This window comes from Plectrocnemia conspersa, unplaced genomic scaffold, assembly GCF_051122295.1.
Source record: "Plectrocnemia conspersa isolate PC_06_02 unplaced genomic scaffold, ASM5112229v1 ptg000010l, whole genome shotgun sequence".
Taxonomy (NCBI): Eukaryota; Metazoa; Arthropoda; class Insecta; order Trichoptera; family Polycentropodidae; genus Plectrocnemia; species Plectrocnemia conspersa.
The window spans coordinates 3,773,412-3,845,500 of NW_028277174.1; the positions used below are offsets into that span (position 1 = coordinate 3,773,412).

The 72,089-nt window shown below is 28.8% G+C and overlaps 1 protein-coding gene across 1 annotated transcript; it reads left to right on the forward strand.

Moving 5' to 3' along the window:
* The first annotated feature begins 23,957 nt into the window (after positions 1–23,957).
* LOC148230360 (uncharacterized) lies at positions 23,958–25,324 on the forward strand. Its single transcript, XM_088195532.1, has 2 exons — positions 23,958–24,684; positions 24,757–25,324. Exons 1-2 carry the CDS (start codon positions 24,077–24,079, stop codon positions 25,322–25,324), a joined length of 1,176 nt encoding a protein of 391 aa, XP_088051658.1. The 5' UTR covers positions 23,958–24,076.
* The last annotated feature ends 46,765 nt before the right edge of the window (positions 25,325–72,089 follow it).

Sequence of the window (72,089 nt, forward strand, 5' to 3'; positions counted from 1 at the left end):
AATATCGACGGATCCGTGTGCTAAATCTCACTTTCACCACGCCGGGTAAGTGAGATAAATTATCGTGGCGTAATTATCGCAATCTATGATTGTGCATTATTATGGTGTATTTTTTGTGTTCTTTAGCACGTAAGCATATCATTGATCTTCGGTAAGTGATTTTAAAGTCTCGGCTGATCGATCAAAGGTACCATTATGTTAGAACGTGAACGCGTAATCATGGGACAATGGAACATTTATCAAGAGATCATCCGAAAGAAATTGTATGTATGTAATGGTAGTGCAAGATAAGATCTAGATTTTTTTATGAATGCGTTTTGTAGATCATGTGCTTGTAATGTATATTGCGAAATGTGTCAGATTTATTTAATGTATATTTAATTCTATAAATATATGTATGTGCAATTTGTATTCAAACAATGCCATCATGTCTGTATTGTGGACCTCGAATTTTAGAAATGCTTTTATGTATGAATTTAATACATATTATATATAATTATTTAAGTAACAAAATAAGCATATAGATCGCTACTAAATACTTTTTTTTTATATAACATTTCAGTCTTGAAATGTGTTAAAGTGGTATAATAAACCCATAAAATATTTTATTGGATTACTTATTTTAAGGTAAACATTTAACCTTAATAAATAAGAACATAATAACAGCCATATAAGCGATAAAAACCTGTACATTTCTATCTAGAAGTGATTAGCGTCTGTTTAAAAATTTCGTCTCCACCCTTGATGGACTACAAATTTCCATTTTACGACACAATAAAAGCCTCTAGATTGATGGCCGAATAAAATCTGCATACGTGCAATATTTTCCCTCTTCTGGTCCATTATTTCTTGACTGTGCACATACCGAATCACGATTCATCTCTCTCGCTCTTCTTGAAGAATTTTATTACTCAACGATTCGCAATAATTGTTGTGTAGCTTTTTTCGACGCGCGACATTTCGAGGTTCGCTTATCAGCCAATTTACGACGACGCCGACGTAATTATCTCGTTTTGCGTCGCCGAAAGAATAACGACGACTATATTTAATATACGTGTTGCGAAAACGACCAGTTAATTTGACACAGAGAATGCAAATCTTGAAGGTTTGATTGACAATTAACCAAAAAACATCATAAAATAGTTACTAAGTAATCTTTATTATGTTGAATATTTAATATATTTAAGTTACTTAAATATATTAAATATTCAACATAATAAAAATATATATTTAAAGAGCCATTTGTATACAATAATAGCTAAACCACAATGCTATCAACCACTGAAAGTAACTCAAAATAAAGCATACTATACTATGTAAAAAAAAGATCAGTATCATTACGATAATAACAATTTTTTTTATAATAAAATTTATTATAAATATTTTTTTTATTTATCATCGTGATCTAGAAGATTATCCCAAAACATCGCGATGGTCAAAAAATAAGATATTACGACAAATTATAAGAACAAAGAGAAAAAAATTATAAAATAAAAATACAATAATGCACTGGGCCAGCTCCTCACAGCTGACATTAAACACATATCACTATGCAATATCAACGCATCAAGGACCCAAATAATGGCCCTGTGAAAATAATGATTCCGAGCCTCATGACAAAAATGACATTTTATGTATTATTTAACATCGTAATATAATTTCTTTAATAAATAATAATAGGTATGGGTAAACCCTTTCTATGCTACAGATAATATATAAAAAAAACCATTGCGACATATTTTATGCAAAATATTTTAATTAGGTATTCAAAATTATTAAAAATATCTGATAATTATTCCTGTTTTCTTTGCTGCTCAGTGTTGTCATATAGTGAATTTCCGATCTAGGGCAGTATCAAGTGTTTATATTAAAAAAATTATAACCGAAACCGAATTTTGCCTATTATAATAGGAGAGCGCAAAAACAAATTAACCCTTCTCAGAAGGCAAAAATCTTCGCCAAAAGCAATAAAATCATGCCGTCGCCATCGCTTCATAGACGTCATTTCAGATTTTTCCAGGGGGGGGGGGGCAAAATTTGGCCAGTTCGTGGCCTTTTTTTATTTTTATTAAATGCATGCGTTTTCTGACCAAATTCAAAGTCCACGTCAAAGCAATAAAATCGTGCCGTCGCACATTTATAACAATATTACGACTTACAATAAGTTAGAATTGAATAAAGCACATCTAAAACAAATTTTGAGCAATAGGAGAGCGTAAAAAACAATTATCCCTTCTCAGAAGGCAAAAATCCACGTCAAAAGCAATATGCAAAATATTTTAAATAGGCATTAAAAATATGCGAATTATGCGAAATATTTTAATTGGGCATTAAAAATTATTAAAAATATCTATTCATAGTATTTACTTGATAATAAGTCGTGTTTTTATGCGGCTCAGTGTTGCCATATAGTGAATTTCCAGTCCAGGTTTTAAATCACGCATATATTAAAACTTTTTATAACAATAATACGAGTGAAAATCGAATAAAGTACATCTTAACTAAATTTTTCCTAATAGAAGAGCGCAAAAACTATTATTTCTTCTCAGAAGTCAAAAATTTACGTCAAAAGCAATAAAATCGTGCCGTCGCGGTCGCAGTGGCAACGCTCGTTATTTATTTAATTTCAAAAATATCATAATAATAATGCTAATTTAAGAGATTCTAAAAGTTATAGAAAAACTTCCTTGAAATAAATTTAAAAAAATATATTTTGTGTTACTTCTATATTAATACGAGCAGCAAGTATCATAAATTCAAAATAAGGGTAATTGTGTTTAAAATACAGATTAATAAAAAAAAATATTTTTTGACTCCCATTGACAAAAAATAATGAAATTTCAAATGTGATTCAAACTTGTCAATCGAAAATAATCTTTTTACCAGAATATCCATTAGAAAATAATCTGAGCGATTTAGTTGCGGTTGAATTTTTCTCGAGAATGGACGTAAAAATCGGGCTCGCCGCCGGGGCTCTGCCTTTGTCCGATCATATTTATTGATCACATCTCCCAGATACAACATTATCAGAGAGCATGCGTCAATCAATGTTTTTAAATTTTATTAGGTATTTTAAATTTTTCAAACTACAATAAATATAATATGTTAGGCTTGTAAGGCGTGAACGCCAAAAACATAAGAAATGGATAAAAAAACATGGATTATTAAAAAAAACTAATTATATAGTACACTATATAATATGATAAACTACTTTACAAGTGCGTAAGAATTTAACCACGTGTCTTACTTGACTAAAATAGTATGTAAACGACAATAGCAAAAAAATGCATATTACAACAGAAAAAGCATTTTCGCTTTTAAGAGTTAAAATTAAATTTTTTCTACTGATTTAAAATCATGTAAAATATTATAAATAACCTTAAGAATACAGTTAAAATGCTTTTTATATATTTTTAATAAATAAATAATAATTTTATCTATTCGTTATAAAAATGTAATGAATTATCTATCGCATAAGTATAAATACTGCATCTAATTATTAACGTTTTCCAATTGCAACTTTCATCAGATTGATGATTCAATCTGCCATGATTCTGCACGAGACCTCATTTAATCGTACAATTAAACATTACTATAAAAACATATAGAGAAGCGTATTATTGCTAATAAATTGTTTAATTAATGCTTGTTAATAAATTTAGATCTATAATATCTAACATTTATATATATACTTAAAATCAAATATTGTAAAAGTTGTATTATATCATCTTCAACTATTTTTAACCATTATTTATGTACATACAAAGACAAATCCTATTACGAAATCTGCATAACGCAATAAATCGTCTCAAGTGTCTGATATCTGCTCGAAAAAACGCATACATTATATCACGAAATATAATAATAATAAAAAAAACTATTGAACGGTTCTCCATCGATCGAAACACAATCGCTTATTTTATTTCTTTGATTTCTTTTCTAAGAACCTGTGTGCGTTTTGTTTGAACTCATAATTCATTACACGCTCTTCAAGCATTTAGCTGTCATCGTCTCTGGGATGTCTCATTGCGTTTTCGCCATCATCGTGAAGACACCATGAACTTTGCCATAGGCAAATGTTAGCCGTACTAGCCACGGGGGTCCGACAGATTCGGCGTCGGATTCAAAGCCGACGATATGAAAGTGGCTGGGGATGAAAGATGGTCTTAGCAATGGAAATAAATGAGGATATGGGTGAGATTGTTATATAATGTTGGGAAAAATTGGCGGGCATGATTATGTTTTGAACTGCGGGTTAAAAGGCGTTTGGCAATAGTTCGCGTGCAAACACATTATGTGGAACAAACAATGTAGTTAACATTAAACGCTGCATAAACTTTATAAATAATTAAATATTACAGTAAAAATCTAAATAAAAAATAAATGTAAATAATACAGCTTTCAATCTGCCTTTGTTTAAAATTATTTATTTTATCAAATTACCATAGAAAGTGATGATAATTTAATGCATGATGAAAATAACATTTCAATAACAATTACTAGATTATCATATTTTGTTATGTGACACTTTTTTGCATTTTCTCTTTGAATTATAAGTTATTGCTGAAATGTAAATTTTTAGTGACAATTTTGTAAAACAAAGTTTGATTGATTTTGACCAGTGAAAGTTTATTTTTTTATTCATAAAATGTATAAAAAATATGTGTCAATCAGATAGCGGATTAGAATTATACAGAATGGTTAATAAATCTTTCTGCAACTATTAATTTAATTTATTAAACGTAACAGACGTTTTTCATTTGAGATTTATACTTAAAATATTATTTATAATATAGTAATAAATTATACATTCGACGTTTGAGATCTTAAAAATTGATTTTTAAATCAAATTAAATTTTATGGTATTATTATTAAATACTCAATATTACAAAATATTTAAATAACATTACAAAGTATATTTTTAATAATAAATATAATAAATAATATAATTTAAATTGATTTATAGCTAAAATTTTTCATTAACAAAATTAAAACAATTTTTTAGGGTTACGTGTGACGCGTATCTATTATTTTTTTTAAATATATAAAAAACGGTGATTATAATAAAATTTATTTAACTGAATAAATCGACTATTTCAGAAATATTGCATGTTGTAAAAATTGATTCATTATTAGCGAATAATTTAAAATAAAATTGGCTTTTACATCAAAATCTACACACACCCTAAAAACATATTAACAGATTTGATATCAGCGCATTTTTAAAATATAAGAATGTTATTGAATATGTAACAAGGGTAAGAAAAATTAATAAAAAATATTTAATGACTATAACAAAAAAACTTTACATGATAAAAAAAAATAATAAAATAGATACATAATTTTATATATATTTATATTATTAAATCTGCTTAAAAAAATCGAATTTATTAAAAAAAAAATATGCTGGTATTAAAATTATAAAATCGCCTATTAAAAAAAACTATACATGCCAAACAAAATTATTAAAATAATTGATACCAGCACATAATTTTATAAATTATCTTACTGTTATAGAAAAATATATTTTCAAAATTAAAAATTGCAATAATGAAATTGATAAAATCTGCTGAATTTAAAAACTAAATAAAATATTTGACTGTTCACATCATTTTAATTAGAAAAAATTCAATTTGGTATTATTATTTAAATATTTTTTGCATACAATAAAAAGTCAGTTATTTTTTTTGACAATTACTATCGATTTATTAAGGTTAAAAATAATTTATAAAAAATTAAGTTTAATTATAGTAGTAATGTTGCTTTTTAATATGCTAAAAAATCCATATTGTTTTTTTAACCGATTATTGCTAATAATATCTTCAGTTTTATTGATTTTACGTGCTTTATTTATAAATTAAATTGTACATATAATAAAAAATAGCAACTGTATATTATTACCAAGAGTGTTCCATTATTCACTGAGTTCATCCGTTTAATTATATATTTTTGCTTATCGATAATAAATAAAAATTGATTTTTTTTGCTTTAGTTGTAAAAACTAGCGATAAAGTAAACTAAATTATAATAATTTTCTAATATATCACAAACGTAAAATGCATGGATTCATATCATATTTCAACGTAGAACATAAATCAACTATGAATTTTATTCATATTTAATATATGCGAGCTCACAAGGAAAAAAAATGCAGCTCGTTCACGACATTGCTTTCATGTTAAGAGGATAAATTTTGCAAAACGCGCTAAAATGAAAGTTGTCAACACGACCAGATTGATATCCGACGGCAGATTTCTTGGTCCACGTTATTATGTATGGATAATATGGAAATCAGCTTTGCTGAAATTCATCCGCGTTAGATTATTGCGGATAGTATGAATAAGCACGTCACGAATCATTTTGTAACTGTGCACACCCATAACAAAACCTCTGTAGGTTTTATTTGCTTTGAAACAATATTTTTAGCATAAACATATTCATGATAAAAACATGCAACGTTTCCTTGAAGCTCGTATGTAGAAGATGCGTTTGAAATCTGTTATTTATAGGGCATTGTTTTTAGACAAAAGGATATATAGTGTATAACAATCTGATGATTTGCGGAGACCCGGATACGAAACCGGCAATTGAAACTCAGATAAGAGCCTCAGGAGTGCTTCATTACGTTTTATAATTCCATTGTCTTGCATTGAGAAAAATTATATAATTTCTTGCTATCTATCTATCACCTGTACGAAGCACGTACCGATTCAAGAAGTACTAATCTCAGGAGAGCTCAACTTGAACGTTTAAATAAATCTAAAATAGTTGAGGATTATATTAATATATTTATTATATTATACCAAGCAATAAATCATTGAAAAATAAAACTAAAGATATATCATATTACGAAAAGTTAAAATTTGTGTCAAACATTATTTCTCTAATTATATTTTTTTGCTTAAATTTCACTGTGTTTTAATTAATTAAAACTTAATAGTAAAACAGTATTTTTCTGACCTTTAAAACACAGTTTATTTAATTCAAGTAATATTTTATTAAATTTGAGCAAGACTGATTGAATAGCTCTTCTAGATTCAAGCAATGGGAGCGCAATATAACTTACTCTTGGTTATATGTATCTATTACCTATCAATTGTGTTATTGAAATGTGGGCGTGTTATAGAATAGAGAAATGAATAGAAAACAGCAATGTTCAGATAGTGTACAACTTATTTCGTTATATTGTGTATCGATCATAATAATGTTCTATAGATTGTACTTATTTAAAACATTATAAATAGATCTTATGAGTGATTTTAATATTATATAATACTTGAACATTTGAAATATTAATTTACAATCTAGATTAAAAAATATTCACATGAGTGAGACAGTTTTTTAATACAGTTATCGTTTGATACTCAACAAATATTATTAATTAATTAAACTTTTAGACAACATGTATAGTACTAGTACTAAATGTAACCACAAGCGTTTTGTAGCAGAATCGTGCCCAAAGCGGATGCCTCTTATACAAAGCAAAACAGATAAGACTTTCGTTTCAGAGGTTGGGCGTTTTAAATCGCTTTCATCACCACGAAGCTCGAAGTTGTACTTCCCTACACACATAACAAAATATACTACAGGGTGTGTCAATATATGTAAAAATATTGCCACTTAGTGAACCTTTTAGAATAGTGACTTCTCTGAACTATTTCAGAAATTGTGCTGCACTGTAAATTGCGTTTTATTTCTGCGTTGTAAAAAAATCGTTGCAATACGACAAGTATGTGTTATAATGGTATCAACACAATTAACAATTATTAAGTAAGTAGTAAGACACCTGACTGAATTCAAAATCTGTAAATCAAAAGTCAAAGGATTTGGAAAATCTATAAAAACCGAATCTGTGATGATCGATTAGAATTATATTTAATTAATAGTCACTAATTATGATCTCCCAGATACGATAGAAATTAAAAATGGTAGTGCCTTATATGACTGATCTATAGTATTAATTATTTGATAATGTGAAAAATAAATTGCTTTCATTATTAAAAATATACACATAAGGTTTGTTGTGAAAATCTGATAATATGCAAATTATTATAGTTTTTAAGTACGATTATGGTTCGACTTATTGTAGAATATCTGAAAATAGTAATTTGAGTCAAGTATTTTTTAAGGGTAAATCTAAATCAAAATTTACATTAATTTAATTTTAAATTAAATAAAAAAGTACAGCTTAAAATGATTATAAGGTTAAAGTATAAAATTGTATGTATTTTCAAATGGTTTTAAATAATTAGGCAAAGGTTTAAATGTATACCTTCTTATTCTTATTTTAAAAATTCAGAATATAGTTAGGGTGAAAGTGGAGCAATAAAAGTTTATAAATTGGAGTGTGACGCAAAAAACTAAAGTAAAAAAGGAGTACAATTTTAATTGTTTTTTAAATAAAGTATGTAAATTTAGATATTTTATAAACATAAATAGTCACGAGTAAAATAATAAATATAGAGTCTGATAAATTAATTTAAAGTTGCTATTTTTAATTTTATGAAATACAACAATATTATTATTACTGTTGATTTATTATTTTTTATATAAAAAAATAACTGTATTTACAAAATATATAATAATGTTGTTATAAAATGCAGTTTATAAATATATGTAGGATGGTTTGTCAGTTATTTTAAAAAGAAAACATTTTTGGATAAATTTGTAAAAAAAATTGAAAACTAGTTTAATTTACTATAAATAAAATGATAAAATCAATATATTTTAATCATATTCAGAAGATTTAAAACATTTACTACATTTAACTAATATATAACTATTTTTAACAAATTAATTAAAGCAATTTTTCGTTAAAATTTAAACCTACTGAGTTACGAGTGTTTAAGTTTTTAGACTTGTCGCCATTTTGCAAAAAATTAATACATTGACACACAACATATACAGGGTGCTCAAAAAGGATATTCTGTCACCTTATGAGCGTATGTATGGTGGGTCGATCGACTCATAACACTAAACGTGTTTGGGAAAAAAAAACTTTTTTTTTTAATTTTTTTTTTTTACCGGTATCGTGAGTATATTCGAAAACTCTATTTCGTATAAAAAGTCTATATCTTCAAAAGGAACCAAATACAAGCGTTAACTATATGCCAAGTCGCATAAAAGCTCGTTCGGGGGCTCGGTCAATATACCGTAATACTCGTTTTTTATTAAAAAAAAAAAATTAAATTGTTTTTAAATGCAAATTAAGCTTCTAAACACTTTTTACATACTAAATTTTTCAGTGAGATTTCATTTTGCAAAGTTATGACACTTTTAATTTTTACGTTGGCCGCCATTTGTAAAAAAAAATTATATATTTTTTTCATACGGGGTGCTCGGTAGTTCTAAACGATACTAAAAATTTAATTTGTAATCTTTAAAACCAAGCAGTTAAGAGCGTTAACTCTTCTGAAAGTCTCAAAATGGCTCGTATGGGGGTCCGATCGAACTGATACATCGCTTGTTTTGAAGCAAAAAACTATTTTTTTTTATATTTTATTTGGATGTAGTTTAGGCTTTTAAACGTTTCATCTATAGCTATTTTTTCGTTTAAATTTAAACCTACTGAGTTACGAGTGTTTTAAGTTTTTAGATTTATCGCCATTTTTTTTCATTAATTAAACATGTCTAAATTTATTTTAATTTATTTTGGACTTTTATAGGAGAGATATTAAAAATTGTAATCTCTAACGAAACGTTTCCTTTTGGAAAGAAAAATACTTGTATAATAGCCTTACGTCATAGTTTATTTAATAATTTTTGGATGTTTACTAATACTAAAGTCTATTTTTCTTAAAATGGATACAAATTATTTGATGAAAAAAAAACAGTATTATTATATTAGGAAAAGCCTTATTTTTAATAATATTTAAATTTTATTTTTAATATTTCAGGCAACCTATACAATTAATTAATTACTGTAAAACAATACAGTTTAATAATTTAAACGGTTAATAATGTAAAAGAGTATTTTATATTTCACATAATGTTACATCCAAATTAAAATGTATAGTGCCTACTTGATGATTTTTTAATAATACTTTATAAAGGGTAATAGAAAATTTATTAAAAAAATATATTTTATAATAATTTTAGTATATTTGAGTATATATTTAATATTAGAAATAGATCATTTTTAATTTATAAAAAATTAAAGTCCTACTCTTTTAAAGCTAATCAAGTAAAGTGTAAATAAATTAGTTTTTTTATTAGAAATAAAAAACAAGGTATTTTAAATTTAAAGATAATATAATTCTTTATGTATTTTTAGCTTACTAGATAGTTATAATACGTATATTTTTCATAAATTTAAAGATAGCTTTGTTCTACATTTTTAAGACTGATAATATTATTGTCCAAGGTTTTTATTTTTTCATACTGTACTTGATAAGAGTAGATTTTAGTAGTAAATAAGTAAAGGGTCTATTTTATTTCACGCACCTAGTCAAAAAAAATTTAACATAAATACATTTTTTAAAAGCTGCGCCCTAAAGTTTTTCACAGAAGCATGTGATTTTGCCTCCTTTCAGTTTCATTAAGACACAAGCCACGAGCAAATGAAGACAAAAATTAAGGGCTAGTAACATATTAAATGAGCGGCCCCAGGGATGGCCTTTATCAGCAGCCAGATGCAGATGACTACCGAGTGAAGATCAACAGGGTGCAGCAGAGTTTATACACACCGCCTAGAGACGCAGCCCTAGCATCAGTTCAAGCCGACGGCAGGAGGCTCGAACCCTTGTGTCAATACAAGGACCTGCGGTATTTTCTGAACTCCGTGCAGTTTTCTGACGGACAATAAGCCGTCAAGCAAAATAACATTATTTTTTTATTTAAATTTATATAAAATAAAAATAAAATAATTTATAACATTTATAGATTTTAAATAATAATTTAATAGGTAACTTTAAGACTAATTATAATAGAATCAACAATATGAATTACGCTTTATTAGCAAATTTCAATTACGGCTATATTAATTACTATGGTTCCGCCTCTCAGTTCACACCAACAGCCATCACGGCGTTCTAATTTTTCATCATTCCATAAATTAACCGGTAATGGGCTGAGCTGAGCTAGGGTCAACCACGGGGATCATTTAGAAAGTGAAATCGAAGTCTCACGCCGATCATGAGCGATCCCCTGATTAGGACTCCCATAACCGACTGCACCGAATCCCATACGAATTGCCTGCACTTGCAACTGCACTTGCTAAGTACCGAATGATTACATAACGGACCTAAACAGTTAATGTCTGATTGGCAAATGAAACTTTATTTTGAACGATAAAATTTAATTTAATGCCTTCGTGGTTTCATTGTGCGAAATGTTGTTAAAATCTGTAAAGACATGCAAAGAATATAAAATTTGTTTTACCGTTATTTTATTTTCTACTAAAAATAGTAAAGTTCTATTGTGAGAAAATATAAGCATACGGTATATTTTTATAGTTAGTGTAATTGTTTTTGCATTAAAATTAAAGAATGTTAGCTTTACGATAACATTTGAATTATTACGAGTATTTTATTACTTATAGTTTTTGACATATTTATACTTCGAAAGTTAAAGAAAGTCTTGTTAAAACAATCACTTGAATCTAGAGAGTTCAACTTAATATTCGATACGACTTTAAAAACGATTATTCTAAAAAAATTACTAACTTTTAAGTATGTAATTTCCCATTAAAATAGTGCACAATTATTGATCTACATTATAGAAATTTTAACAGTATACCAGCTTCAACAATGAAATATTTTGATTCATAGCAAATAAAAGTTTGATCCACTTAATTAATAACAATCGATTCAACAATTCAGTTTTTAAATTACAGCAAAATATAAATTCATTAAAAAAGTATTACCAATAACTAATGTTTTTGCCATTTTCTTCACAAGGTTTATATGGGTACTTATGAAAGATTATGTTTCCTGTTCCCATTGTTGCTCTTACTTTCGACACATAATTTTTATTTGTTCAAATTTGTCATTAGAATGATCTTCAATTGATAATGAATTGTGCAAGTGATAGAAACACTTAAATAATAATAATTATTTCCGAGCTTTCGGACACGAGAGCTGAATTTCCAATGAAACTCGAACTAAGGCTTTTTAGGTCAATTACCACTCGTCTATACTACTGGTTTATTTTAAATATTTATAACAGATATCTACAAAAACCAGTGCCTTTTAAACATGTGTACTAACATGGTCAATCAATTTATTTTACTGAATAATGAGCGCTCGATATCGCGTAAAAATCCAGCTGGAGTTCCCCAGAGAAGTTTGCTAGGGCCGTTTCACTTTATCTTGTATACGAACGATATCCCAAAAATAAAATATATGCGCTTATCTATGAACACTGACAGTACTAATCGCTAGTAAATTACAAAAATCTTAAATGAATATTTTTTAACGTATAAAATTGAAATCAATCGAATCAAAACACAAGCAATTATTTCCACAAAACATAGATAGACTCTACTATATCATATTTAAAATGAACAAGGCATTATCGTTAAATGGAAAACAAGCGTTAAATACGCCTAGACTCCAAACATAAATTTAATAAACATATTTTGCAATTTTGCCGTAAAAGGCTTGCTGCCATTGTGCTCCCTTAGAACGAGATGAAATATAAAAAATAAAAATCTAGTCAAAAAACAATAATTAGACTCATTTTAACATATGCCTGCCCAGTGTGGATTAACTCCAATAATACATTTTTTTCTTAATTAATAGCCATATTAAAATTAAGCTATAAAAATAATATTTGATAAACATTTTTATACTTATCTTAAAAAATTAAAATCATTTTTTAAATGAGAGAGTAAAAATTTAATTTCTTCCTTAATTACAAGAAAATGTTTAATACGTCTTAAATAATAACAATAAGTAATGAAACATGTTAAATTTATATTAAAAATAAAATAATACACACAAAAAAATGAAAAATAAAAACCAATTTGACAAATGGTCATTTTTCGGGCAATATTTTACAATGGCTGTTTTTCTGATAAACTTTATTTTTTTTGCTATATTTGTTTACATTTTGCTTAGATTTATTACTTAAGCTCAACATTATTGAATAAAAAATTCTAAAAATAATAATAATTAACGTGTAAAATTAGTGAAAAATTGAAAAATATTAAAAATAGCAAATAAATATTAGAAAATAACACAATACCAATTTTAAGAATATATAACATTACTATTTATCATTTAAGATACATTTTAATGTATTACGTTGAATTTATTGTCTTTTGTAAAAAAATGCATTGGCAGGATCTGATTTTTTTAAGGAAATAGGTCCATTATATGACCGCAAAAAGTTTATTGTAGTGAGAAGGTTAATATTTTTAGTAACTTTAAATCGATCCATAGGCACAGAAAAATTGTATTGACATAGTACATCCCTTTTAAATGAATAGTCAAATTTTTGCATCCGAAGTTACATAAGTTTTGTGTATGTACGAGATGCGTTTGCTCTTGTGTTTTTGTGGCGTTTTTTTAATACATACTGCTCAAACCTCTTATGTAAAAAAAAAGGTCGCTAAGGTTCGATAGTTTCAAAAATTATATATACATATATCATCACATTTTTTTTATGATCAACTCGCATTTAACAAAAACGAGAAATATAAAACTTTTTATACGAAACTATTTATAGAAAATTTACACGAAATATAAAAGAAAATATTTTATTGATTATTTAATTTTAAGAAAAAAGATATACATATATTATCATTCAAAGTTTTAAATTTATATATGCATTGTTTAGTCAATTTAATAAGAATAATAACCAATGTTTATGACATTGGTAGTTTTTCTTACAAAAGTGGTGATATTTTTGTCTTTTTTTTGTGACAGTGCTTGTTTTATGATTTTTTCCCCACAATTGAGATTGTAGATGATGTCCAGCACTATTTATTTTGATAATGAAATTAATTTAAAAAAATAATTTTCATAACAAAGATAATATGCATAAAATATAAATATATCGTCATAAATATTCAAGAAATTATATTAAAAAAAGTTTTCACCCTTATTGAATTACAAAATTTTCTCAAACGATTAAAAATTAAAATGAAAGAAATTTACAGAGTTCTGGATTAAAAAACTCCAATCACATATGACATTATTTAATCCATATTTTATAAAAGCGGATTTATGTCTTAAAATAAATAAAAAACAAATTTTAGCTAATAAGAAAAAAATAATCCAAACAAATAATAATAACATAATGTCCAAGAAACCACCGTTGGGGATTTTCTTTGGTTTCGTTCCATCAAGAATATTACTTTCTAATGATGTAAATGAAGAAGATTGACAGTTAATTTTCAATTTTTAAAAAGTCACTATGAAAAATTGTGGGAGTATCACATCCAAAGACAGTTTTCTGTTAACTTATACATTAAACATTCGTATTGGAATAGTGCCCCGCCATTATATTTGTGAACGCATTGTTTATGTATACGAAGGAGACGCGATACATGCGCGTAAGAATTATCGTTGTCTCGCTTATTCTTGTTGAAACGGCAATGCTCAATCAATGCGAAAATAAAAATAAATATTTCGGCTCATCTCGCACAAAATAAATAAAAAAATAATATTTATCATAGTAACTGGTTGTCAACACCTACATACGATTGTATTGGTTTGGAGTACGTGTGTTTTTTTTTTTGATAAAAAGTGGAAGCTGTAGCGTATACTGCGCTAGAGTATGACGCAGAGATAGATTAAAAAAGTAAGTATGTAGATTCACTGGGTAAAAATGACCATACAAAATAAGCGCCAAGACCTATAATTACGTTTTGTTCCGGCCAAGGCTCACCATTGCACCGTTTCGGTTATTTAAAGCACCATAATGACCCTTTGACTCGAGATGCGTCCGATTCAATATATTCATATTTTAATCTCCGTCGTACCGAAGGTCGAACCGGAGAAAGGTATAGATAGGTATATAAAAGTTGGCAGGTGTTGGGGTGGTGCGTTTAATCAACATTATCTCAATTACGATCGCGAGTCATCTTAATGATGAAAGATTTTATATTATGTATTATATGAAACTGCTCGCTTTGAAATCAATTGCTTACGACCCACTTCTGCGCGTGAATTACTTATTGTTAATAAGTAATAACTATTACGTTGTTGCTGTTTGCCACGTCGATGATGAAACGCCGAAGCACAATAAACGCTTTTGCACAATTTCTATTTGTCGGCAAATTTATTGCTTTTCGATGGTCGCCGCGATTCGGCACGGGATACACCGTCATTGTCTGGCATTGTGCCAATTTGCCAATTGGTCGGTCGTGTGATGGCACTGTGCTACGTGAACGCCCACACGCGTGACGTATAAATTCACGTAGACAAAACGATGGGGGTTGTCGCAATTGTCAATTGCTTTAATGACCCCACCTCCCATCGCAGATAAGTAGGAGGATAGTCCTCGAATGATTTATGACTAGATGGAAAATCTGAGAGGTTGTATGCTATTCAATTTAACTGCAATGGTATAGTCTTCATCTAATAAAACATTTATATATACTAAACAAATTGGTTAAGATGTGAAAAATCATCATCATCATCATTTTAGAAACACGTTTAGTTGTCTTTAAATGATATTATTTTTTCATCGTCAATCCTTCCAACCACCCAGAGAGAAACGGTCCCATGACAAATTGGATTAATTATATGCTCACGTTTTATAAGCAAACTCTCAAGACCTGGGGGACATTTAAATATTTATTTGTATTTAGCAGATCTTAGCGGCGATACCGTTCTTTAATATGAATTCCGCGCAATCAGAGATCGTCAATCTTGATAATGGATATTTATTTTCTTACTAAGATCGAATAAAAAAATATTTTAATATACTATATTTAAATGAATGAAAAGTATATCAATCAAGTTTAAATAATCATGACAATAGCATCACAAATCTACTTTTCAAGAATAATCCTAATTTAATGCGTATAGTTAATATCATATATAAAATATATAAGATCAATATTTCACACCAAAAATATTTAAATTTGTATCATAGCAAAGCCAAGATATTTTAATCCTAGTGTAATTGACAAATATTATTTATTGTACTTTTACAACAACAAAAAAAACCGTCCGACAAACTAAAGTATATTTCTGTATTTAAAAAAAAATCTGGCCTGTAAAGGCCGTAGAAATTACGCACTTTTTTCGTTAATTTTTTTAATTATCTCATCAATTTTTTACCTCTACTTTTTTTAGGATTTTTTTAACTCATTTGTAATTTTGTTTAATAGCCAACAAAAAAACAAATTTATTTTAATTTAAAGTTGTTTTAGAATAGCCATAAGCATGGTCATATCAGGCTGCCTAACGAACATGGCCGAAATATTTACAAGATCTATTTTTAAAACAAGTTTCAAGTCGCTTCTATTAAAACTACGACCGTGCCTTTAAAAACCTTATAAATGCAAAAAATTAAAATTTTAATTTTACTTGATACTATAAAAACTATGCTAGTTATTTTACCCTCAAAATCCCATATAAGTGTGTAAGTAAGACCAAAAAATGTAAGTAAGGTTTTTCAATTCAATTTATATTTTTAAACGTTTTTGACCTTTTTGCATTTTTTTGTTGTGGATATTTTTAAGGGTGTTACAATTTTTTAAATAATATAAAATGCCGAAATTTTTAAAAAAGATGGCGAAACAGACTTGCTAACGAAATAGGCCAAAATATTAAAAATTTGTCTGGCAATTGCCGCAAGAATTAAGTAGATTTCTGTAAATTATAGTATTAATTTAACTTTCTTACTAGAATTACATATTTTTAATTTTCAAATAATCGCCAATTTAAAACAAGATGGCGGATCAGATTAGCTAACAAATTTGAATTTATGCAAAATCAATTTTTAGAATGAGTTTTATGATGCATATCCGGTCCTCAAAAACCATATTATAGACAAATAAATAAAATTAAAAACATATTTTTTTAAATTTAAAGCTGCAATTTTGTAGACAACGGAATAGTCAATTGCTGTCTTAATCAAAATATTTATATTAAGTACTATTTTTTAGGAAAATTTTACAAGAATTTGAATAAAACTAGGGCAAGTATTCGCTAACTTAAATTGTTAAGTCCCACATACATACATACACACATTAGTAGCTTAAAAATTAACAAAAAAATAATAAACGTATCTGCCTTTTTGACTTTTTTTTTATTAAAGCCTCGATTTTGTAGTCAATTGCTGGCTTATAAATTTAATCGAAATATTTATATTGAATAATTTTTTTCTAGAAAAATTTTACAAGAATTTGAATAAAACTACGGCTAATATTCAATAAATAAAAAAAATATTTAAACCATCATTATTAAACAGTTATGGCTTATTAACTTTTTGCTGTAATTTTTTTTATGAAATAAATATTTTTTTATTTTCTTAATCGCCGTTATTTTGAAACAAGATTTTGAATCAGGATCGCTAACAAGCTTACCCGATATATTTACAAGATATTCCCATAAAAAATTGCATATCGATATACAATAGACCCCCCAATAACATGGTAAATCGTGAACGTGCTATTTGGGTGCGTGTAGTTGGGGTACAACATAATTTTGCAATACGTACGTATGAATCAGGCACGTGTAGGGGGATATCCTTCATTTAGCAAGCTCACACATAAAGTAACGAGTACCCAAATAGTAATTTACCGTGTTATTGGGGGGTCTACTGTATATTAAAACTACGGTAGTTTTCATGTTCTAAAAAAACATTATATTCTACATGAATAATTATATAAAATTATAAAAAAAAATATTTTAATATCTGCTATAAATTGTTTTTTCTCTAGAATTTTATAAACGGAGATGTAATTTTATAATTGTGAAAATAGCCCCTGTTTTAAAACAAAATGGCGATTTAGATTGACTAACACTTAGTTGTAATATTCAGAAAGTTTCATATTGATATGATTTAAACTACGGCAGTTATCGGGTCATTAAAAAGCCTTATATCTCAAATTGAATTTAGTGTATGTCTTAAAAAATCTAATACCGAAAAGTACATAATATAAGTATTCAATCTTTAATAATTATGCACGCAAAAATATCGATATATGTTGTAGAAATATTCAATAATTTATTTTAATTCAAATAGACTTAGTACTATTATTATATAAAATAAGTGTATTACTTTTACATTTACCTGTATTTAAACATTTCTTAATACACAAATATTGAGATAACAAATAAAATATTCAGATAAAATTTAAATATAATATGTACTATATACATATATATTACTTTTATGTTACTTTCTGTATGTTTTAATGCTGTTTTTTTTAATCAAAAAAAATATATTGATAGACAAATTTTGTTCATAACATAGGTAAATTTTGTTTAAAGTTAAACGAACGATATGGTGTATTTAACTACTTTTATGTACCATTTCTGTATATTTTTACCTTATTAGTAATTTACTATTATTTAGTTAAAAAGTTACCAATAGTAACAATTTTAATTTGTTAAATTATTAGGGACTATTTACAAATAACAACTTGGCATCATATCAACGTTGAAAAATACATCTAAAAAATTATGAAAAAAAGCTTGTTGATTTTATAAAAATTAAAACTCTGGTTTAATTAATTAATAATACATTAAAGGGTGATTGGAATATTCAATCAGATGCTAATAATTCTGCAGAGTTTTTTAATTTTATTAAAATAAAGCATGAAAATTAAATTATGAATTTGTGATGCAATATTTCTTTGAAAGCCAAGACTTTAAACAGATATATTTGTTATGAAAAATACCTAAATTTGAGTAGATTCTGTGAATATTTGAACTCGTATTTAGAATCTACGTACTTATGTGAATCATAATTTTCGTATCTTAAAAAATTAAACATAAAAATCGGGTCAGTTTGACGAATAGTTAGCTTTAACCAATTATTCTTGCAATATGTTTGCAATATATATTTTATATTGCACTATAACATAATGAATATTTTACTAAAAATAATAAAATAGTAAATAAGTTGTCGATTCCACAAAAAAAATCCATTTGAATCCTAAAATTAAAACAAGTCGTTCCCTATTTTGAACAAATTGGAAAATTGATTAAAAAAAAATGTATAGTAAGTCTTAAAACATAAGCACATTTCCAGTTTAATTTTGCTATAGCACCTAATATTTTTTATAAAAATGTTTATGTGCTTTTTATAAATATCATTGCATTTTAGGTCCCTTAAGAACAAGTTAAATATTGCCTTCTTTTATGATCTGTAGAAAACATATAAATAACATCACTGGATAGCTGTGATGCACTTATTGATATGTTGTCGCAATACGCGTTAAAAGCGCAATAAATATATGCCATTAGTTTTTGACCCGTTAACTACTTTTGGTACGTAACGATCATAGATTTAAGGGATTAGCTAAAAACATATCAATGGTTTTTCGGGGCGTTTATAGATACATTAGCAAGGAATTACATTGTCAATTGAATTCGAAATGGCAAGTGCAAAACTTTTACCATTTCATTCTCCTTCTATGGTAGTCAGACTCAATCTGATTGAGTTGGATGCATGTGATGATATCAATACTAATAGTACAATATCTTACCATGCCATATAATATGACTGCACTTTACTATCAATGCCATAAATTCGTCTGAAACATAGATTTGTCGCGTCGCTTTCCATCGCATAAATCGCACTCGAATCGTGATGGTTTGTCATCTGCGCGCTCGCGAACCACGCCAGCTTGATATATACGAATTAATAACTCAATAAAACGTTGAGACATCGGCGTCCCGTGTTCGGAATCCCATTTTGGCCCAGCGATCGTGATCGGCCCGTCGCCGCCAGTAATCTTTAAGGGAAGTTCCCCACTCGCATCGTGATAATAAGGCGAACGTAATATTTTCATCGTGTCGCCGGCCGTTGCAAACGCAACGGATACAATAATTCCACGATGTACCACCCACACGCGGCTAGATTTATTAGACGATTAAGTTTTACGGCGGTCAATAATGCACGGGTTAAAATATTGTCGTTTTGTGAAACGGCGATAACTAGACGATGGCGTTACAGTAAAATATCGCCATATACCGAGAAAAAAACATTTTGTTTATTTTAATCTAATTTAAATATCATATCTAAAATGTTTCTGTATGGGTTCTTTTTCTTGCAATTCGCATTAAAATATGTGAACAAAAGAGATCATCCATCAATAAAGATAAACTAGACAATAATGGGATCACACAAAGGCCTTCGTTACGACTAGAAAAAATATTGTTTCCCATAAATAACACGCAAGGATTATCCAGTGCATTGAATGAATATTTACTTGTTACGAAACTGTCACAAGAAATAATATATCACCGGAAGACAAGAAGCATCGTAAGGTCACAACATTCCCATTGCTCAATTCGACCTCGGAGATGTCTATCAAGTTAATATTTTGTTGTTTTAAGAAGCGAGTGCAACGATTGTCTGGATGATCACTGTATGATTTTAATTGGTCAGCCAGCTTTACAGCTCTAAATACGCTTGGTCTCCAATGAAGCAGACACCGGTCGAGACTCGAAGAGACTAGCAGACGCTCGTCTGCACGCGGACAAAATACGGTCATGGACACTCATATCCTGAGAGGAACTTCACCATATGAGCACCGCAGCAGAGAGATATCGAACTCCGCTATACTATCGCTGCCACACCAATCAGAAATCTAAGGATCTTTACGAACATCATCCATACGCCAGGCTCTCCACCACCGCTCGGAGAATAACGATCTTGCCCATCATAGTCTATCGCAACATATAATTTAATCTAATAAAATTCTCACTAGTTTCCACCTGCGTCTTACTGGCAACCGCAAGGCTTAGAATCCCGAAACCTTTTACAACCATGCATAAATTTTGCGTATTAAAATGCCATTACGAATGATAGTCCCGTTTGTAATATGCTTTATCCATTAGAGCACTACAGCTTAGATCAGAACTATGCTATTTAAATAGGCTATTTACTGATCGATTATTGAACTCAAATTTTGCATTTGAAACTCGATTTAACCAAAAACACATTATTAATATTTAATTTAGTTTGTATATACTTTTTAATGAAGGATGCTTCTCTTCAATTGAAACTACTTAAATAAAGACTAGAGATCTACTGCTGATTCAACTATTAATTCAATGGATATTGTGATAGTTTATATACCAAAAAAATAAAAACAGAAGCGACGATTGAACAATGCAGTTTATGTTAAAAAGTTTAGAGACCCTAGTCACAGCTACATGAGGCTAACAATGTGCTTAAAATGACCATAGAAATTGGAAATTTCCCTTCGTACTTTTGTCAAAAGTACGAAGGAATGTTTTTATGCGTCCAAAATATTGTTTGATAAATTTAGCAATAAAAATAAAATATTATCGGAAATTAGGAAAATGCAGCTCTCTGGTTCTGCCTGCGTTAGACGCAATAAGGATATTGAAAAATATATTTTTGAATACATCTTAGAAGATTTGCAGTATTGGTAAATTTTAGTTTGGCTTTAGATTCAAGTACCAAAATTTCAGCAACAATAATTTAAACTATGTTATTCTATGATCGGATCCATAAAGAGATTTATTTCGCTATCAAAAAGGAAATACAATTTAATAAACCTCTTATCGGTGAATTCTATCCGAGTACAAAAACTAAACCACAGAAAATCTAAAAGTCGAAAAGTTTGAAAGAAATGGATAGTAATTATGACGATGTTCTTTTTTACATTTCTTGTTGCGATGTCTAAGCAGAGGGAAATGTCTGGAAAGATTTTTTTACGGCAAGAAATTATTTTGTTTTCACAAGAGAATTATAAAAATGTGACATTACAGAAAAATTAGCGCACTTAATCGTAGTTTATAGGGTGAAAATAAAATCATTTCACAAATAGCATATAAATGATTTGCATTTAAAGAAAAAATAAATATATATTGCGAAGACATACAAATACAAATATTGCGTAATTTTCCAACCCAAATTAAAGCTCAAAAAATGTTCAGATAAATACTGACATTTATCTGAAAAATTAGATTATAATTTCAAATTATATAGCTGTCAATCATCATTTAGGATTTTAGAAAGTCAAGAAATATCTGTTGCTAATAGAAAATCCCTAGCACATGGAAATGAAAATATTGAATATCTACAGTATTGGGATTTGATTATGCAACGTTATTTGATGAATTTATCGAGCTTAAAAACAATACGAATCTTAATGCAATTTTTAAATAAAATAGAGAAAATAAATTTTAAAAACTAGTACCATTCTAATGGTGTCATACAATACTGGTACCATTCTAAAAAAAGTTGCAATAAGATGCAACTTGTTTTAGAATGATTAATTAGTAAACCTCCTTTAAGATGAGTAATAGATGATTATAATAGTAATAAAAAAAATATTCGTGTTGATTCTAAATGCAGAAAAATAAATCTATGCTTTTTATTATCAATATGCACATATTTATTCATCTATAATATTACATAATTAATTTTAAAACCTTTATAAACGTTATTTTATAGCCATATTATTGCACATTACGATTCAATGAGCCTGACCGTTTAAAAACGAATCGGCGACCGTATCGTATGTTTTATCGATCATGATTCACGAGCGTCGAATTCATATATGGAACGGACTCATGGTTCTCCAGAGGTCAAGCCGCGGCCCCGTTTCACACTGACCCCATGACTATGATGGTATACACAGCCGCGAGTGGCAATCCGTCCCATTAGCAACGGCTTGGACCCCATGGGCTTTCGGATTCGCCTTTGCCAAACTCATTACGGTTAATCACGCAAACATCATTATTATTAAATATCTAGTGATACTTTATGCTAGGTTGATTCCCACGAAAAAAATATTTGCTTTAAAAATTGCATGGTTGTTGGTTGTAAAAAATGTGCATTTGCCAACTCAACATCTCATCATCGTTAAACGCTGTTAATTTACTCGGTGATTATGGTGTTTATTGTTTTTAATTCGAGGTGCAATTTGGACGCCTTTCGATTTTTTAATATACATATCAATGTAATTGGGAGTTAAGATGGTACTTATTAATACATTTGTAAATTATAATCATGGGAATGCCACAGAAGTTTGGTTAATACAAATACCCCAACTTATTAAAATATTTTGTGTAACTCACATTAGCGACTTCAAAAATTGTTCAAAATTACTTTTCAGGCTTCAAATACTGTAATTTATGACGTTTAAAATAAAATTGATAAATATCCTTTAAAGTTTATCATTGTATTTTTAAATATTTTATAATTATAATTTAAAATTTTGCACCACATTAAATAAATATATATGTCTTTTTGTGGTGTGAATTTGCAGATAAAAATAGAAGCCAGAAAAAACCTATAACAGGTTCTACAATTCACCAAAGCGATTTTGGGCTGATTGTTTGGTCAAATTCCTACAAAAATCATTATCTCTTGAGCAGGTAGCGAAACCTACAAAAACTACCGTAACATTTCTACGCAAATTTACACAAAATATACATATAATTCGTTCAGACTGCGACGATCATGATAAAATCATAATGAGCTAAAATTGCAAATCAATATCAACTTGCCGCACAAATATTTTTTTGTTATGCTAATGTTATATATTGATAAATATTACAACTCTTTGTTTATGTGGGATCAACGAACTTACATACGAGTTTTGATCCAGAGGGTCTTTTTATGGACTAAGACGACGAAACACCCCTTTCTTACATCTAATTGACATGCTTATATAAGTAGGGGAATGTCCTTTGTTCGTCAGCATTCATATTGATAAACAGTACAACTCTTTGTTTATGTGGGATCTATGAACTTGCATAAGAGTTTTGATCCCGAGGTTCTTTTTATGGACTAAGACGACGAAACACCCCTCTCTTACGTCTAATTAACATACTTATATCAGTCCACTCTGTGCTGTTGACGCGAGCGGTCGCATTCGCGCTTCGCTCCGTTATCGTACGAAGGACACCCCCGCTACCGTTCTGCAACGATAGACACGCCCACTGCAATTAGCTACAAAGACAGCGCCATGAAGAAGGCGCAGACGCGCAAGCGTTCTCTTGGAACGTTGAAGGCGTACCTAAACGCCTCACAATCAACTTCAGGCCTGCCAGACCACGAGTGGCAGGTACCCAAAAAGACATCGAAAGTTTCCCAGGATGCTAAGATGCCTCCGACCACGAGCCAAAACAGGTATGAAAAGCTTCCCGAAGTGATCGAAAGGAAGCAGCAGAGGATACCGCCTGTGATCGTAGAGATCACGGGAACACACCTCCAGACGATCGACTTAATTAAGTCGATCACAAAAACATCGAACTTCTCGTTGCGATACACGGGAAGTGGCAATGTGTCAGTACTTTGCGCGTCGTTTGAAGCACGCGCGTTGTTAATGGATGGACTGAAGGGCCAACGCGCCTTTCACACATTCACCGCCGACGACGATAAAACAGTGAAATCCGTGCTGAGAGGGCTCCCAGAGGTCCCCACCGAAGACATTGCCGCAGATCTCGAACGTCAAGGACTTAGCGTCGTCAAGGTGACGGCAATGAAGACCAAGACCGAGAAACAAGGAGACTCCAGGCTCTACCTTGTCCAGTTTCCGGCTAATACAACAACGAGCACTATAAGAAGCATCCGGTACGTTTGCTTCACCAAGGCCACGCTTGAAAAGTACAAGCGTAATAAGTTGCATTTAACGCAATGTTTCAGGTGTCAACAATTCGGCCACGCTGCAAGAAATTGTCAACGAGCTCCCAGGTGCGTCAAATGCCCCGGAAACCACGCCACGAACGAGTGCTCTAAGAAGGACCGAGAAGCACCCGCCATCTGCACTGGTTGTGGAGGAGACCATCCGGCCAATTTTAAGGACTGCCCTCGTAGGTTAGAATACCTACAGAAAACTCAGAAGAGACAACAGAGACCGACTCCCACTGTTCACTCGTCGCAGCCGAACAACATATTCAACCTCGAGCAAGCGCAATTTCCTGCACTGAAACCAACGAAACCAGCGTTGGTAAAAACCTCAACCACCCCAGCAGTGATCTCATCAGCCACTTCATGGAACGCCCAGGTTGGCGCCGCACCAGCACCAATAAACAAGGCGCCACAACGTCCCCAAACCAGGCAGCCTGAGGAGCCCCTCTCAGACACAATGCCAACTTCAGAGCTACGCAGGATGTTGCTCGTCCTTCAAGAAATCAGGACCAAGGCTGGAAAGTGTGCCAGCAAAATGGAGATCGCCTTGATGATGGTCGAATATCTCGATGTGCTCTACTAAGGTGGGGCTCAACGTTTTGACGTGGAATTCACGCGGATTCCGAAATAAAACTGGAGAACTGGAACTGCTGATCAGTGAGTACAAAATTGATATTGTCGTAATCACCGAATCTTACCTCAAACCACACGTCAACGTTTTTATACCGAACTTTGTCTGCCTCCGGAGGGACCGTCTCTCAAGGCCAGGCGGAGGGGTCGCGATATTTGTAAAAAAATCAATTAAACACGCGCGCATTACAACAAACACGACTAATCTTGAAACTGTCGCGATACAAATTAAACACGATAATAAATTAATAATAATTGTCGCGGGGTATAATTCTCCCGGTGACAGGTTGCTTCGGGGTGACCTTGATGATGTGTTTCGTCTTGGAGAATCCGTGATATTAACTGGAGACTTTAACGCGAGACACATGCATTGGGATTGCCCCGGTGCGAATCGATCCGGTAAATTAATCTTTGATTATTTGCACGATACGGACACTACTGTAAATTTTCCGAAATCCCCAACGCATTATCCTACCAACCACACGACTCCGTCAATTCTGGACATAACGTTGGTCAAGGGTAATTCCCGGATTTCAAACATGCACTGCATCCAGGCTCTGTCCTCGGACCACCTTCCAGTATTCTTTACGTTGGACGGTGAGGTCGAGATGGTGTCTGAGGTCGTTTTCAATTATGCAAAGGCTGATTGGAAGCGATTCAGAAGCATAGTAGAGTCTCGGGTATTGATTAAACGACAGAATTATACCTCAAATGACACTAAAACTATTGACGATGATATTCATTACTTAACATCCGTGATCGAGCAGGCCAAAATATCATCAATTCCGTCGCGTAAAAATATTTGGAATAACATAGAACTCACCCCAGAAATAATTAAACGTATTAAAATTAAAAATAATATGAGAAAGCAATGGCACAAAAATAAATCGCCCCAACTTAAAACTCTAATTAACAAACTAACTGATGAAATTCGCGTTCAAATTCAAAACATCAAAAACGCTTCGTGGTCGCGTAAACTAAAAGCTTTGAAACCGGGAGATAATTCCTTATGGAGAATGACGAAATCGCTTAAAAATAAAAACTCGAATATACCACCTTTAAAAACCGGAAACAACGTAGCTAACACGACTCAGGAGAAGGTCGAGATTTTAGCTGAGACATTTTCTACATCTTATCAACTTACGCAAAATTACATTGACCAAAAAACCCAAAATAAAGTAGACCGGGCAATTAAAGATATTAGTAAAACTCCAATAGATAAAAAATCCATTAACCAAGTCGGCATATCAGAAATTCTTAGTATTGTTAAACGATTATCAAATAGAAAGGCTCCAGGTATAGATAAATTAGAGAATATATTGATTAAAAACCTTCCTTTTGTTTGCTTTAAGTACTTAAATAACATTTTTAATTCATGCTTATCTTTTGGATATTTCCCAATAATCTGGAAAACGGCAAAAATTCATCCGATAAAAAAACCTGGCAAAGCAGATAACATACCAATTAACTACCGCCCGATAAGTTTACTTCCCTCATTTAGCAAATTATTTGAAAAAATTATATTATCTCGATTAAAGGAATCTCTTAATAGCAAACTCATTAATGAGCAATTTGGTTTCCGCGAAAATCACTCGACTACGCATCAACTTAATAGATTAACAGAGCACATATCTGCCGATTTTAATATGAAAAAAAGTTCTGGTCTTTTATTATTAGATATGGAAAAGGCTTTTGATACAGTATGGCATGATGGATTAATGTATAAACTTTTAAAATATGAAACTCCCTATTACATTATTCACATGTTACGGTCTTACCTGAAGAATCGAAGCTATGTTGTTTCGCTAAATAATACATTTTCGACACCGCGTAAAATACCAGCTGGTGTTCCTCAAGGAAGTATACTTGGCCCGTTTCTCTTCATTCTATATACTAATGATATTCCAATGTTAAAAAATACTAAACTCTCAATGTACGCTGACGACACTGCAATCCTTACTAGTTCTTATGGTCTTAAACCTATTGCAGTTAAACTTCAAAAATCCCTTGAAAACTTAAAAAAATATTTTATGAAATGGAGAATTAAAATTAATCAAGACAAAACAGAAGCAATAATATTCACTAAACGTAGACAACCCTTGCCTGCACCCATTAAAAGTGAACAAGGGCATAACATTGAATGGAGAGCGAGCGTTAAATATCTGGGTATACACCTGGACTCCAGACTAAAATTCAATAAACATATAACTGAACTCCGGTCGAAAGGGCTCGGCGCCATTGCGGCTCTAAAATCAATATTTAATAGAAAAAGTGCGCTTACAATAAAAAATAAAATTCTAGTCTATAGACAATTAATCAGACCTGTTTTAACTTACGCTTGTTCAGTGTGGAGTAACGCGAGTAATAGTAATTTTAATAAACTTCAAGTAATTCAAAATAAAGCCATAAAAATAATTTATAATACACCGTTTTATACTAACCTTAAAAAACTCCACACCAAACATTTAATTCCTACCATTAAAGAATACTGTTATTATCAAACCGAAAAATACTATAAAAAAATCTCGCGAGACCACGCAAACCCACTAATTTCAAGAATCGGTGATTACGACAAAGCAAAACTTAAATTTAAATACAAACATAAAATGCCTAAGCACATATTGCTTTGATGCAGTTAAGCTCATCACAGTGTCATCAGTTTCAGGTCTACAGGGCTAGGTTTATTTACCTTTGTATGTGTTTTATTTTGTATATTATGTATTTTGTATAATTTGTTTTTTCTCATCTGCTTCATTCTTTTCCAAAATTTTTTTTTTTTTTTTTTTGGATTTTTTTTTTAAATTTGTAAAAGGTTTTATGTATTTTTCCTTTAATTTAGTATATTCTCGTATAATTTATTATTCTTTTTATGTTATTGTATAACTTAACAATTTGTAAACAATGTAAATGGTTATGAACCAGTATTGTGCATTTAATATATCTGTATGCTATTTTACCTATGTCTATTTAAGAAATAAACTTTTATAAAAAAAAAAAAAAAAAAAAAAAACATACTTATATAAATAGGGGAATGTCCCTTGTTCGTCAGCATTCTAACTAATAACTTCAAACCTCACGGTCAGTCATCCGTCTGATGACTGACCCCTAAATACCGATTTTCATCGAGCACACGCGAAAATATAACACTAACGTACGTGACGTTCGGAAATTCAGAAAAAATATTTAAACATATTTTTAAATGCTAGTGTATAGACAAATACCGATCAACTGTGTATAACATAATTCGTAATTACAGTGTTGCCAAATCACCAGCTGTTCTAACTACTGTACCTATAAAAAAAATCTTTGCAATTTCTCTAGAAAGAGAAAAATAACCACTTTTTTCCCGATAAGTATATATAAGCTCATAATCAGACTCATCATCAAGAACTACCTTAAGATACATACGATTTGGGACAACCGCTTCTCCCGTCACGTAAACTTATATAGTATAGAATTTAAATCCAAGCACAATCTACGAAAATTACTGGATTTTACGTGATTTGAAATTTAGGAAAATTTAACAATATTTTATTAAAAATAATGGGCGTGACAGTTATATTAACATTAGAGGCAATTAAGGAATATAGTTGCTCTCTTTCCATTTATCTGACAATATAGAAACCAGTGCTAAAAATCACTTTCCATTTTTTATAAATCGCTTATTACTTCAGTTTTGAAATATAAACTAAAGTAAAGTTAACGAAAAATCAGCATACATAAGCAGCTATGAGCCATGACTATTGAAGTCTGCAAAAAAGCAGCTTTTCCACTTCGATTGTCAGATTTGGTTGAGCTAAGCTGTTACTAACATAGTCGCTAGGAGCTAACTTAAGCTCTGCGACAAATTGAAGATGTTATACTCCTATGCCACTGCAAGACCGATTCACCTTGTATCTATATCAAAATAACAAATTTATTGCATGAATTTGTGCAACCGGATGTGCAAAAAAAAGACTACTGGAATAGATATAAATATTGCACAAAGATAAAGATCAAAAGCAATATCTTTTGTAAAAAATAATAAAAGTGTTAGATCCATATTTTTGTAAAAAAATATAAACGTTTATTTTTAAGTTAGAGTACATTATATTTTTTATTATAATATTTTCACAATTTAACGCCTGAATCTCTTGTTTATTTCTGATAACGATATTTAATGTCTTGATAAGCTTTTATTTATTATTGAATTTTTAAGTGAAAGCAAATAAATAAAAAAGCTACTGTGTCTAATTCAATTAAAGATTTTATATAAGACAATAAGAAATTGTTTATTAGCTAAGTTTATATATATATATATTAATATGTATTGTAAAAGCGAACTAAACATTGATTAGTCTATATACAAAAGTTTTTTTAATTATATATATAGATTATCTTTTTAGATCTGTGCACCTTATACTTTTACTATGGTTTGTCTAGTTAAATAAATTATACATTTCATTCAATAACGAAATATGGTTCATAAAATATATTTTTAAATAAAAATATAGCAGTTATATTTTATCCAAATTTTTATAAAGTACTTTATAATTTCTCTATTTTTGTATTTTACAATCAAACACTATTGCTTGTGTACCATTTCTAATCTTTATATTAATTTCAAACATTTTTTTCACGCGCGCGAATTTATTTTTTTCCACGCGCTTGGACCCTAATCGAGGTCATGTTTTGGTCTCGTCCGAAACGTCGATTACGTTTCGAAATTTCGTGAAATTCTTGTTTGTAAATTTAACACGCTTAATTAAATCCATTTTCAAACACACATAGCGTTCGTTTCGCAACGAGAGACGTTTCGACTTAACGAATGGGCGCGATTCATCAACGTCGGCGAATCTTTGGTCATTTTGGATAATTTTGAAAGAGATACCACTGATCGCATGGATACCTAGATATTATAGGCATGATCGAAACGTGATACAGAGACGCGAATTTGGAGATGAAAGTGAGATTACAGCTCTTTGTATTGCGTTCCGACGCGATGGTCGACCGGTGAGATCGTTTGTTCTTTGCGTGTGATTTACCGAAGAACGCTCAATAAGTACAGGACTATTGCGAAATATTTGCATCATAATTCGCGCGATTCGATTATTTATTGCCGTAGTATAATTATGTGTTTTTTTTATTTTATAATTGATACGCGCATTATGGTTGAACATACTTAGAAATAGTGTATAATCAATTAAAAATGTAATCGCTAAACATCAGGCAATTCAATGTGTTGCATCTATGCCTTTCGATGCCAATTTACTAAATACCAGTATCGAAGATTTAAAATTTCGTAAAACCAGTTATAATCAACTCACAAATAAAATATAAAAAAATCTATAAATTATATCATTATCGTTTTACTTGTCTGCTAACAATAAAATAATCCTAAGTCAATTAGAATTTGAATAACTAACACAACTTCTACATATAATAAATCTACAATATTAAATATAAGTATAATCTTTAAGTAACATTTTCAGGTCTGAAAATACAATTAAATTTTAATTATAAAGTAAAATTAAGAGTTTATCTTGTCGAATTTTATAAATAATATACTTGAAATTGTTATTTTTTTAATGCAAAAAGTATTTATGAGAAAATGTTGTGAGTATTTTTTTAAAATTGTTAGTTTTACTAGTAATTGTTTAGAAAAGCATTTTTGTCCGAAAATTGCTTTCTACTAAGCATCTGTGTATGATTTTAAAGACTGCAAAACCCGCCGTAGTGCCATTTCTTGTGATCTGCCCCAAGCACAATATTTTAAGGTACACTGATGTGTTTCTAGATCCTATGCTTCTTAATAACGAACTACGTGCGGAAATTGAAATATTAAAATATTTATTATATGCTGATGACATGATAAATTCGGATTCACGGACAGAAAAAAACTGGTGTTGCTGTACTTTTCAGCATACTCAGCATACTAAGTGTCACATTTTGCAGATCTCCATGCCAGATGAAACTCTCTTAAGGTTTAAGTAAAAGTGTTTTAAGCAAAAATATTTTTGTCGATGTTCTGAGAGTGACGTTCAAGCAAGAATATATATTTTCTATGCACATCGGCAAAATTTAAAATAAAGCGTCAAAGATATCGATATTATTGGACTCACAGCGAACTGCCATAAACATTTTTTCCTTGGCCGGTCGGCCCCATTAAAAATGAGATTTTCTTCATAGAAGAACTTTAAATAGTTAGACAGGAGCCAAGCACCATATTGCATCCAACCGACAACATATTCTATATAGCGCGTCGTCAAGGGTCTGTGCCCCTGGATAATGTGCACCGTTAACTACGTCTCAATTGCCGTTTTTTTATTTATCACCAGTGCTTTATATGTGTAAGCGATATATTTAATTTGTTATGTATAAATTTAAAATTGCGTCTCCACTGGAAAAATATAAGATCTTTACAACATCGAATAACCTCTCACGAAATTGAGTAAAACAAATATTTGTTTAGTTAAAGAAATAAAGAAATTAAAATAAAAAAATGAAGTAAAATTAAATATGGAAACAAAAAGCTTCTGAATTTAAATAAAATATATATAAAAAACGCCTTAAAAAAATAAAACACTTTCCCAATAATTTTTGATATTTAATGCAGAGATTGTGAAATTATAATATATTTTTTTTAAATTCTAAAACGATCTGAGATAATTTGAGATTCATTTATGTATAAGTTAGAAGGTGGCTCTTAAGAAAGAATAAATAGATACATCGTTACTTAAGTTAAAGAAACTATTTACTTAATACAAATATATAATACATCGAAAACGAATATAGAAAATACGAAAATATTCATTTGCGACGCTCATCGGTTAAAAGCGGGAGACAAGGACAAAACATTTTTGTTATGCGATGTTGGGATTTTATCTATATATGGATATTTGTTGTAAATATTATTTACAGCAGGAACACAATCAAATGGTGTTTTGTCATATGAATCAAAGACGAATAAGACAAATAAGGTTATAATATGTGACATTTAAATTATCGGAAAATTTAAAATGATGTGTTTTTGTAATTGTGTCATTTTACGAATCATTATCAGATAGAAAGTAAATATATTTATAATAATATCTCTTCGAAAATAAATTCATGCAATTAAAACTTTTGGGAAATTTTAAATTGAAATATATATTAAATAAGGAAAATTATCTGTTTTCTGATTAGCAATTTTTGGACTATTTTTTATATTCAGTACTATTTAGATATAAGTTGGGAGTGAAAGCAATTTTTTTTTAAATTTTTACACAGTAAGAAATTTAGATGCATGGGACAAGAAGTGATTATTAGTTAGTATATTTTTCTCAGGGTCCTAGAGTGCTACTTAGAAATTTTAGAATGGATGGTGAAGTAACATGGGACATGTCTTTTCTTCATAGTCTTTAAGAATAATTTTAAAATTTGTATTAAGATCGAAAATTGAGTGTTTTTATAATATATTAAAAACATAAAGATAGATTTAGTTTTGATTTTATATTTTATAAATAAAAAAACATATGGCAGCTGTTCGTATTTTTAAAAGCAAAATATGGTCACAACTAACATAAAAAATACTGTAAAATTATGTTTTTTATGTAGCTCAATGTGAAATACTACAATGATAAGTAATTACCTAATAAAAATGGAAACATTAGGTGATTAAATAATTTATATGGCAGTTATTTGTATTTTTAAATACAAAAAAATGGTTACAACTAAGCTTTAAAAATACAGTAAAATTATGTTTTTAAGTAGCTTTATGTAAAATGATTTAATAATTATTAAAAATTACTTAAATAAGTATTTTTATTTAGGTTAAGTTGTTTAATATTAAATGGGTATGGAAGTATAAGATATAAATAATTGTTCAAATAGTTAAGACTTGTGATATTATTTAATCAGGAGTGTGATATATGTATATAAATTTACGTATATACATATATTGATATATACAAGTTTAAAGGGTTCTGTTATAACATATACTTTAACGCATCAAGCATTTATTAAAAAATGCCTCATTGTATAATTCTCAATGTAAGATAAACAACACAAAAAATGTTCCACTTACCAAACAAGCTTAAGGCGATTCACAAGCTAAAATTGAATTCATCTTCTGTCGCTCAGAATTAATACATCCAATCACTTTTCCACTTAAGGTTATAATAGCCAACCGATGACCAGTATTCAAGTGAATTTACTGTGCGAATAAAAAAACCAGGTCTTTTCAATATGCACATACATTTCACAAAACACAATGATTGAATGTGAATATGTTTTTAAACACACACATTTAAGTCTTGGAACTTTTATATCACGCGTCGCAAATAACAGAAATATTCTATAAATGATTTATCGCCGACAGAAGTGCGTATAATTGCAGGGGTCTGAGAGAATTTCCCACAGTCGTCAATGTTTTACTATGTATGTGTTTATCGATAGTAAAAAATACTAAAAGTGTGAAATTTTCAAGTAATAACTTTTTGTAAATAAATGGAAGCATTATTACATCGTAACATTTGCACATACTTACTAATATTTCTTGCGTTTTCATAATCTGTGTCATAAAATATACTGCATTGTAATCCTAAGGTAATTTATGCAATACAAAGACTATGATAAAGATTTAGTGTGAAAACCCAATTAGCCAGATTGCTTCATCTTTTTATGATTTATTTATTTATTCTCATCCAACATCAGTATGAACTTTGTTGTGTTGAAGTAAGAACTGAATGGTCAGCCATTTAAAGGTGCATGTTTTATTCAAGCAGTTAACGTATTGACAGTTCTGTAATGATAAAAACTTGTCGAGCCAATAGTAGAGGATATCCGAGACATTATAGCAACTGTGATGTTTCATAATGTACGTACGTTTTGTTTTATAGCAAGTCGCTTTATTGTCTCTTTGATTTATGATCATAAAAAATTACAAGAAAATGGATCAAATTCCTTCAGAATGATTCAGAAAAAATAATAGAAATTTAAACAAAACATTATGAAGCGTACATTATGCAAGTAAAATATTTATTTCTCATGCTTCTTATAACAATTTTCAACGCTTTTTCTTCTATGATTCTTTACAAAGAGCGTTCCTAATCATAGTTTCCTAATTAGACGATTTTATTGAATTAATACAACCAAGTCTTTCGAAACGCTTCCACACTCCTTACATAAACTGATTAAAAGCTTACAAAGGTTGAACTTTTACTGACACCAAATAGAAAGCTCGTTGAACTGTTTAGGTTTAAATTAGTCACGATGATGCTAATTACTTCACGTTTCACCTAGCATTACCGCAGAAGAGCATCAAACAATACCTTCCGATCACATACCAACAACACTGCCAGCGACTTTCAATTAAATTCACGTTTTCAATATTGAAATTTGCAAAATTGTCGATGATTAATGATTTTGTGTTATCTGTGCCGTATTCCAGGCCTCACAACTCAATCATGACAAAGAAGAGGTGCTTAATCATTCAATTTGAAACTCGTAAATGCATCAGAGATTGCAACAAAGCACTTGGCTTCTGCACTGAACGTGATTCTGACCGATGAATCTATTATTGAAATGTCAGCTCACCGATATGGTTGTATAATTTATAGGACTACCTTATTCTATTAAAATAATACTGGGATACAAAAAAATACATATTATTATTCAATCTTTTTATATATTGTACCAAAAAAAATCAATACAAATATTTAAGAAGATAAATGAAGTTGAAAGTGTTAAAGTGGAGTTGAAGTAACAAGCTAAATTTATTTCTGACAACATATACTAATTTTATTTGATTACTTAATATTGCGCTATATCTTCATAAAATTTATAACTGATATAACATATTGTAAGGGTATTTTATTAAACTAATCTAAAAATAATAAATTAAAATAAATATTAGATTAAAATATCTTTAAGAAAAACTACCTTTTTTAAATAAACATATAAAACCATCAATATGTTTTATTATTAATAATTTTTAATAAAAACCAAAAAAATAATTAACTCTAATGGAAATATAACACTGAAAAATATAAAAAAAATACAGAGCTGAAATACCTCTTTGTATATTTTTTTTCATATTATTTGGATTTTATGTTTTAAAAGCTTGCTTTTGAGTAAGGGTGCATTTTATTAAAAATACTACAATTTGCTTCAAGAAAAATATAACACTAATTTATTAAAAAAAACTAATAACTGTTTTTTTAAAAAGAGCTACAATGATAAAGTAGCTCTTTTTAAAAAAACAATTTTTTTAATTTTTCTATACAGAAAATATTTTTTTTAACATGTGCTTATTATGATTACAGTACATATAATGTATTGAATTACTCGAAGCTAACTAAACTTTAAAAGCTTTTAAGCTATCGTATTGCTTATTTAAAAAAATAAAATTATGTTACAAAGTATATAATGGACATATTTAATGTTACGTTTTAGGCTTTGTAATAAAATATTTTTAAGATCATGCTAAATTTATTTGTATATCCAATGCTCAAAAAAAAATTTTTTTACTATAAAAAAATATATATTTATTATTTATAATATAATAATAATACAGTTAAAAATCTATTTATGTAAATTTGTATTATGCAATCTCTTAATCTTTCATCGAAAAAATAAATATAGTTACACAATTTATAATTCATAAAAGTGTATAAAGCTAAGCATAATAAAAATAACTACAGATGCTATCAAAAATTTATTAACTAATTACCATACAATAAAAAACTAATAGTAATGTTAAATTGAATAATAAAAATTAAAATATTAAAAAAATAATGATCAAACATATTAAATTACGATTCATTGAAAAAATCTAAATCAGTAACAATAAATATATAATGACTAATAAATAAATTATTAATATAACTAAAAAAAGCAGAATAAGCTTGAATTCTAATGCTTTGCTTAAAATATTCTTAAAGAGATTTTAATGCACAAAATTTTCAATTTTTTTAACCTTTATTTTTAATATAATTCTTAAAACACAGCTTCATAATAAAAATAACAAATTAGTATTATATTTTCTAATTGAATTGTTTATATTAAGAAGTATTTTTTTATTTTAATATCTATATATGATATCTTATAATACATCATTTTCATTTTTAAATAAACGGTATTTTAAAAATTTTACTATAATTTTATGGTTTTATATATTAAAAATTTTATTAAATAAAACGCATTAACAAAATTAATAAATATTTTTTTTATATTAAAACAACTTTGCGAAACCTTTTTTAAACTAAAACGATGACATCTAAAAGTCTAACATATTTTAGATATGAATAAAGCTGTACGTAAAAATAGTTTTACTTATAATAATATACAATATATTTTTGTTTATAAGATGCAATTAAAAAAAATTAGAATCACAAAGTAAGTAAATACTTTTTTTGTTAAAATCACAAAGAATTTTGCAAAAACATTATACATACAAATATATGATATATTTAAAATAAGGATGCCATTGCACGTAAAAAAGAACCTTGAGAATAAATTATAATTTATGAAATATTATTTTAACTAATACATTTTTAATATTATATTAAAAATGTATTAGTTCAAATGGTAATTTTATAAATATGATTGCTTTTTAGAACATCCATTACATGCACATGAATGATTTATGCCGCGAATTCTTATTAGACGTTAAAAGTCGTATTAAAAAAATGATTGATTGCGTGTTTAATTGTTGTTCGAAATTTAACGACGGACAAATTGAATCGAATTTTTCAACAATAATTCATTGCGAAAAGTATCATTTGTTACAATGAAACACAATTTTAATGACCACAACAATGAACTGGTTGTGCGATATGAATTTCGTGACTTGTGTGTTATTTAAGGTCATTGAACACATGAAAAATATAATATATAAACAATATACATTTTCACTATAACTAATTGAAAATTTGTCGACATTAACGCTGTTTAATGGGATAGACTTCAACGCGCTACAAGCGCGAAACCCGCGGTAGAAGTTTCGCGTATACCGCGTGATTGTATATATGTAAGTCTGCTCAGTTCCACGGAACAATGACTGCAAATGTGTCATGTCGTTGCCGTTTCGTTGGAAATTCAATGGACAAAGGTTCCGGTACGTTGTTGTAAAATTTTCTTAAGGCACAGAGAGAATCTTTAGGTCTGGCGCGTGTAACCACGATTGTAATCTGTACTCGAGACCAGTTCAACAGTGTGATAGAAGTGATTCTGGCTAATGAAGACACATTCCACAAGGAGAGTATCGCTAAGTACACACACGATAAATAATTCATACCACTGTTCAACTATAATGAAACAAACCGCGAAAGAATGCCTTACGATTAACTAGTAATTAATTAGTGATTTAACGCGGCGAATTAAAATATTTAACCGTTTAAGTCGAGGCCGAACCCTAAATGAGCAATAAATCAGACTTTAAAATGTTAAATATCGAAACAAACATTTGTAAACGCTTAAACATTAAGTCATATTTCATGCGGCTTGTTAAATTAAAAGAGGCAAACCAAAAATGAGCAATAAATCAAAATTATTTCCTATATTTAGCAACGTCATGTTAAATTTTGCGCTTTTAACGCATTGTCTGCTTTTTTTAATTAACGGGTTTCAATGCGGCAAAAAATTAATACTACAACGTGAACAAAAAGACGAGCTTCATTGTTGTGCTAGTCCTTGATATCGAAATCCTTTCGTGACCTGACACAAAAAGTTACACGTATGTCGTATTAAAATGATTTATCAGAACAGTGTAAAGGGAAATAATAAACTAATTAATAACCATTAAAATAGGACGTATGCACATTAATATTAATCAAAACATTACTTAAATAATCAATACTTAAAATCTTGTATTGTTGACACTTTACAATGTGAATAAATCAAGTTTAGTATGTAGTAGACTTATTTCAATACTATTATCAGGAAGTTGTTTATGTCACATAACTGTGAGAAACTATTTATTATAATAATATGTTCTATTATAGTATAAAAATAAAAATGTAGATACACAATTATTAATTGTTGATTCTTAAGCCATGCACTAAATTTCCAATCACAATAAATTAAAATCAAACGGGCATAAATCAATTTTCATTGCAATTCGTGGATGTTTTTATTTGTTTTCGACATACTTTGAATATAGTAACCACTGCTTATCCGCGACTTTGGTGACCAAGATTTATGACTGCCGGATATTCAAGGCTGTAAGATTAAATATTCCAAAATTAGCTTTAAATCCTTTAGAATTAATGAGACGTGCTCGAGTTATCGGATCCAAAAATAAAAATAATTGCTCCTCTCAGACCATTACGTACGTTACGTTTTAATCTAACGTTTATGGTGATTTTATAATATATAAAAAAATACTAAGCGACCTTCGAAAATATATTTATGTTTACGCATACAAAAACCAACGAGAAAAAGTGTTAGCATGTCACATACAAAATTTATAGTATTTTTTTCCTCTCGAATATATTTTGGGACTCGCGAAGATCCTTTCACATTCTTGACTTCAACCGATCCATTATTTAAAATATTTCGATGCACAAACTTGCAGTTATGGGTTTAATAATTTATTTTTTATTTGAAACGCATCTTATTGCCTTGTCGTGATTTATGGACCGTTTAATAATTAATAAATTCGAGCAATTAATAACCAGGTGCTAATGAAATTAAGAAATAGAAGTTTCACAATTTATTATTTATGTTCATTTTTAAGCTTTTTTATTAAATAATTTAAACCAATCAAAATAATCGATCTTGTATTTAATTAAGCGAAACGACCGAGAAAGTGATAACTCAATACGTTTATGAATACATATGAAATTTTAATTAAATTGCTCAGTGAACATTTCCTTAATTGAACAATTATGGATGTTCACTGAAATTTTCATTACTGCCATATTTATTCAACCAATATTTAAAATATTATAATAATAAAATACTGAAATATATTAATCAAAAATTGTCATTTATAATAAAAAGATAATTCATTAGCAACTAAATTTTTTTCAGTTTATATATAATAAGAGCATGATTTATGATGATAATATGCATTTATCATGCAATATTTATTTAATTTGCTAACAACAGCTTAAAAATAGTCATGTTTTGCAATATTATAAAACGATATTCAAAGTATAAACAAGCTTAATAATAATTATAATTATTTTTTAATTAGTGTAAAATAATTTATTAAGTACACAAAAATTATAGGATAATACCGACAGTTATTTAAGCTTCAAAATAAATAATTTGTGTTCTAATTAGTACCCAAAGTTTTTTTAAATAAATTTATAATTAAAAAAATAATATTGGAAAAAAGTAAAAATATAAACGCATTAATAAGTACTTTTTTTAATATAAAATATTGCTTAAGAAATAATTTTATATAGATTAAACAATAAATTTAAGGGAAAAAAATTACAAATTTCAGTTTGTAACACTTGATTTTTTAATAAGAAACCCTGCAATAATGTTACATATACATTTTTATTTTTGTGTTAAATAAATAAAATAAAGATTTCTTCTTATTAATTATATAGCTAAAATATTTGCTTTATTTTAAAAAAAAAAGTGCTAATGACATACAATTTAATTTGTTTATTTACACAATTTCTCAATTGTGTAAATAAACAAGACGTTATACTTATGTTTTTTAGTATATTACCTATTTCTACCTGGAAAAATTCTTTAATTGACAATTTTTTATCATTTTTTAGTCATTAAAAATATATGCTATATACTTTTAACTAAACTAAATTTTATAAAATAGTAAAATAAAAACATTTTTAAAAATGTTTATTTAATTTTTGTATGTCAAATTCCATTCTAAGCTTAATGTCTTAATAATAAAAAACAGATTAACAATTTCCTATACATTAAAAATTAATTTTTATTACTTTAACCCTAAAATACCATAAATTAACTATATATATATATATATATATATATATATATATATATATATATATATATATATATATATATATATATATATATATATATATATATATATATATATATATATATATATATATATATATATATATATATATATATATATATATATATATATATATATATATATATATATATATATATATATATATATATATATATATATATATATATATATATATATATATATATATATATATATATATATATATATATATATATATATATATATATATATATATATATATATATATATATATGGTTAATATTTCTAGGAGTCGCATCCGGTGTGGGCAAAGCCCAGCATGTGGTTGTTCAGATCTGAACAACCACATGCTGGAGCGGCCAGATTCGCCCGGCCCCCTGAGGATGGCCGGGCGAATCTGGCCGAAACGTAAGGACCATGATTCCACACGGAATCAAAAAAGTACGCGGAGTAATCCGACTCCTAGAAATATTAACCAAATATTTCTCCGCGAAAACGCATTCAACCACACATATATATATATATATATATATATATATATATATATATATATATATATATATATATATATATATATATATATATATATATATATATATATATATATATATATATATATATATATATATATATATATATATATATATATATATATATATATATATATATATATATATATATATATATATATATATATATATATATATATATATATATATATATATATATATATATATATATATATATATATATATATATATATATATATATATATATATACATAAAAAACAACCTATAAAACATTAAAAACATGGTAATTATAACTAACCATGTTTAAACAAGACCTTTAACTTTCAAATATCAAATATATAGTTTGACAATAAAAAGTAATAATACAAATAAATTATTAGCATAAAAAAATCAATACAAATCAATATTTTCAATTGTCATTGGCAAACAATAATCGAAGCCGAATCATTGATTTTTATTCATTTTTTACATAGCAAATAATTCAAGAGCAACCATAAATGTTAATATTTTTTGCATTGAGATATTTTTATAATTGAAAAAAAATCACACAATGCTATATGCAAATCAGATTTGACCAACCACAACACGCAATGTGATACGTGCGTTTTTATCACGTACCTACTTAATTAAAATCTATATTCGTACATATCATTAATTTTTTTTAGCTCGCATCAAATCGACACCAACACTTGCTATGTGATTTCTTGATATTGATTTTTTTTATAACGTTCGACACTACAAAACGAACGCACTTATAAAAATAAATCACCGGTTTCGCATACGTGCAATTAGTGCGAGATAAATCGTCCGAAAATGTCATCGTTCAAACATCGGGGATAAATTTAGTCAATTAGAGGTCATTTTTTTAAATGGAGCACGCGATACAGGAAATGTCTTTTGTGTGCATTTTTTTTGTTGATTTTATGGATATGTTAGTGGCAATGCATTAAATACAGACGAAGCACAGGTTTAGATGTTTTTAAATATTTTAATATTTTCGAAGCATCATAAGAAAATTTTCTATTCAACTACTTAAGAAAAACAGATTGAAAAATAATTTATTTATAGATATATATTTTTTTTATTCATAAGACACTTTGCTCATGTGTCCAGTTCCACTAACACTTTTTTAAAATTTAGAAAAAAAAAATATTTGATTATTTTTTCATAATTAAACTATGCATTATTTTTGAAAATCAAGATGTAATTGTAATTATTACAAAAATAATTTAAAAAAAAATAGAAACTTCCCAAAAAGTCTGAATCACTCACACTTTCACTAGCAGTATCTCACACAATAATAAATGTATATATTTAGACGCGTCAACGCGGCAGCCAACCAACGCGAGCAAAAAGCGACAGCTATTTCGAAAAAGAGGTCCTGACCACCCGTCTCGAAGGTGCGAGTCTCCAAGGTGAGGTTAAAGTCATTAAACGACCACTGTCGTTGCCGTTGCATTCGACTTGTCAACCCCGAAGACAACTGGCTGATGATTAACTGCTTCGGGAGACTTGCACGATCCATTCGTGTCGCTACGGATAATGACAAAAAGATTAAGTTCACTCGGCGATACGTACTACATCCTACATGTGTTTATTTTGCTTGTTTTTTATTGGGAAATTAATACGTTAACGATAATTGATTTGTGTTATTCTTGCTCAAGTGGATATAACTGGGAGTATTATTATTATTTGTGTTAATTAAATTGTAATTAACTAGCTGTAATTTTAATACACGATAAAAAATGAGGCGTGGATATTGTTACTAAAATATATATGAATACTACCGTAGACTTATTTTAATGTGTTTTTTAATTAACTCATTATCAATGATAATTAGGGATTGGAATACCGGTACTACCGGTATCACAAAATTAAATACCAGTAGCACCAAATCTTTTTTTGAAAACGATAACGCTTATATTGCTCAAAAGCAAGAGCGTAGAATTAAAAGGTGCTCATTCTAGGGAATTAACCTAAGTAGTAATATCAAAGTAAAATAATATTATCCCTATTAGTCCAAAAGTTACCTATGCAAAAAATTTCACTGGCCGATATTTTTGCGCAATTTTTTAAAATTTAATTTAACATGTTCGATATGTTTGTATTGTTGTATATGTAAGACGTGTCAACATAAAATTAATACATCTGCTTTATCTCAAAAAAATCTAACGGTACCTAGAAGTTTCCAGTAATTCTGACATGTAACAAAAAAATCACCGCGCCCTTTTTTGTGATAGGGATGGTTGGCGAAATGAAAACAAAATCAGGTATTGCATACTTGCTTAAAATTCTTTCTACTATTTGTACAGTTTCATCTCCATTCAGACATAATTTTATACAAATAGTTCACAGAATATGCTTCACCAATCATTATTGTTGAATATTAGCACTAAATGAGTTTTGATAATCATATTAAAATAAAAAAATTGCGCAAAATTTATTAGAAAATAATGCAATGTAATTTTTTCTGTTACTAACTAAAATAGATTGTAGTAAACGATGGAATTTAAATAAGCTGTAATTAAAATATTGATACTTGATTTATATTTCATTTTTTTAAGTAAATAAATATAAAAAATATTGTTGTAACTAAATATTATTATTTTTTATTACCACCCATTACTGAGAATTACGAAAAATTAGATAATTTATTTAAAAATATAAATCAACGATTTTTCCAGAAAGAAAATTTGCACGTTTTAGGTCAAATTATTTGGGACAAAAGTGCAGTGTTTTTTATTGTATAATATTTACACAAACATTTATAATAAAAAAATTATTTTTTTGGCATGGGTACAAATAAATAAGTATATAAGAAATATGTCTTTCGAAAATAAATATCTGCAATAATTAAAATAAAATAATATAAATAAAGCACATCTCCATAGCAAAAATGTTATTGAGATGTGTACGATATTACACTATGTTTTAAAAATATGATCGCTATCCTTATGAATATTACTATGCATTTTAATATAAGAGGGCTGATTAAAGTATATTCAAACCAAATTTTGTTCAATAGGAGAGCGCAAAATCACTTCTCAGAAGGCAAAAATTCATTATACCATTTACCACCTTTAAAATTTTTTATCATCAGTGTACAAAGATAAACGCATATATTTTATTTTTGGATATAAAATAAAGGGGGACCCGACAAAGCCGCGCCGACTAAGCCGCCCCGACATAGCCACGCAAGACAATCCCGCCCAATACAACCCCGACATTGCCGCGACGATAAAGCCACGCCGACATTGCCGCGCAAATAAAAATTATAAAATTGAATAAAATGAAAGAAAATGATTTTTTTAATTCTAATTATTTTGTTTTGTGGACAGCTATATCACTAGTGATTCGCTTTTTGAACAGTTAGTCATAGATTGGGTGATGCTGAACAAATATACCGTAATGAAAATAAATCAATACAATATCATTAAAAAAAGGTTAGGTTGTTTGGTTCTACAGTGAAAGTCGGCGCAAGCGGTAGCGAGACGCCTTCCTTTTCCTATATATATTTGTAATTATTAACCCCTTAAGTGGATATGTCGTATATATCCGTCATGACAAAAGTTCTTGCAAAGTGGGTATGACGGATATATCCGCATTTTGAAAATTTGTGCAAAACACAATGGAAACGACGGATATGTCCGCTTGCGGCGTTGTTTACGTTAGGTGTATGAATGATTCATCTCGGGAACTGACTTGTTCGAACTTGATGATGTCAGTGTGTGTCAAACGATCGTAGAGGTTTCACAGATTTGGTTTGTTCATTTCATATTGTTCGTTTTATTTTTTACATATTTTTTAGTTGTAAGTTGGTTGCAATAATTAATAATATTATTCAGAATAGTAATATTATTAATAAAAATGTTTTTGATAGAAAAAAGGGAAGAAAAGTTAAGAAGATTTAAAACCGCAAAACCTTCACATTTAGTAGAAGCACATTTTTCGTCATTTATTCCGCCGACGACATAAAAAAGCCTACAAAACGATGTGTACTGTGTTATAAAAAAGAAATATTTTTTTGCTGTGTATATATTCACTAGCGGCAAAAAGTTCGTGTCATTGCGGATCATACTTTCAACAGTGAAGCTTAACGTTGAAGGGGTTAATAAATAAAAACCATGTTATAAAATGAATTTTGTTTTGACTTTGCGCGGCTATGTCGGCGCGGGATTGTCCTGCGCGGCTTTGTCGGGGTGCCAAAATAAAGAGAAACGGCCCGATAAATCTTTTCTGGGGAACTCCAGCATTTACGCGTTTTCAAGTGTTCATTATTGAGTGAAATAACAGCTTTTACTATGTATCGAAAGCTTTTTTTATATCTGTTAGTGATAAGTGATTTTTGCAAAAGCCAAATTGTTCAATAATAATTTTAGACCCCAGAGATTCTATTAAACGTACATATTATTTTTTAAATATTTTACTAGATAGCAGTAATAAACTAATAATGTAGGAAGTTGTATTAAGTCAACCATTATAGTTTTTTTATTTAATTAATATAGTAAAATATATTAAATGTATACTTTTAGTATTTTCTATTATTTAGAATATTAATATATTTCTAGAATTATAACCTAATTATTTTTTACATATTTTTAAGCAATGTTTAATTCCATACGATAAATCACAATAATGGCTTAATTATTGTTCAATTATAAACAGGTATTTAATCAAGATTTTATAGTTAAATATTTAACAAGATAATGATCACAAAAACTGTTTGATAGGAACTCGAAGCGTACGCAATTATGAACAAATTCTCAGAATAGTTTCTTCACAAATCTAACCTCAGATTGTAAACACAGCGTTTTCTTTGATTAACTCTTACGGTTAAAGTGCCGCCTCCGCGTATTAAAAACACAAGCGCAAAAAAAAATACGCATCTTTAGATTGAGATAAAAAAATAACTCGATTGTTACGCACGTGCTTTGTGAAAGTTTTCGCATTTCCAATACCACAATTAAATATAAATTTATGTCCGCACACGCGTACTTTAATTGATAAGGTTTTGTATTTAAGCTTGAGTTAAATAAATAAATTTACGTTTATATTAATAATAAATATAAAATTCCGTTAGGCAATTCCGCGTTAAAGCTCTTTGTTTAATAAATCCCGCATTGACCAATTGACAATGGGGATTTATCTGTGGTCTTCGCGGAGCTTTCACCGGATCAAGATGACATGCTCTTATATAATATAAAATAAAAGGTATATGTATGTTTATAACATAAAAGCATTGGCGACTTATGATCCCTTGTCGGGTCACTTAAATATTTGTCACGATGTCCATTACTTTGGTGGCGACAAGCAATCGCGGCGTGTTTTTAATGCTGACGATGATTGGGGATTTTTTTTATCCTCGTTGCATTATTGCTATTTGGCGACTTTGATGTTGTTGCATAACGGTCGTTAAATGAGCGTGAGGCTCTTAAATAAACTTAGTTATTGTCCGATTAATAAAGTTAGATAATTGCCGATTTATTACTAATTATTAGTTAAACGTGGAAGAGTTAATTGTGATTTTTATTTGGACAAAATAAATTCTTTATATTTTCTTTTCTCTCACTTGAGAAATAAAAATAATAGATAGGAAGTCTCCCACTGAAAGCTTTCTTCAAATAATTAATTTAATATTTTCAGATTCTCATAGCAATCATTGAAAACATCTTTATGTTTGGCAAGCTCTTCAAGCGTCCTGGCCGCAATGGGCAAGAAGAAGGGGCGTGATCGCGACTCTGTAGCTCGCATATCGTCTCTTAGCAAATTTAACAAGTGCTTCATTGTGTATACGTCACGCCAAGAATACAATGAATTGTATTTCAACGCTTCTATCAAAAATGCACTAGAATACAAACTCTTGAGCAACTAGGATATTAATTATATATAGTTAAAAAAATAATAAAACAATAAATAGATCCTTAAAAGAACATATGCAAATTAAATTGAGATTAGTGTAAGAACATATTTAAAAGAAAAATATGGATTTTTTAACCGAGATGTTACAATCTGTTTTTTATTTTATTTATAAATAAATTTAATAATAAAATATTGCTTATTATTTTATCAACAAAATGGTTTATAAGACCTAAAGATATTAAATCTCTTGCACCCCGAAACTATTTTTTATCTTTAAATGAAATATTTAGAATAAATAAATCACTATAAATACTCACATGAACATTAAAAATAAAAAATGCATATTTCATTATCATAAACAAGCTATTATATTAGAATAATCATGATAGGTTATTTAATACAATTTATAAATTAATATATTCCTAATATATAATCGATTATTATTTCTTTAATTTATAATTAAATCTGACTACTATCTTGTAATACAAAATAAAGTTCCTAAACATTATTATTAATTAAACTAAAAATTAAATAAAAATAATATTATTGAATTAATACGCGATATTTTAACCTACATTTCCAGATAATATGATACACACTTAATTACTATATTAACACACATTCTTAAACAGCATCATTTACACACATAAACGCCGTTTAGAGTTTCGAAGGCCGTCGCGATACTACGCTGTAGAGTACATAAAAAATTAAGAGCTTTTGAAAGTATTATATATAATACAGATCCTTAAATTTATAACATACATTAAAATGCATATAAGCGATCGATATTCTGACCTTTTGCATTAACGTTTTTAATCCTTTTATTATCGTATATAGATAGCGGCAATACGTTAACACTTAAAATAATAATTTGATGGATAACTGTAATTAGGGAGGTAATTTCATTAATATTATTAGGTACATTATCACGCTAAGTATAAAAATCGTGAGCGTAATGTAATAAACACTTTATTGTAGCTTCTCGTGAGAGGTTCTCCTTGTATTTTTTTTTGTGCTGTATCTAATAAATGCATAATGAACACTGAAATAACACTTTGCTTAATGAGTAGATTAACACTATGTACGCTCGCTTGAAATATATCATAATATTAAATAGATGCTAAAAAACTGCACGCTTCTTAATGCGAACGCAGTTTAATTAATGGGCCATTTAGCATCACGATTTATGTTACAGAGTATGCCGAGAGCAGCTGGTAATTGCAGCATCCGACGACACTTTAATTTTCTCATCTCAAGACGGCGTACACGTGTAATCTGTCCAAAATGAAGAGTTCATCTGGTGTAGGAAGGTAAGTTTATATGACAATTCAACGGTTCTTGTTTAGATTTAATTGCCGGTTAAGTAATAATGGGAAAATGCATTTTAATAGGCTCTGTGAATGCTGAACATTCGTCGACTATGCTACTACACTTCACAATAATGAAGTCATTCTTGTAAAAAGACACATACACATACGCTAATGGCTTGTTCGTGTCTAGTTAAGATATGTTCAGATGTCTCCGTTTCGAACGTGATCAAATGATCTTAGACATTTTGCGATTGTTGTTATATTTTTGCGAAGTAAAATTCACATATGAGTAGAAGCATAATTTAAGAAATTAAAACTGTTGGAAAACTATTTCATATACTGAGAGATAATTTTGTATTCTTGTTACATGTATTTCGATCTATAAAAACTGTTTTTATCTAGTACGTGTTTTGATATAATAGATATATTGCATTGTTATTGTATATAAAAATAACTCTTTTATGGGACAAAAGTTTGCATTATGAACTAAAGCACATTACATATGTTTCATATTCAATTAATTAGAGCTATTATATACTATGTGATATAAATACTTCACCAAAAAGTGAGGCATTAAAAAATCATTAAGGCAAGATAATGTGTTAAAAATATGCATTTTTTTAAATAATATTTATAAATATTATTTAAAATTAAAAGTACTATATATATATATATATATATATATATATATATATATATATATATATATATATATATATATATATATATATATATATATATATATATATATATATATATATATATATATATATTTTTAAATAGACCTGGTCTAATTTTATGTGGTTTTACGAATACTGGTAATTTAATCGTTAACGTTTCCAGATAACCTATGGTTGATCTCTAAAAAAGAATTGGCTAAGATGTTGCTCAAAAGAAATTTTTCTTTTTAAAATATTTAAAGAAATTCAGTTTCATATGATAAAACATTTAAAAAATAAATGTTTTCTTTCACGTCATTTAACTGTGTTTGTTATTCTTTTTAGGGTTTTGGAAGCTGTATTACTTTATTAATTTACAATTAGATTAAGCACATTCTACAATATAAGTTAAACGTTATTATCTTGTAGACTAAATATTATTTATTTGTGCTTATATCTTCATTGTAAGTTAAAAACTATAATGTAATAAGTTAAAAAATTATTTATCTTCACTTTGATTTTCTTAATCTACAATAAAAGATTATCCAAGCTAGATTAAAATATTTAATTGGAGATCTGTCAACATAACATTTTAGTAAAATCAAAGTACCGTCTATATAAAACTATTATATTGTATTTTATAAAGTTAATTATTTTACGTAATTTATATAGGCAAGAAAGCTAAATAAAAAATATATTGAATTGCTACTTATTCTTAAATTTTTTTTCAGCGAAATATTAAATAATGATTTCTCGCTGTATGAGAAATTTTAAAGTTTATCGAGGAATATTTTACGATGATTGTTTTTAAATTAAATTTATACAAATATTTTTTAAGTAATTTTGCTTTAAATCATATGCTGAAAATTCTCTATGAATAAAAATTAGCAAACATGTTGTTCTAAATTTTTTAAACATTTTCCGATTTACAAAAAATTAATGCAAGAATAAGTGACCTTATAAATCCTGTGACAGAGAAAGAATATTTAACTAAAAATGCAATTTTGACAAGAAATCAATTTTTAATTTTTTTTTTTGCTCAGTTTTTGCTAATTTAGTTACTGATAATAAATAGAACCACCTTTTGCAACTCAAAGTATTCAGAAAAACAATAAAAAAATATATGCAAACTTAACGCAAAAAGAACTAGGACAACTATAAACTAGCATAATGTGAACCATTGCACGGTATTTTTGCTTATGGAAAATTCACGTCTTTTGATGCTTTTGAGTCAAAAATATTTTTGTACAGCCCGGAATATGATAGATATTGAGGCCAGTAGACCAGTTTTTAACCCTTTTATTTTAAATTTTAAAAAACACTCATCATGCATTTTTTGTATATTTTATATATAATATTTTTTTATTTTTCGAGAAACGGAAAACATCAAGAAATGGGGCACACAACAGTTTGAGAACAACTTATGAAATGAATCTATTTTGTGTAATATTTTTTGTGTGAAAATAGTATTGTGTAATAGTTACACATTATTGTAACAAGATTTTTTATAATAACTGTCGAATTAATAGCTTTTTATTATTTTTAGTAAAAGACACTTTTTGTAAAAGACTTCAGTTGTAGTTTCTTAAGAAATAGATTGACTAACATTATCTAATGCTTTGTTAAAAGTAATAAATAATGTGATATTGTGTCCATTTAAGACAACTGTACTTAATTTTTGACACAATTTTAAAGATTTTCTTTTTACAAATTACCAAATTTGTAAAAAGAAAATCTTTAAATAACAAATGCCTTAAAAATTAGAATTAAAAAATTTGATCAAATTTGTTATAATTTATTGCCACCTTACAACCAATTGTATCGTAATTCGGAGAGTTGTAGTAATCAACTTATCAGTTTATATATATAAAAAATAAATAGTTATTGCAACAAGTTAAGCAAATATTGTTTTTAATAATAAAGAAAATATAATCAACTTAATTCATTATTATTTAAAGAAACAGTTAAAATCATTTTATCTAATAAGTTGTCTATCAAAAAAATATTTTAAATTTATATTGCGTTAGTGCAAAAGTTTTGATATTTTTTATGATATTAAGAAAAAAAAATTGCCCCCAATTGATAAATAAAATCTGTTTTTAAACTATTTTATTGTATAAATATCATTACCTTGCTAAATTCTGCTTATTTTTGAATAAGATAACAAACAGTTTTTTGACATGTCTGAAGAAAAAATCAATACACGACTGTAGCAACCAAACACATTTGCGATATTGCCAGAAAAATTTGACTGGCACGAAGGTTTAGTCTAAAGATTTTCTATTGATGAATAAATGACATACCTGGTGGCCATCGAAGCCAGGTGATGTGAACAAGTTGAAGGTCATAATTGTCATTGCTTCACTTTAAAATACAAAGGACATTACACTAAAGATGGGAGTCAACTGTTGTGAGACATTAGCATGAATAATTTTATTATGAAGTTTTGCCTCCTCCCCAATTGTAGTCGCCAATCAACATGTGTTGCCTTGAGTGAGAGACTTTGCACAAGCTTTTTTGCATTAATTAATAACTAAAATGTAATATGGGTTGTCTATAACAATATGACATAAAAAATACATTGGGTTATACCCGGGCAAGACCCATTAACCACACCTAAAGCAGAAATTCATGCAAAAATGTATTTTCTTTTGTATGGTTGACGATAAAGAGAATTGTATATTTAGAACTTTTGGAACGCAAACAAATAATTATAACCAAACGTTAATGAGATCAATTACAAAATGAACACCACTCTTCAAAAATTATTTTTTAATTTAACAGGATGTTTATTTGTTAATAAGTTTTTTTTAGTGTAAAACATTTTTATAATACTAAGTACCTAACCCAAGTTATTAACTTAATCTACAAGATTTTCATGTTTAGTCTAGATTATTAAGCTAGTAAAAATTGAAAAAACCGGTTTGTAAATATATTCTTTTTAATTTAAAGATGTTTTAAAATACCAATTTTAGTGAGTCATCGAAAATGATTTTAATTACAATTAACAGTTTTTTTACAATTATACTAATGAATGTACTCGCACGAAAATGTTTAAATGGCATTTTTGTTTTAATGTTGACTATCAGAGCTAGCGGCGAACGACTCTTGTGCGGATTTAAAATCGGAAATTTGGCGCCCGAACTTTACCCGGGGACTCGCGAGTGTCACAGCAGTAAGCACCTGAATGCAAATCATTAAACTTCTCGGACGGTTTGTTTATTAACAGCTTAACGCCCGAGGACTCGTATACGAGTATTAAAAGAACATTGTTTAGTGGCCGTGAACTTATGCATGATATATCATGCATTTTCCTGTATTAAAAAAATACTGGGATACCATCAAGTTTGCCTCTGATTATCAGAGATGGTATACTATTTCTACGTACTATCAAATTATATTTTACATCCGATTTTTGTAAAAATAGTCGTCTTATGCCATTGCGATGCAAAACAATGAGACGTCACGTGAATTTTTTTATAAAATGTATGAACCATAATTATTTATTTCATATAAAAATAATATTTTATGTTACACTTCTTGAACAGAAATAAATTTCAGAGTCAAACTGTCTGGCTATGTAAACATACAACCAATAAAAATAAATCAAAACATCATGGTTAATAGTACATCAAATAACAAAGTTTTTCAACCTAAAATTCTGTATGTTACTGCAATATTAAAAATTAAAATCGTTACGGTATATGTAGATTAATTAGATAACACAGCAATGAAAGAACTTTGAAAAAATATCATCCATTAACTTACGACTATTTTTACCGGGGGTTTGTTATTTTGAAATTTCCTTACCATTTAGAAAACCGCAATGATTCACAAGTTAAGAAACCAGCGGAAAAAGCCACATTGCGGATAAATGATTGGCCTAATATTGCATTTAAAGAATCTTTAAGGAATAAAATCATGAACAAATAAATATGTATTTTTCATTCCTAATATTTTGGGTAAATTGAAAATGGTTGCAATCGTTACAAACCAGCCATTTATAATTTAATAATATGTATGTTTAAATACTTTTATAAATTTTCATATAAACGATTAATGAAAAATATCCGTTTATAATATAATATAATTTGCACTTACCAAATTTTTCGTCGTCCTTTTTCTGCTTACAACTGTCACGGACACATTCTTTTATACACTTCATCATTACACTTTTAAATTACACTGTATCCACATTTATATTTATTTTGATTATTTACACTATTTTTAATTTATTTTAATATTTTATTATTACACTTATAAACCACACTATATCCTATTTATATTTTTTTTAATAACACTTTTTAATATATTTAAATATTTTATCAAAACACTTATTAACCACACTGTATTTATATTTATTATTTACACTTTTTTATTTATTTTAATATTTACGTATAAAAACATTCACTATTATGAAGAAGAATTTCAAAACTTCAGTATCTTTCCTTATTGAATGTGCAGAACAAACACGACATTTTCTTCTCACATATTCTCGACACTTTTATTTTTAATGGCTGATGGCTTTTCAGCTTATCAGAAAGCCTTTCTAGTGAATAGACAGCAAGAGCACGGCAAGATGTGTTAGAAACCGGTGAAATGTCTTCAGAATCGATAGATTGCACTGAATTATGCAGCAATCTTTTAACCTTACTCAAAAGAAAATCTTCGAATGTTATTTTACCGTTACGATTCAAACTTTGATAGACACTAAACGAATAAAACAATCTGCATTCAAATAAATAATAAACAACCTTTTTTGTTTATTCTATTGTTTTTCGAAATATCAAGTAACTAGGTGATCAGTGCGATCAACAACTCATATAAATATTACAGTGAATTATATATTGTCAAGCCGGTCGTTCTGTTTTTTTTCCTGTGTCTATCATCTGGCTGTTGCATCATTCAGAAATCTCTTTTCTTATTTGTGTTCCATATTTAGATAAGCGTTTCACCTGTTCTGCCGTGTTTCATCTGTAGAAGCCTTAATTTTATATTTTTGCGATTCTAGTAGTCCTCTATTTTTCCGGATTGCTCCACAAAGTATTTTGTGAATAAAACTCTATTTTAAAAATTGTTAGCTTAAGCACAGTGCTACTTGTCCAGATATGGGTATAGTACTTTCATCACCATGTTTATTAATCTTCCTGTATTTCCGATGTATAATTTTAAATTACATATATAACCAGTATCTGATTCGCAAACCCTTCTATTCAACATTCCATATTTGATTGAAGACTGAGTACCCAAAAAATAAGTCTACCTAACCATGGAATTATTCCTTCATCTAGGTACAAGTTTTGCTTTGACTTGTAAACATTATTGAATTTGTCCAAAAAGTAATCAACAATTGGTTTCACTGTACTATTTAAAATTGCTGCATTTTTAACAAAAAATATGAGGGCCGAGAATGCTACTCTGCGGCACTCCCATTGGTACTTAAATAAAAATAAATAAAAGTAAATTCTTTGTCGTTAAGATAATCATCAATTATAAGGATAAGTAAAGGTTTAATTTTAGCTTTGCTTAGCTTATATATTAAATCGTGCCAGACAATGTTGCAAGCATTTTCTATATTCAGGAAAATTCAGGAAAAATAACATTTCACCTTGTTCTGTTCGCTTCGAGTTACTCAGATGCACCCAGTACGTCCGTTTTGCCTGAGACGCTTCTAGGCTCTGCAAAAGTAAAGCTTCGTCTTCTGAAGATGGACTGTCGAGCGACGTGTTGACCCCCATCTGTGTGCTGTCAGTTGAACGTGGAACGCCTGACCACCCTCTGTCTACTCGAACTACACTACTGGTAAGTACACTTATCTCTCGATTTACGCAGTTATGAAAAAACCTTTTTTTAAGTACTCCGCGGTCTGTGTTTGAAAATATTTTCTAGTAGGAATCCATTAATGTGGATAACAACATTGACATATACATGTCTATTCATATTGCTCGCGCATATATATAGGTTATATACCCCTGCTGCTGCCATGCAACCCCAGAAAAAAATTGAATAAATTAAGCTTTTAATATTTTCTTCTTAATAAACAATTTTAGTCTAAAATTACCCTAATGTTGGATTCATTGGATCTACATGTATCCTACCCCTGCAGCTGCCATGCAGTCCCAGCTCATATTATTTGAATATAGGTACTACTAATAAACTAAGCTAACGCATCTCTAATGGGAACGTATATAGAAGCTTCATAAGATTCCCATGTCGTCCAGACGAAGTACCGTTACACGAAATAGCATGTTTTATCCCTTTCTTAGTTACATACGCCACCCCTCTCAGTTTTTTCTCTCGGGGAACGGCATCAGTCCTGGATTGGTAAATGAATAAATTTTATAGCCCTACAATACAATTTACTTTATTCCATAATTTTGCTACTTATGCATCTGTTTTTTTTTATTTTGCGCAGAATTTCAACGATCTTTTAAATAAATAGAATTATTATAGTCATTATTGAATGTATTCCTACTAATTGCTGTTTACAAAAGCAATAAAATATTTGTATTTATTATAAGAGAAGAGCGTTATTATATAATAAAAATGAAATGGTAAATATTTCTTTAGAAGCGCATGGCTGAGAGGCACATAGTAATGGATTCTAGTTAGAATGTAACGGTAAATCATCGAGCTCGATGAGGGAAGCAGTACAGACAGACGTTGCATCTTGCATATTGCTCCATGGTTTGTCTGCACTTCAATATTACACTATTTTAAAAATATGATTTTTATTCTTATTGATACTACTATTGACTTATGATATGAAAGTATCGGTTAAATTATATTTAAACCAAATTTTGCTCAATAGGAGGGCTCAGAAACAATTATCACTTCTCAGAAGTCAAAAATTTACGTCAAAAGCAATAAAATTGTGTCGGCGCCGTCGCAGTGGGAACGCTCGGTAACGAGCGTTAGTAATATCATAGCGTAATATGAGTGTAGTTTTATCGATAAGTATTTTTCATACTCAATTTTTCTCAACAGCATGTTGTCTAACGTCTCTTTCATATTTTCAGCATGGCCAATAGGTATGGGTGGTTGAGGTTTCCATTGTGAATCAAAACAGCTTTCAAACTCACTTTCGAGGAGTCGATGAAAAGTCTCTACTCTGTACTGTTTATTGCAAACCAAAAACTGTCAATAGACCTCAGTATCTCGACAGTAACATAGCGTATCTTTCATTACAAAATTAGGAACTAAGAGATGATACCGGATTCTAAAATAATTTTGTCATTTTGGTATCCTCGTTGAGAAGATTATACTGTTGTAAGCGCGAACCTAACATTTCTACTTGTACTGTCACGTACCAGATCATTAGGATTACTTTTATTTAACAAGGGAAGCTCTGTAGACGTAGACACCTCCGTGAAAAATTCGGGATCCGATCATTTTTTATCCACTTCTGATGAAGATCCTTCTAATTGAAAATTTTTTGGAGGATTCGTTATGACGGACAGGCCGTATGACTGATTTGAGTTTTGGGTATGTGATATACTTCTTCTACTTCTTTGAACAGCCCGATACGTTTATTATGCAGAAATAGCAATCATTGATGTGATCCTTCGGATCTTTTCAAACCATTGGAACCGCAAACAACATAGCTTTGTGTGAACCTCGTAGCCAACCCCTGAGGGTTCTTCTACATCATACAAATCCCACATGCGGAGGTCATGACTTCTCCTGGTCACCCACATGTCACTTGAAATAAAGTTCATACGCATTTTTTTCAAAACAGTCATTATTTTTCTTTGAAAAGCAAGTGTAAACTAACCGCGCAGTCAGCACTGTTTTTGCACTTTCGAGTCATTTTTTTCCCACTGTTTACTAACAAAAACACCTGCTCAGTTAAAGAGAAGTTAGAAAAGTGATTGCGGTAACTGTCAAATTGCAATTTAAGTCAAGTGCTGCCATAAAAATCATCGGAATCGGCGTTGCTTTCCGAAAAATAAAAATTTAGACACATTTTACAAGAATTGATATCCCACAAAAACCTGCCTGCTTTGCTAGTTATTATCTTACAAAAAAAAACTAAAAACCTACTTATTAATTATATAACCCGCATTGCCACTTTTTGTAGATTATTGTAATTTAATAATACATAAGTACATATTTAATAATTTATTAATTTGCTTTATTTAATATACTTAAAAACCATTATCACTAAAATGTATTTTTGAGTTTTAATTTTTCATATACAATTTTTGCAAAAATATTACGAAATATTTTTTTCTTCTTTGTTTCATTTTGTTCCGTTATATTATTACATAAATTAATAAAAAAATCACACATTTATTAAGAACATCTTGTTATAATTTTTACAATATTTTTTTGGAATGAGTTTTTGGTGTTTCTTAGCGCCAGCCCTATTTGTACGAAGTACATTATTTGAGTTTCAAATTTTAAAATAAAATTTAACTGCTATTACTCTTATTTTGTCGAAGTATTATTACCTACTATTCAATAAGATATCATTTAAATTAAAATGATATTGCTGCAGATATCACATATATACTATGATTATAGTTTCATCATCATCTTCATCGAGTGCCTTCTTTGCAAGCAATTAGGTCGATTGCATTTGTGACCTTTCGTGTATTTTATAATATTTGGTTAATATTGACATTATTTTAATTAATGTAGGTGTCATAAAAGCAACAAGAGAATGTCAGACTAATCAACGTTACATGGTCATTTTAACCTACAATATTTACATTTTATCTCAATATTTTATGATGTCATCTTTAATTATCAGTATTTTATTTAGTGATTTAACTTACTTTCAAATTATTTATCAGCGCTACAGGCGCGCTTAAGCGAAAATCAATCACATCAACAATGCACTACTGTGTGCACACATACCGTAGATAATCGGCACAACTTTCTACCGGTCCTGTGTGCTTTCATACGTGACCGTTGATTAATGCTGCGGTCATCGAGAATTCACGCAGTAGTTGTAGCGTCCGAGGGCATAAGTCACGCCCGTGAGGTTCAATTGAATAGTTTTAACTCACGCCACCACTATCCCTCGGACAGGCCTTGTAGGGTCGGTTAGTGTTGGTAATTGAACCGGTGCTACACCACTCAGCATCCACGTCTCGACTCGGACATGACTGCGGTGCGTGATGAAGCCGTCCGGGAGACGATCAATTTCTGAAAGAGACGCCTTGTTATTCCGCCGCAAATTGGCAGGGATGAAGAACAGATATTACTTTAAAAAAAGTATTTTTTTAATTCAAACCATTAAAAAACATTTTTTTACCATATTTTTTTAGTAATTCCAAGTCCATGGTCAAGTTATTAGTTATAAATAAAAATTTAAATAATTTATTTAGATTTTTTTATTTTAATTTATTAACTGTTTTTGTATTTAATTTTTATTTATTTTATCTTTTGTATTATTAGCTCTATTAGACTTATTTTATATTTTAATGTGAACTATAAAATGATTACAAACTTTTAGTTCGTACTTAATTTTAATGTACATATGTTTTTTTGTGTTCTGAATCTTAAAAACATAGTAAAATTTCTGTTTAAGCAATCATACTATTTATCATAGTGAATTATCTGCCAATTAAAGTTTAATAGATTCACGCAACCAGTATTTTTTTATAGTGATCTAAATTTTATAGTATATATCATTTTATAATAATTTAGTTTTTTTCACTCTTTTATTTATTATTTTATTTCATTTATTAATTAAGTAAGTTCAATATTATTTTTATTCATGTGTACAGTTGCTATTTAATATTTTATATTGAATAGTTTCAGTATCGGATCACAAATAGTTTTATCGACTATTTTTTTTAAACCTGACCATCATGACTTGATAGATTTCCCCAATGCGGCATTATATTCATTACTAGATAAAATTTGACTATGCCCTTGAAACTTTTCATGTTAGCAATATTTAACATGATTTTGTGAATAGCTTTAAGCTTTCCCTTTATTATATAAAAAAAGCGTTACTCTTGACCAATGCAATGCGTTTAACTTCAATTCATAGTTTAGCATTGAATTTTCAAGTCTAAGCACTGCATCGAAATCGCAACGGATCAGCTTGTGTCTAATGAAATTATACTCAACTACTGCAGTGATTTTTTATCGTAAATATTTATTTAGCTTGACTTACACAGAACTCATGCCATTTTAGAATTGGAGTGAACGACGTGCATCGTCATACTTGACTTGTGTATATTTTTGGTTTGAAATCTAACGATCATGACTTGACAGATTTTCCTAATGCGTCATTATGACTATTTAACCTAGACGAAACTCGACTTTGCTCTTAAACTTTTCCTATCAGCACTATTAAATATGATATTGGGAATAACTTTGACCTTGCCCTTCAGTATAAAAAAAAACAGGAAATTAATTCAAAATCAAGCGTTACTCTTGTACAACGCAATTCCTCATACAGTGAGTTTAGTTTTTAACAAATTTTTGGATAAATTTGTTCTGGAACAATTTCAATGCATAGTCTATCATTGAATTCTACGGATAAAATCACTAAGTTTTCATGTCCAAACACTGCATCAAGATCGCAACGTATCATATTGTGCTCATGGGAATTATATTCAACTTCTGCAATGTTTTTTTTTCTTAATATTTGTTTTACTTGACTTATTTAAAAATAGTCTGCTACAAAATTTATGTTATTTTAGTATAAGAATGACCCTCATACATCATTTTTCTTGACTTTTATGATACATTCATTCGTCAATGATTTTTGTTCTTTAAGTGCTAATTTAAGAGCAAAGTTATCTCTTTTTGTTTAACTTTACTCGATTATTATACTTAACAATGTGTTCAATCTCTGAAATGAACACAGATTTTGGATATTACTAGTATTAGTATTTATAGCTATTACTGAGAGTTGTAGGTATTGGGTATTACTGATCGTTGCAAAGACAGAAATGTGATGATAGATGTTTTTTGACTTGAGGCAAATACTCAGATATAAATTTATACCCAAGAAGCTTTACTACTATTCGTTATTTTTAATATTTGCACCATTGCTGTATTTAAGGTAATTAAATGTGCTGCTTTGCTGATTTTTTAGCTTGAGGGTTATTTTTCAACTACTATTTTAAAAGGATCGTTTTAATTAATGCACCAAACCATATTTTCTAGGTGGTGATTAGTACTGAGTCTCAAAAATAATTGTACAAATGCTTCTTTTTGAAGCGACAATAAAAAAATTAAAACAAGATGGATTTATTTTTTGAAGTTCCTCAAAAAAATTTGAGTCATATGGGACGCGACCATTCTCTATTGCTTTAATGACTATGATAATGAAATATGTCAACGGTTTATTTTTATAATGATTTTGACAAATAATTATAAAGTCACTTCATTACATTAAAGTCACAGTGGTGAAAATGTAATGTCTATCCATGTAGATGAGTCTATTACAAAACACTATTTCAGGAGTGACATACATGCATCACCATGCTTATTTTTTATTCGGAAATTATTTTCAATAGATCTCACTCTTTCACTGCTAAAACAGATAATGAAACGCTGATTTACTTTATAATTGCGAGGGCTATTTTAAATTACTTTCATGTGTCAAATTTGTACTGCTATCTTTGAATCACTGCAAAGTTTATGTATTAATGATACAGTAGAGCGGTGTTAATATTTTTTTTGAATTTTTTCATTAGTACCATCAATTTTTTATCTTTTTCTTCAGTTGTATTTTCCAGATGAGACATTGTCATCGTTATTATTGGAAACAAGATTCAGTTTGCATAACTTGTTTCAATAACCATCCATTTTCAATTTGGACCGCATTTCGTATCAATTGTATCGTTAATTGTAATTGATGAGCCGATTGCCACAATTTTCCGACTTCCGCCACAATTGGCTACTTACGAATTGGTCACAGGGTGGCCATAAATTGTGACAACTCTGGTCACGCGCTATCCTCGGCACCATTATGTCACCCCACCGCGGACGTGACAATACTTTCGTCCCCATCGTCACGTCATCATTCATCACCAGCCTTATCGAAGTTGTGACAAAGAGATCGTTCCATTTTGTACCGTTCTGTCGCGGCCCCACTTGCGCAACACTGTGTAGTAATAATTTTTATTGAATTTTTTTCTTCGGTCAATCTCAAATGTCAGATTAAACATTCGATTTTGCATGTAATAACTTTCATAACGTCAATTCGGATATTGTTCGAGTGGTTCGCCGACAAAGATTCCACCATTAACAGTCTATACGCTTCGTTGAAAGCAATTTACTAAGCAAAGCACTCGTAATTATCGAGTGCCGCATTTTATACACAGATCCACACGTAATTCCTGGAAAATTGCATCGAATCGTTGCTCAAAAATGGTATAATCAACCAATGTTTATGCATGAAACGTATTAATTGTGCTTGCCAAACGAGGTTCATTAACGGTCATTAATATAAAACTCATGTATGATTTGTTTTTTATTTAAAATTATTTTAAAAAAGTACCTGAGTTAGAATAATAGTAGCTAATGGGTGATAATATTTACGTTGCTTAATATAATTATATAAATAACGTCATCAACTTACTGTAAATTAAATTATTTAGATAATTAATATCAGTTCTTGATGCTTGATTTATAAATAGTATATAAGACTTGAGTAAATTAAACTAGTATATAACAAGATAAGACTTTAAAATAAATCTAAAAAAAAAAAATATAAATGAATAAATTTTATTAGAAAATAAATACAGCTCACATTTTATATATGTGGGTTTAGTCATAGTAATGCATAGCTTTTAGAATTCAGGGACGAACTTTTTCTTGGCCTGACTTAGTTACTGATTTAATTTTGAATGGTTGTAAAATTAGTCTGACCTATTTATTTTTGCAAGCATATTTTTGATCTGATACTTAAAATGTCATCGTTTCTTGATCCTTGTAAATGTATAAATATCCATATTTATTAAAAGGATGACAAACTGCGCATTAATAACTATAGAACAGTCTCAGTGTTGTCAGCTCCTGCAAAATTATTGAAAATGATTATCAATATTTACATTACAATCTTACATTAACTGCCACTAACCTTCTGTCTTTCATCACAACACAGTAGAGTCTCCAATTCGAGTAATCGAGTACTCGATACTCGAGTATTTTTGTCTATTTTTCAAGTACTCGATAATCGATAATTTTAAAAATTACTCGATTAATACTCGAAATTAAATTTTTTTTAAATATTTCAGAAACAAAAATAACTTTAACTCGGTCCGGTAAAGGTTAACGTCTTGCTTTTATTTGGCGTTTATGCCCGAAGTCCCGAGTTAGAGCGGTTACTATCAGGTATAATTTTTTCATAGTTCCATAGTTCCGGTCGTCGGCTATGTTAGTGGGTACGACGGAGAAATTTCTTTTGTGTTTTCTGTTCGACAGTCCCGACTTATCTAATTTATGGCGATGAACAATATGAAATATCAACAAAAAATTTTTTAGGTTTTATGACTATGCAGTTGTAGCGTAAAGTGTTGTAAATTGTTTATACTGATCCCTCAGCTTAAAATATAAATCAAAACAATTGTGTGTTTTAAAGGCATTTAAAGTAAAGTCAGTTCTTTGCGAACCGTTTAGCTCTAGAGTGAAAGGGATTCACCCAAATACATCTTCGAAGGATATAGATTTAAATTCTTCGCATTAATCAGGAGTAGAATATTGTATATTGTTAAGAAAAAAAAATCTATTCAAGAAGAATTACAAAATGCTATTTTGTCAATAGTCGAAGAAAATAAGAGAAAAGCAGAGAAGGGAATGAAAGAAGAGAACATAAAAAGAGAGTTCAAAAAATTTTATATCTATAAAAAGCGAACAGATATAAATTAGAATCTTTATCCAACGCGTAAATGACAATAAGATCAACATCAACAGCAACGGAAAGGGTTTTTTCCATAACGGGAATAATAAAACCAAAGGTTAGCAGTAATATTAAATTCGAGACACTTTTTGCATTATTGTTTTTAAAAAGTATGTTCGTGAAGTTAAAATAATTGTAAAAATTAACATACTAAGTATTTTATTTATTCATTTATATGTGCACGAATTTGTATAATAGCTATTTTGGTACATTTGGTAAATACTCGAAAGTACTCGAGTACTCGAGTATTTTAATATTTTAATATTCGATACTCGAGTAGTTGATGGTTCGAGTAATTGGAGACTCTACAACACAGTGACGAAATCTCTCGATCTGCGAAGATTATCTTTTTTCTTTTTCTTATATACTAACTAATATTGTTACCGATTTGAGACAACATTTATGTCAGGATGGTCTTAATTACATGGAAATATTTTTAAATAAGTATTTCATCGTGATCATCGTGTAATTAATTACAATAAAAATATATTATTTTTATGTGTGATATAAAATTTTTTTCATCATTGAAATATGTTGTTCATTACAAAGTGTTGTTTTTTTAATTGGCAGTAAGATTTAAAATAATCATTAGACTTTATAACAAACATTACTCAGTGTACGCATCTTATAATTTATTAGCACCTGCCACACTGCAACCCCAGGTGCACAACCCCTTCACAAAACAACTCACACAACTCCTTCACGCCACGGCATATGCCATGTTTATTATTTACCTTGTCCATATACCAAGCAAACAGTTCCTGTTGATCGCCGCGGGCGCTCGCTCCCGTATTTGCTCGTCAGATTCATGGTGGTGTACCACAAAATTGACTCGGCGATTTATAATGTCGACACAGAGCCGACAAAGATGCTTAAAGCTCACCTTCGAAGATTAACGATCGATGCCGAGACGAGAGAATCCTGGTTGCGAGGACGACCCGTTCTTATTATTAACATTAATATAATTTAATAAAGGACATTGGCGAGGAGATTGATAAGGGGTGCGTTAACGTGGCGTTTATCGGCAATTGTGTTTCGCATGGTCAGATTTCGCGATAACGTCCGATGTTAATGGGAATATGAAAATGATTTAAATAAGTGAAATGAAGCTTGTATGTGTTGTCAATGTTATAAACAAGAGTTTAATGCTTGTGGATATTTTGTTGTACAAAAATAAAATTCCCTTTAAAATAAATATTATAATGAGGATATAACAACCAATTATAATTTTATTTATCTAGTCATTTAATATAACATTATTATTTATGTAATGTTTCTTTAGTAAAATCTGAAGAATTTTTCGGGAATTTTTTAGAATTTTCATTTAGTATTTTTTTGTATATAATTAAATTTATACAAATATTTTACAACAGTTATGTTATTTTTATATCACAACGTAAAAAATTGTAGGTTTTCATTTTTTAATATTACGTAGTGATTTCTTACATTTTTTATTTATATTTATGTACAATAGATAGGGTGTGACTTTCCAAACTGCAAATTTTAATTTTCTGTCAGCACCTAAATGTGGTTTTTCAATGTTTTTTTTATCTTGTTCGAAATATAAAAAATGTAAAGTATTAACAACTAATCGATCAATCGAAGTAGATCGATCCAATCTGGTCCTTCAATTATTTGCATCATGTTAAAAAAAATTAAATGTTTTTTTTTCAACGATCATTCTGCTTAGTTTTAACAATTATATAAAGATATCTATAAGAATACTGTATTTTTAAATTCATACACTCCTACAATTTAATACATTTTTTTTTTATTTATTAAAGCTCCTTGTGAATTCTAAAAAATCTATAAGTGAAAATAAGAGATCTTATTTCTCGAGAAATTATAAACATTAGGAAACATATAGTCAATATATCACTATATAGATTCATTGTATTGGAAAAATAGTTTGAAGGAAATCAAAGTCATTTACAATTAAAAAAAATATTTTAACTTTATGTTATTTAAGAATAGATCAGTAAATTTAATAATTAAAAGCTCTAAATATTTTTAATTAAATGCCTAATCGGTGATATAAATCTTAGCTTCATTTTTTCTTAAAACCTTTTTTTAGTTTTAATAATATAATAATAGTTACATATTTCTATTTCTATCTATTAATATACTTTTATTATTTAATTAATAAACATAACTTAATTTTTAATACAATTTTACGAATTTAAAAATCAATTTTTATAACAGTAATTTTCAAATTAAAAAAATATAAAAAATGCATATTAGACTATATTTAATATATGTATATATGTATCTATGATCTTGATTGCGCGGTAGCAAGATTTTAAGTGAAGATGAATAATTGACGAATGAAAATAGCAAACTTAACAATATTCAAAATCGTGTGTTACTATTTATGATATTTTTTTATACTTGGAATACATGTTGTCAATTATGTGGCACGTATTACAAGTTGTACAAATAAAGAAATATGTAACGCTTATAAGCTTGATTTAATAAACCAAGTCGTAATAAAACATCCAAAAGCTTTCACCGAAAAGCAACCGCTTGGTCTGTCAAAACGACAGTCGAATTACACAGCAATCCGATTATTAAGAATGCCATTATTTTGTATTAAAATTACAAAAAAACTGATTAGCACCATCAATTATTACACCCTTGATCTTTAATGATTAAAAAAAACAGTTATAATTAACCACAGTAATGTGACATTTGAAAATGTCACACAATGATATGTGCTGTGCGTATACTGGTTTTAGATTCGGTTTCGTTTTGGTTCCATTTTATTTTTTATTTATGGGTATACAATCACAAAATTAAGGCCGTTGTTGCAAAAAGTCGATTTAAATACAAGATAAAGTCGTCTCGCTCAATAATTTATACGACAATGTGGCATTAAGCTCGTCAACGTTCATGTTTCACGTGCGTGCCTCAAGGAGGGCTTTCGGTATATACGAGCCCATTGTAGCCAATGTTTAACCATAAACAGTGTTAATCGGAGATGTACAACAGTGCAGCACTGTATGCCCAGCAAATATTGATGATCAACAACACATATAACCGGCGTTCAAATATGCTGCTTTCGGGTTTGCGAAACACTCGCGCGTTTGATTCTCTCCGTGCACTTTACTAATAAATTAATTTACAGACTAATGCTAATATTCATATTTGTGTATAAATAGTGAATATATAAATAAGATTAAATTTTAATATTATAAATTTATTATTTACCGAAATTCATATCGTTAGTGCTACTATTTTATTTAGTGTAAAATTATAATGACTTATATAAGTTATAAATAAACATTTTTTTAATAAAAATAAAAAAAAAGTTTTTATATGTATACGTTGCTTTAAACTAAATTATTTATTTATTTCTTATATTTTTTTATAAATAATATTTTTTCTGTATCAAAACTTTTGCTTGAACATTTTATTTGCTATACCTATGCTGAGTATTTTTTATTCACTATTATCAGTTTTGATAATGTAGTAATGTAAACATATAATGAAGTAATTATTTTTTTTCTTAGCAATAATAAGTATTTTTTATATATTATAACTGTACTATGCTAAAAATACAGTCATAATATTTTTTCTTGTTAAGAACTATTTTATTAAATAATATAGTCGACTATTACAAAAATTCTATACATATTAAGAAAAAAAGTTGATATAATAAGCGTATTGTATATAATTAATATCTTATGGCTAAACAAATATAAAGAAGTTTGTGTATGGTAAAATATTATTTGTTTATGTACATACAAGTTGAAAGACAGAATATAAAATCTTAACCAAGAAAAAATATAATAATGTATTCAACAGAAAATCAATACACAGTAATAACATCTATAAATATTATTTCCAGCAATTTTCATAATAGATTTATGGCAACCATCATAAAAAAGGGTTAGTAGTTTTTCATAAATACGATATGAAACGATATATAATATCTGTATATGTTTCCATCATAAACGAACCGTTTAAGATCATAAAACTTTTTTTAAACGATATTTTTTGCCCACCGTGATATACGAATGATATCTGACTATTGACCTGAAAGGACTGGGTTCGAATCCCATACATATAGGATATTGGAATTTGTAACTTTTATATATTTATAATTCTGATTGATCATTGGAGATCCGTTCCGATAATTACTATATGTATAAAAAAAATTGCATTTTTAACCGACTATTTATGATTATGTATTTTTATATTTTTTAATCTTACGGTAGAATACCGTGATGATGTATGTATTTACAAAAAAACAGTACAGTATTTCTAAAAATATTTTTGATGCTAAATAAAATGGAAAATATTATGTAATAGTGACATTTTTTTAGTGAAAAAATGATCTTGAAAAAAAATCAAAAATATTCCCATACCATCCAAATTTATTGAAATCAGTCCTCTTTTTAATATTATGATCTTATATGTAACAAAAACTGTGCTAGAATCACCTTAAAAAAACAGTTACTTTCATTGTACAGATGCCAAACATAGCATCCCCAAATTACTCATTCTATATGATCTGAGTCTGAACATTAAATAGTCTCATAAGATCTTCATTTAACAATAACAAAGAGTCTTATACCATCTCGAATCATTAGCTTTGATAAAAATATCGACTAGCTCAATAAACTAGTGGTAAGATACTCAGTCCCTATTTCGAAAGACTTAGGTTTAAATAAAATGTGAACCAAAGTACTTTTTTATGCTTTAGTATAAAATCAGTGATTATTTTATACAATCGATCATCTCAATTTATGTGTTCCTTGATTTACATAATCTTACAAATAAATATCGTCACTACTTTACATAATTTGATTTCAGTTTGGTATTTTATCACTTGATTACTGTTAATTTTATTTATTTTATTGTAACGCTATTTTACAGCGAAAAATTAAAAAATAATATTAATAATAACTATACTAATCCAATCATAGTTTACAAATTTATATATAGCATTTCTTAAACTGTAGATATTAGACACATTGGTCCATAACTCTAATGTAATAAATTTAAAGAATCGTATTTTTATCAAAATTAAAATGTTAGACTGTTACAAAACATCAGAAAAATAAAATATTTGATAATAAATGTAACTAAACATATAAATTAAGTTACAATATCTTGATTGCAAAATGTTTTTTGTTAATTATAAATAATATAAAAAATATATATATTTTAATTAAATATATATAAATAAAATATGATACTTTTTATTGTTAGAATAGGGCAATAAACTATAATTTTAATTTCTTTAATATTTAAATTATAATAATTTAATGGAATACATCATTTCATTTTAGACTATATATCTGTCAATAGTAATTATTTTGTCAACGTTAATATTTTTTTCTAAGAAATACATTTTGAAACGTGCTTATAATTTTAAATATGATATATCAGTTTCTTGTATTAAAAAAACATACGTAGCCATAAAAATTATTGATGCAACTTCACAAAATAAAATAATAACAGCAATTTAATCATTATTAATTAATAGTATCATAAAAATCTGAATAATTTTGCAGCGACTGCTAAAACCAATAATTTAACCGTTGAATATTTTAAAATACTAATCTTGAATCAAAAGCATAGACTTTGTATTTAAATCATTATCTTTAAGTCGTGCGATAATTTTGCTGAATTTTTTACTGTAAACTTTTTATAGTATAACAAAGAATGTGCGTTTGACTTTTATTTTTTAAAAAGTTACAAATTTTATTAAATATACAATATGTATTAAGAAAGAAAAGTCATCACATATTTATGACTCACATCTCATGATTATTGCTCACGGAACTCATACCACAGACCGTTCTTTTAATTTATTACTACAACTTAAATCAATCGTTTACTAAGACGTTTTTATGGACACCAGATCGATTATTTCATTTATTCGTTTTTATTTCTAATGTGCAGTGTTGCATTCTTGCTATGTCGCTCAAGACACTGCTTATGCAACAACGTCAGTGACATTCTAATACAAAAAACATTGATCTTGGTCATGATTTTTAATTAAAAAACACATATAAATAAACATTGACACATTCTTCGCTCTAGTTAAATTTATAGCTATTTAAAAATATTATATTTAATAGATTAAACCATAAATTACACTTTAGCGTACAAAACAATAATAGCATCAAGATAACCTTAAGGAATTAAATAATTAATTGAAAAATATATATCACATAATTCATAGTCGTATTGTTTAGTTTTGGTATATTACTCATGTATTTGGCCATGGATGCCTTTGGCAGTAAGCTCAATATGAATTGCCCCTAATTCGAAACAAATTAATTTGACATCTATAAAATTAACAAATAATACTTAATTTTATAATTAATCAGGAATTTGTGAATAAAATATTTTTAATGACAATCCTTACCAAACAAATAAATATTTATTAGGTAACCTATGATACAACATATAGCTATAAATTTTTTAATTGTTTGAATAGGCAATAAAACGAAGATTATTATTTCTTAATTAGCAATTAAACTATTTAACAATTATTTAAAAACTTTAATCGTAAAGATAAGACCTTGATTTAATCTCATTATTCAATAGTACTCAGTGCTAAAAAATATACATTATTACAAAATATTTTACATATACAGTCTGTATTTTATCCATATTTTTACATTTTAATATTGTAGATTATTTATATATTTTTTCTCTCCGTTGTTATAGGTTAAGTTCTGAACTCTTATGACTTACTTTATTTATTATAGCTGTCTTAAAAATAATATTTATTTATTTATTTATTAAAATTATAACCATCGTGACCTGACAGGCAAACCTAATGCGTCACGATAGTCAAAAGTACTAATACATCATAATACATACAAATATAAACAAGACAAAACAACAGACACAAATCACCTCAACAGGTGTGCATTGTCCCATACGAATTGAACCAAAACTCCATAAGTGCAAGAGAAAATGTCAATATTACTATGGACAGAATTGAGCAGATAAATGGCCTTGGCCAGAGAAGAGTTGGCAAGTGCTCCAATTCTACACTTAACAGGCAAGAATAGTGGACGCGACCGAGAACTATATCCACCTTCAGGAGCCCACATTTGAAGCTGCTCGAGCACTGAAGGATTGTCTACGATGCCCTTGAGCAATTTCCAGAAGTGTTTAATTACATAAACACTTCTGCGAGTCGACAAAGAAACGTATCCCAGGGCTCCCAAAATAAAAGCACTGGGAAACAAGAACGGATAATACCCGTATTCCTTCAAGTATAAATATCGAAGAAATTTACGTTGTACTTTTTCCAGCTTCAATTCATTACATTGATTCATTACGCCTGGGATCCAAATGATGGAGCTAGTTTCTAGTATGCTGCGGACTAGAGTATCATAAAGAGTGCGCAATACTAAAGTATTCCTGAAGTAACGCGCATTTCTCAAGATAAAACCGAGCATTTTTAAAGATTTGCTATGAGTCTCTGCAATGTGCTGGCTAAATTTCCAACGTTCTTCGAAAGTCACTCCTAAGTCCTTAGTTGAAGAAAACCTTTCCAGAAAATATCCGCCTAGATGGTATGAATATTTTGCCGGCGTTAACGACCTTGAAAATGAAATTGTGTGACATTTCTTTACACTGAAAGGCAATTGGTTATAGCAAGCCCATTTCCATATAGAGTTGAGATCCTCCTGTAGGTCGAGGGAATCAGAAATCGAATGCATTTTCTTGTAAATTTTTAAGTCATCTGCATATAATAAAAAATCTGAATGCTCTATTGCTGTTTCTATGTCATTAATGAACAATAAAAACAACAATGGACCCAAATTGGATCCTTGAGGTACTCCAGTGGGGGTCTTATATCGTTCTGAAAAAGAGTTATTATACTTGACGAATTGATATCTATTGGTCAAATAATTTGAGAATAGATTTATGAGATCTTCAGAAAACCCAAAATTAGATAACTTTTTTACAAGTAAAGCATGGTTAACTTTATCAAATGCTTTTTCAAAGTCTGTGTATATGACGTCCACTTGTACAATATTTGATAAAAGTATTATATCTAAGAAATAATTCAGTACAAAATAACATTTACTTTTTGTATTGAAATAGTACATTTTTTCCATATTTAACTATTGTCGCCGATGATCACAGAAAATAATAAAAATCAAACGTGGGACGTTGATCAAGGACGAAATCAAACACACACCCACCCAACAAAGACAAATAACTCTATTTCGGACATTACCGAAAATTAATGCCGGATAAAGTGTATCATTAGCGTAATTTCGAAAAGCCGATTATCATACAAGACGCCGAAGCTGGTTCCGTTCAAGGTCCGAGACTTTGAGCAAAAAATCCACTTCTTCTGCAATGTGCTCGCTTCTGGAATGCCCCTCTTGTCAATGGATGTTATGTTGTAGTTGCTCCGGATCTGGTTGCTTCGCCCAAGGCTCAGAATCAATATCTGAACTCACCAAACACGCCCAGTCGCGTGAATAACTCTTGCAGCTTTGATTTGATTAATTAAATTGATCGAGTTGTTTTATTATTATTTTTTCATTGTACGAGATTTTAGGCTTATGCGCTTGTCTTTGTCGCGGAAGCGATTTTGACATATGCGACGATTAAAAATAATGAGCGCTTTATAAACTGTTGCTATTCAATACTTGTTATTAGGAAAAAATGTTGGCTTTTATTGCATATTATTATCACACGAGCAATTTATTTCTAGATTTTTTTTTAATTAGTAAGATATTGAACTCAACTTAAAGACAAAGCTATCAAAATATATACATTATTTTAATTACTGTCTTATATTATAAAACGCACTGTCAATGGTAGTACGACATTCAATTACATTTTTATGGAAGAGATCGGAACATCCATGTGCTCTCGAGGTGTTTGATAATTTCCTGTCATCGCAATCATTACAAAAGTTGCCAAAATCAAATAATTAATGATCCCAAAGCGTTCTGGAAATTCATTAACACTAAACGCGCTACTCAGTCGACGTCGAAAGTGACGAACCTCGACGATAAAACATTGGACGGTTCACAAAATATTGCTGACGGTTTTGCGCAATATTTTCGTTCTGTTTTCGAGGAATATTTTTCGCCTTCTGCTCAGTCGCTTTCTTCTTCATGTTCTTGGTCTTCAGTACTGACCATCAAAGAAACTAAGCACTCAGATCTTAAATACGGATTTAATAAATTAAAGACAGACCTAATTTAATTCCCGATTTTATTTTGAAGGGTTACGAAGTCAGTCTCGCTGCTCCTCTAAAATGTATTTATGATCTGATTCTCAACACATCATCATTTCTTGATCTATGGAAATGTACAAAAGTCCCCCCTACTCATAAAAAGGGTGACAAATTATATATAACGAATTATAGACCAGTCGCAGTGTTGTCAGCTCCTGCTAAATTATCTGAAATAATTATTCATAAATATATCTATAATCACTTTCGGCAAGTTTTGTTAGACCAACAGCACGGGTTTCGTCCTGCCCGTTCCACTGTTATTAACCTTCTGTCGTTCACCAAAACGGTGATAACTTCTCTCGATGCGGGAATTCAAGTAGACGTCGTGTAT

Bases quoted from the DNA above. Each gene is read 5' to 3' on its own strand.
- LOC148230360 (XM_088195532.1), top strand. From the start codon at position 24,077: ATGAAGAAGGCGCAGACGCGCAAGCGTTCTCTTGGAACGTTGAAGGCG. The intron at 24,685-24,756 runs GTACGTTTGCTT...GCAATGTTTCAG, and splicing joins AGCACTATAAGAAGCATCCG to GTGTCAACAATTCGGCCACG.